The 72,089-nt window shown below is 33.5% G+C and overlaps 3 protein-coding genes and 1 long non-coding RNA gene across 7 annotated transcripts in view; all 4 read right to left on the bottom strand.

Moving 5' to 3' along the window:
* LOC145050410 (uncharacterized) overlaps positions 1 to 5,222 on the bottom strand; it is a 13,016-nt gene extending 7,794 nt beyond the window's left edge. The window contains exon 1 of the mRNA XM_078998666.1: positions 4,972 to 5,222. Coding sequence (XP_078854792.1) covers positions 4,972 to 5,222 — 251 coding nt within the window. The remainder of the gene's footprint in view (positions 1 to 4,971) is intronic.
* A 6,962-nt stretch (positions 5,223 to 12,184) lies between these two features.
* On the bottom strand, positions 12,185 to 12,682 carry LOC145051587 (uncharacterized). The gene is made up of 3 exons (XR_013683716.1): positions 12,654 to 12,682; positions 12,449 to 12,561; positions 12,185 to 12,307 (listed from the first exon to the last, which is right to left on the bottom strand). It is a non-coding gene; the product is annotated as an uncharacterized LOC145051587 (long non-coding RNA).
* Positions 12,683 to 36,571: 23,889 nt separating this feature from the next.
* On the bottom strand, positions 36,572 to 39,835 carry LOC145054109 (upstream activation factor subunit UAF30-like). Its single transcript, XM_079002243.1, has 6 exons — positions 39,368 to 39,835; positions 38,646 to 38,742; positions 38,387 to 38,561; positions 38,209 to 38,268; positions 37,948 to 38,117; positions 36,572 to 36,864 (listed from the first exon to the last, which is right to left on the bottom strand). The coding sequence occupies exons 1-6, from the start codon at positions 39,685 to 39,687 to the stop codon at positions 36,739 to 36,741; spliced, it is 948 nt and encodes a 315-aa protein (XP_078858369.1). The 5' UTR covers positions 39,688 to 39,835; the 3' UTR covers positions 36,572 to 36,738.
* A 5,625-nt stretch (positions 39,836 to 45,460) lies between these two features.
* Positions 45,461 to 52,639, bottom strand: OTP51 (endonuclease). Of its 4 annotated transcripts, none has more exons than XM_079002241.1 (4): positions 51,899 to 52,639; positions 49,784 to 51,711; positions 49,631 to 49,704; positions 45,461 to 45,603 (listed from the first exon to the last, which is right to left on the bottom strand). In XM_079002241.1, exons 1-2 carry the CDS (start codon positions 52,622 to 52,624, stop codon positions 49,882 to 49,884), a joined length of 2,556 nt encoding a protein of 851 aa, XP_078858367.1. In that variant the 5' UTR covers positions 52,625 to 52,639; the 3' UTR covers positions 45,461 to 45,603; positions 49,631 to 49,704; positions 49,784 to 49,881. The 4 variants fall into 4 exon arrangements, with proteins under 4 accessions (XP_078858367.1, XP_078858366.1, XP_078858368.1 ...); XM_079002240.1 differs by lacking the exon at positions 45,461 to 45,603 and adding an exon at positions 48,545 to 49,023; XM_079002242.1 differs by lacking the exon at positions 45,461 to 45,603 and adding an exon at positions 49,069 to 49,221.
* Positions 52,640 to 72,089: the final 19,450 nt, after the last annotated feature.

Genomic DNA, 72,089 nt, shown 5'->3' with positions numbered 1-72,089 from the left:
AATTTCCGAAGTTTATTAATTAATTTGTATTTATTTTTAATCTTTAAATCCGGCATTATCCGAAGGGGAGTCAGCGGTCCGATCCGAAGTACGCCCCGCGTACACCGAGGATGTCGACACTCGCAGCAAGTGGCTTCGGATGACGAACGCAGTGACGATTTCGGACCTGTACGCCATACGCCCCGCGTACGTGCGAGGCTCAGCCTCTATAAAAGGCTTGCGAGGGCAGCCGAGAGTTTTGTTCATTTTCTCTCTTCTCTCTCCCGTTTTGCATCGATTTGCGTGCCAGAAATACCCCAAAGCCCCGGTATCATTCTCGAGCCCCGAGGCAAGTCCCGAGATCCCGAAGATCCTGAGAAGTGCGGTTCCCGAGTCGAAGCTCTGCCCGCGAGAAGTTCGATTTTTGTGAAGATCTTCCAGATCTGCTGAGGATTACTACTTCTGCAAGTCGTAGTGTTGTCCGATCGTCTTCTAATCAAGTGAGTGTATACTACCTTTCATAAACACGATAATAATACAAGTATGGTTCGATTGTATTAAGTATATTGTTGTTTATATGTGTGAGTGTGTAGTTACTTTCTTCTAACGCATGATTATGAAGTATTTTATACGAAATACGTGTTATGTGTAGAATTTGTTGTTATGTGTGTGAATGTATGTTCACCCTCTTCCATCTCATAGATCTGAATTGCTTTCTATGAAATACGTGTTACGTGGGTATGCCTCATCTGTTATGTGTAATATATATTGAATGAAAATGATATACAGGTTTCAAACTATGTATGAAAGTATATATTTTATCTACTAATATGTTGGGTAGAACATGGGTAGATAGTTGGTGTGTAATAAACAGATGAGAGGCCTCGATGTTGTTGTTGTTGTTGATCTACTTATTCAGCGGAGTATGGATAACGACCACGGACTCTTTCTAGACAGTCCAGTGGAACGCTAGCAGGTTCATAACCTATAGGTGTTGTGAACGATGTGTCCACCGGTGTACTCTATCCCCCTCATGGTTGCCTTTAGGATATCTATTGTTAAGGAAGCCCCTTAGCAGTGATGTCCATCCCGATGAAAATCCTAGATTAGGTCCCTTGAGATAGATGTTATTTTAGGGACGTAAAGTGAGGATAACGGGAATGGGTAATCGGGATAGTGATTGGTTGGTGAAATTAAATATAATTTATTTATTGTGGCTTGAAAACCCTATATGCTCACCAGGCTCCCAAGCCTGACCCACTCAGTTTTATTTGTATTACAGGTAGTGGCGCGAGAGCATAAGATGGTTGAATCATCAAGTTGTTTTGTTTACAAGTCTGTATATGTATATATTTGTTGAATGACTTGTAATGTTATCGTTTATGCTTTATGGTCTGTATCGGAACATGACATCCCGAGTTTTGATTATATAATGAAAAGGCATCTCTTGATGAAATGCTTTGATAAATATTATTTTATCATGTTTTGTTTTGGGAACAAATTCCGCAACACTTTTAAATCAAAAGGATTTACTCGGAAATTATTTTAAAAAGCATAAATGAAATCGGTCTTTTCTGGCCGAGATTTTGGGGATGTCACATGCGGTTTCCTTATGATCAGAGAGACGTTCAAAGGATACATGGGACCTTCGGATTTGGATTTGATCAAGTAAATGCTTCTATCGCTTGTCATTACATAGCAGAATTCACTATCAAATTCAACCTGATGGCCTGCCTTACATAGTTGGCCAACACTGATGAGATTGTGTTTAAGACCTTCCACATAAGCGACCTTTTGGATAGAGAAATTTCTAATAGTAAGAACACCATAACCTCGAATTATTCCATTCACGTTGTTTCCGAATGTGACTTTTCCACCATTGCAAATTGGCTTGAAATCCCGAAGGTACTCCAACCTTCTGGTCATGTGCAAGGAGCAGGCATTGTCGATTAACCATTCTTCTTCTTGTTCCTCCTTGCACATAGCATGAGAATTACACGGTTAGTTTGGGCATCCGAACGAGTTTGGAGCCTAGGACAACGGATGATTTTCTAGTTGATGCATGAGTCGAGGTTGCAGGAATAGGTTTCGTGTCAACTTTTATGCCAAGTCCTGGGTATTTGTGAATTATTGGAGTGTTGTGAGATTTAGAAAAGTTATGAGGTTTTTGAAAAGAGCGAGATTTGACATGAGATGACCCTTTTTGATAACTACATTAATATGCATAAATTTTATCATTTACCCTGACACTTTGCTTGGCCAGCAGTCCGGGTGAAGATAGCCCTGTCAAGAATACCCGTTACCCAAATTACCTGCCCGATTTTTTCGGGTAACGGGTAAATCGGGTATCGGGTTAATTTTTTCGGGTAAGTGGGTAACCCGAATTTTTTTCGGGTCGGGTAAAGGGTAAGTTGTTTGGGTTCTGGTATACCCGATTACCCGAAATATATATAAGAAATAATGTCCCTTTATGAGTTTATCTAACCCTCCCAATTCCCAAATCCCAATTTCCCTCGTTCAGGCTCGTTCTACTTTCCCCACGTCAAAATACCCTCGTACCTCATCCGCTCTTCGTTGGTATTCGTCACCAATGGATGACTATATTGAAGTAGAAGATGAGACGATTGAAGTTGACAACCCAACCAATGATCAAGTTCCATAAGAAAAATAGAAAAAAATAAAGAATTCAACCCAAGATCGAAAGTTTGGAAAGAATACATGATATCTCAAATATTATTGAGTAAAAAATCTCAATGTTCAAAGTTTAGCATGTCATACTTATTTCATTACATTTATTTTTAGGTACCATTAAAAAATTAAAAAAAAAAATAAAATCGGGTAATACCCGAATTACCCTTACCCGAATTACCCATACCCGAATTACCCGAATTTAATTTGGGTAGGGTAACGGGTAAATTTTTTTATATGAAAACACGAATTACCCGACCCGAATTACCCGAAACCCAAAAATTTTACCCGATCAACACCCCTAGGTGAAGAAGTAGGCTTGTGACCAGTCCGAGAGAAGTGAGATCTGACTGTGGTGCTATTGGGATTTGAAAAGGTACGTTTTACAGAAGTGGGAGCACATGTAGATCTCTTGGAAAGTGATTTCTTAAAACTTTGATGTGATTTTAAAAGTGTTGGAGTTGGTAAAATCCCCTTCCATTTTAGGTCATCTGAGGAATAGATTTGAAACCCATTGCTTCGAAAACACTTTACTTTGTTTTGGGTTGTGTCATATGTTTTTGAAATCGTTTTAGAAACTGTACATTCTCATTTGTTTGTTTTCTTGACTGAAGAATTTTTTGAAAAGTAATTTGAGAAAACAAGCTTTTTTGGACTCTTAGATTTTGGAATTTTGACTTGTTTTTTATTTTTAAAAAAGATTTCCCGGTTTTTGCCACGGGATCGAATTTCCTCTTTGAAAGCCTTTTTAGCCACGGTTTTTGGAGAACCACAGTCATTGACGTCCAGCTGCGGTTTCCTAGAAACCTTTGATAATTTTTGAAAACGAGGACTTGATTCATCCGAGCTAGAGGATTCAGTGTTTTGAGAGCATTGACCTACTTCAAAGTTTTCTATGGGTATTTCATGATGAATTGGATGAATAGTCATAGTGCTCTTGACAATGGTCTGCGGTAAGGAAGATTAGACTACCACAGAGTAAGTCTACGTTGAGACTTTTGTGAGACACTTGATGATAGGCAGATGGACAGACTGTTGTTCATGACTGTAGTGAGAGATACCGCGATCTAAGGGCAAAGCTGGAAAATCCATTGAGACCTCGGGTCCTTCCACAACAATTTACTCATCAACAACTGATGAAGTCTGAGAATTGGGATAGATTGTTCCATAGATAGGAGTTTGATCACTTGAGTGACCCGAAAATTCAGGCACAATTTCCTCAATGACACAATTGTTACTCAGATCATGAAGTCTACCGAAGTGATCTTTGATATCTTTGGGAAACGTTTTGTTATTGACTAGGAAGTGGAATTCTCGGTCAGGAGGGACATAGGGACGGTCCTTGTTAAATCGGGGTGATGAGTCCTTTGCGGTAGAGTACCCATTTGACCGACCCCAATTGTATGTGTTGTTTACGGTTCCATTATTTTCAAGGTTTTCAATAGCTTCACTTTCATTCAAGAGTTTTTATATTAAAAGATTTAAACGTACAATTTCAGTCTGAGCTAAATCTCTTTGGTTCAAAGCTATTTCTAACTGTGTTTCACTCAATATTCTTGCATCTTTCTCTAACACTGAGTCCTTTTCTAACATAGCTACTTTGAGTCTTTTGTTATCCAGTCGTCCTCTTATGTGAAACATCTCTTGGGACGCTATGTTCTTCTCATATGGAGCTTTGTTATAGTCTGTAAGGACAGCAACACACGTGTCATTAAGATTGTCTATGAAGGGTTGACAGTCATGCATGCTATAATTTAGAGTTTGAATCATCATCTTTACCTGTTCGACGATGCTTAGAGTCCCATCCTTTCCCATGTAGCAGTAGTTCTTTTCCAGCTTTGTACTTCCATCCTCGTCCGCAGTTGCCAGCATGCAAATCTTGCCTTTTCCCTTAACGTTGTTGATGACTTCATCCTTATCTCCGGATGACCAAACTTGATGGTCCCTTTTTACATGGGCTACATATGCCCTTGCTTTTTTTCCTTTTCATCCAATTCTTGAGCCATTCTAAGATAGAATGCTCTATCTTTCACCACATTTGCTTTGCAGTCTTTGGCAAAATGGTTCTCCTTGTTGCATTTGTGACAGATTACAATATCACTTTTATCTTCTGAAGAGGTACCAGAGTCAGTTGAATTGATGGGCTTTGGTGCCTCTTTGGGTTGAGTGGTCTGAGGTTGTGGTGGTGGGTGAGTGTTTTTGGAGAAACACGAATGATTGTTTTGAGGATTGATGTTGCGGTTGAAGGGGGGTTTGTTGAACTGCTGATTTTTTCGAAAATAAGAGGGTGTTAGTCGGTTGAACTGTTGGCTAAAAAGAGCAATTGCATTCTGTAATTCTTCTTCATCATCATAGTCTGAGTCAGCTCTGTATGACTGCGAAGGATTATCATACGAGGGAAAGCAAGATTGAGTATGTGGTGCTTGTGCTATGAAAGCAAGTGGTCCTCTGAAGTCAACACAATCCTTAAGTACGATAGATTCTTGTGCTTGCAATTCACCATAGAGCTTGTAAAGAGATAAAGAATGGATCTTTCTCTCTCCTTGGACTATCATTTTAGCAGTCGTCCAGTGTCTTCCCAAACCATTAAGAAATTGAAGGTTTGTATCATGGTTGCTTCCAACCGTGCCAACATTAGATAACTTAGTGACAATCAGATTGAACCATTTGAAGGAGTCTTCCAAACTTTCATCAGCATGAGCTTTAAAATTGTTGAACTCATTGACTGCGGTTGTGAGCCTCTTATCTTAAGCTTGTTCTGTACCCTCATATAAGTTCTTGAGAACATCCCAGATCTCTTCTACTGATTTGCAGTTTATGATAATGTTGAAGTTTTCGGGAGCTACTCCACATGAAATCTCATAAAAGCAATAACGTCATTTTCCATTTTCTCGAGATCATATTTGGTGGGACGACTCAGGGCTGGTTGACCTCCTCCTAGTCTGGTTGTGGCGCCATCGGTTTGAACAGGTGTAAGAACAGGGACATGTGGCCCTTCTTCTACAGATCTCCACACATCTCTACCAAGTCTCATTAAGTATCTCTCCATCCTCCGAGACCAATGATGATATTCGTTTGCCACCAATATTATAGCTCTACTGGTGGCAATGAACCGAAGTTCTCTCCTAAACTAAGATTTATCCTCAACAAATTTCAAAGCTTAAGAAAAAACTTGAAGACAGTCAGGTTCCATCTTTCCTTGTTCTTAACTTTGAAATTTTAAGTAAAGGAACCTAAACTTTCCAGGATCCTAAATCAATCACTGATTTATGAACGTTCATCTTTTAAATTGACATCTATAAAGAAGTTTTGAAGATTACAATTTAATCATCAAACTTCTGAAGAAACTTTCAAACTACTTAAAAAGTTAGTTCTTATCAAACCATTTTGTTTTAAAAATTGTCCACTGTTTTTAGGGTCCTAACTATGCAAAGATCTTAGTATTATATTATGCAGGAAACGAAGAAAGACAAAAGAAAGATTAGCCATTATATTCAAAATAAAAGGCTTACAGCCTTACATTAGTCGAATGATTACATCAAAAAACTACCCTAGTCACCTAAAAAAAGGCCTAGACCTTATCCTGGTCATCATCGACTTTCTTCTCCCCTCCCTCAGTAAGCTGCAGTACAGGATCCTAGATAGGGGGAGCAGGCTTTCCAGTCATCTTGTCCAGTGCCTCGAGCCAACCGTCCACGTCCCAGGCACCAACATTTTTAAGATCCTCTATAAGATGGATATTGGCCTCCCAACAGCCACCACATCGCCGACCTTCATGTCAGAGATCACCTCATCCTTCTCGTGTATGTGCTCCTCCTCTCTCTCGTCCTTCTCCTTGCTGAGTAGCTCCACCCTCCTCAGAAGATCCTCGTTGGTCGCCGTCCACATCTTTTCCTGACCCTGGAGGGCTTGTTCAGCCCTCTCTGCCCGAATTCTTAGGTCAGCGGAAACAAGATCAGAGACATATGATAGAGATGTAGTGAATCAGCAAAAAAACAAAATGAAAAATGAAGCAAGAGTAAAATCAAGACTTATAGCTTGGGAGAAAGAGACCAACTGTTCAGAGTAAAACTTGAGAAACACACTTGAACAAACGTTAGAACAAGTTTATATTGCGGAATTTAAAGTTTAACTCAAAGGATCATAAAGCTCAAAAATAATAAAAGTTAAAGTTAGATAGTTAGATGATTAGATGCGGAAATATAAGGAAATATAAATGACAACAAGTATTATATCAAGTATACACTTAAGTTGACTCTTAACAAGGAATGCAATCAGACCAGGTTAGTAAGTGAGATCAAACTTAGTGATTAAGTCATGATTGACTTGCTCCGTAGGAGAGATTTAGATCTATTATATTTTAGATCACATTTAGCAGAGTTTTAAGAGTAAGAAGTAGATGAGAGAGTAAGTTATGAATTTCAAGAGATATGAGATTGAAGATGCGTAGATGTATATTCATTTAGAAAGAGAGATCTCCTTTTTATAGAGTCTCAAAGATTACAAAGGTCCTATCTGTTTAAAGTTGCCATGCAAGGCACATTGGATAAAAGAGAATACAATAAGAAAAACAGATAAAAGACTAAGACTAAGTGCTGATGACGATGACTGAGGTTGCGGTACTTGACTGTGGATGAGAGAGTGGTTGCTGATAAGGGAGAGGTTGAGGTTTGAATTAAGTTTAAGAAGGTCACTTATATGTTTCAACACCAACTTCTGGAGAGCTTCCTCAGCTCCAAGACTCTCTAAAGATAAACTTGTGGATTCAACAATTGTCCTTTTCCGGAATCCCCGAGTCATCACTGTCAAATCCATGGTTGATCTTTTAGGAGGAAGAGAAGACGAACTCTTCTTCTTTACCACCAGCTGATCTTCTGACTTGGTCGTATCAAGATCAGTAAGAGTGAATCGGGCACTGGAGCGAGTGACTTTGGATCCTTTATATCACAAAAGACTATTAATGATCTTTATCACAAAAAAATAACTAAGGGTCCTTACATGTCGACATGAGGTCAGTGGCGGAAGAGCTCTCCCGCAAGGAACTTTGATTGAATCGGAAGGATCTCCCGACTTCATACAAGGCCAAGAACTTCTCAATCTTCTCTTCAGAATCCTCAGCTATGGGAACAAGTTCCTCGAGTTTGAAGGCTGCAAAGAAATAAACAAAATAATAATAAGATTTCGGGATCACAAGGAAAAGCATTGAAATCCTACCATTCTTAACCCATTATGTGGGTAAGAGATCCCCATTGGTAACAGAGTCACGTTTCACAAAGAGGTATCTCCCTTTCCAAACTCCATTGTTGTGCTTGGTTTTCAAGACTAGAGGGGATCTAAGAGTTTTGACCTTGAGGAGGAAACAAGAATTACCAAAGGTTGTGAGGTCATACATTCAATACAGTTCAGAAAGGCTTATTTTGAGGCCTTTTGCATGGTTTGCATGGTCGATCCAATATAGGATCCTCCAGACAATTGGCATGGCCTGGATATACGAAATCCTAGTCATCCTAAAGAACTCGGAGATGATCCCAGGGAAAGGATATCCCAAGCCCAAGGAAAAGGGTACTCAGGAAAGCACACCCAAGGGGGAGACATAAAATCAGGCTGAATGAGAGGATTGAAGGGCCTAAATACAGCTTTGGGAGGAAAGGCTCCACTAATTCTTAGATACTCAATGTCATCATCGCCAAATGAACATGACTCCTCATAAGAGAGGATCCATTGGTCGGTAAAATCGTCATCAGGAAGGGCCAAAATGCTTTTACGAGAGACAACCATTTTTCGACCCATGGTAGAAAGAATAAAAGCCTGGAAGAAAAAGAATTGCCTTCTAATCGCAACATAGCACGAGAAAAGCAAAGAAGAACGGATAGAAGATTATGAAAATGATCACTCGTATTTATACTAGACCAATGAATATGATTTTACTAGTAACGGCTAGTAAACTATCCGTCGCATTTCAAATTACCTAGCTGCTAAGGGTTAAACTAAAAATTACTATTCTCTCTCCTTTTATCTATTTACTTTAAGTTATTCCTTTAATATTTATGAAACTAACTCCTACATTTTCAGGAATAACTTGGGGGCAATTGTTAGGGCCAGGATCCTTACAATTTTCAGGATCCTCAAATATCCAGGATCCTCGGCTACCTCAGGATCTCGGCTAATTACCGTTATTATTTTTATTAATATTTATAACATTCATATTTTTGCTATAACTAACATGTATGCAGAAGTAGTTAAGGGAAGACCAATTTTCAACAAAGAATCATCTCAACTATGCAAAAGACCCAGAATACTTGGCCATAACGTTCGTGAAGCTAGTCATAGAGGATCCCAGGAATATTGGACATCTTGTTAGCTAGCTTAGACTATAAATTGAAACTTGTATTCTGCAGACAACACACGGTTCTAGAACCTAAGCTTACACTGCGAAATTGCTTACTTATTTTTACTAAGAACTCCTTGTAATCACCATTTTATATCAATAAAATCATCAAGGCAGGTGATCAATATCACATCGCGAGGTTTTGTGTCGGAGATCCTAGCAATGATCAAGGGCTTTTTGTAACATCCCAATTTTCAGGTATGAATTTCAAGAACTTTTATACATCATTTAAGACCTACTTGACGAGTTGGAGGCCCCAACTCGTCGCGTAGAAACTAATCAGGCTGCGTGGTTTATGGAACCTACTCGATGAGTTGGAGGACCCCAACTCGACGAGTTGAGGTTGTGCATGAAACCCCTAATTTTTAGGGTTTTCACTCTATTTAAAGGAACTTAAGTCCCCTCACCGGCCTCCTTTATCACTTTACAGTCCATAGAAACCCTAGTTCGAGCCCTATACCTTCTTGAGTGTGTGTGAGAGCCTTGGAGAGTGATTTTGGTGTGGTTGTGAAGGAACTTAGGTCTTGAAGAGGTTGGAGAAAAGGGAGAAGCAGTAGATCCGACATCTACTATGTGTTAGCAACCATTTGGAGGTAAAAAGTATTTACCTTGGTTTTCCATTTCATAGATTTCCTCTTATGAGAGTATATGGTTATTTTTGTTGCTAAATGGAGTCATTCTCGGGTTTGAGCTTGTCATGAGGACATGGTCTCAGATCTGAACTCCTCTAGGACCCATGGACATAAAGTTGTCGACTTTATCTAGTATTGACCCTTCTTCATGCCCTAAACCTCTTCCTAAGCTTAGTTTTGGTAGTTTTAGCCTCTTGAGGCCTTACATGCATGTAAATTTGGCAACTTTACATGATAACTATACCCTAGGGGGCTAGATCTACAGTTTGGAGCCTTGGGTTCGCTTAAAAGTGTCTGGATGAGAAAAGGGCTGAAGGAACTCCACGAGCGGCTTAGCCAACTCGAAGAGTTAGATAAGGGTTTTCGTACTTTCTAGATTCTGAGTGAATTCAGCGAGTTGGTGAGATAACTCGACGAGTTGGTTAAGGTTTTCCCGATCTTCTGGACACAACATGGACTCGACGATTTGTTTGGAAACTCAACGAGTTGATTCGAGTTTTCACAATTTCTGAGTTCTGAAGGAACTCGACGAGTCAGTAAGCTGGACTCGACGAGTTGGGTCAACATTGAATATTGACCTTGACCCTGACCGTTGACTTTTACTTTGACCAAGGTTGACCAAGTTTTACTTTTAAAGGTATTTTGGTAATTTGGTATTTTATGGAATTATTCATATGGTGGTTATAGGCGGTTGAGTTCGGAGCTGTGATTGGGAGTTGGATATTGTCACTACAACACTGCTTGTGAGGTGAGTTTTCTTCACTATACACAAGGGTCTAAGGCACTAAGGTCGGCCTTTTGGATTGTTATCCGGCTTTATTATTAGTGAGACCTATTAGATAGGTATCCTAGTAGATAGGATGTTTTTATGTGGTTATGATTGGTTAGATCGGTATCCTGGTAGATAGGATGTTGCTATGCTTAGTGATCTGTAGATCGGTTTGACTGTCTGTAGACAGTTATGTGATTATCTGATATATGTGCACATGATTAATTGATGGTTGAGGCTTTTCTGCTTTGTGAGAGAGCCAACATACCGGGGCATTCCAACCCGATGGTTGTGTGCCGAGAGTATTCCATCCCGATGATGATTGGACTCATAGTATGTGGGCATTCCAACCCGATGGTTGTGGGCCGAGGGTATACCATCCCGAGGATGATTGGACCCATAGTATGATGGCATTCCAACCCGATGGTTGAGGGCTTGGGGCATTCCAACCCGATGGTTGATTGGGCCTATAGTATGATGTTATTATATGTGTGTTATCTATTATGCGGGTATTTTGGGGGAACTCACTAAGCTTCGGGCTTACAGTTTTGGATTTAGTTTCAGGTACTTCAGATGATCGCGCGAAGGCAAAGGCTTAATCGTGCACCTCCTCACAATTCATGATTTTTATTTCTGGGATACTCTGATATGAAACTATTTTGAAAACATTTTGTAATAAGTAATGGTTTTTCGATGCTTGAAAAAGTTTTAAATTTTTATGAATTTTATGGAGGTTACAAGGTGGTATCATATCCTTGGTTTGAGCGAATCGGATGAACACTCGTGTGAATCCATTGTCAAACTAAGAAAAAGATTTTAAAAATGATTTTCAAATATTGGTATTCAAAATACTAAAGGAGGATGCAGAGTGTACGATCAACCAGAGCTAGTAAGTAGACCCCAAAATTCTATGCGGTTATTTGATACTGTGATATGTTAGACCAACATGCTAGTGATAGGCTAGGGATCTTCAGGAATTGCATGATAGAACTGCCTGATTATATGATGCCTGAGAGCCTAGGGTTTTCTTTATATGAAATTGACATCATTAATGTGGTTGCTTAGTGTATGCATCATAGTTGTACATAATTAAGATCTTAAATCCTGAGAATGTTTGGTTTGGACTTATTTCCTATTCTCGTTTGATGAAGGGCTTAGGGTAGGATCAAATATTCAAATGTCTATACACTACTAGAAAAACAGCCTTTTACGACGCTCATTGCGCGTCATAAAAGGCTTAGACGACGCGCAAATGCGCGTCAAGGAAGGCCCTGTCATAAAGAGAGACGACGTGCATTTACAACGCGCGTTTACAACACGCAATGCGTATCAAGGAAGGCCCTATCATAAAGGAAGACGACACGCATTCGCGTGTCGTAACCTTACGACGCGTGTGTTAATGACAAGCAATGCGTATCAAGAAAGGTCATGTCATAAATGAAGATGACACACATTTTTGCGTATCATAATATTAAATGTTTTAAATAAATATTATTTATAGATTTACTAATTTTCAAATTAAATAATACATTAAAAATCTCATACTACAAAATAAAATACCATAAATAACAAAGATAATTCATTTCACTAATATGTCAAATACAAATAATTATTCCAAAAGTGAGTAAATGTTATAAAAAAATGAACTCATTTATATACAATTGCATTATAGGATTTATGTAAGAATATAAAAAACATAGAATAAAGAGATAAATACAGTTAAAGAATGAACAGCAGGTCCACTGAGAAGATGTTGTGCATGTCTCATAACAACTGCCAAAGCTACTGGTGATGGTAAGCCACGAGCATTAGAAGGCAATTTTGTTGCACTACTATCTGATGGGTGATGCCCTGTAAAATATCAAATAAATCATGCAAATAATTAACAAGGGATATTTATCATCAAGAAATATTTTTATCAATACTAAAAAAAATAGAAATACAAGAGGTGTATCACATAATGAAACAAAAAAATGAAAGAACAAGTGTCACCTGCATATTTGGTTGTGATACACCAATGGGGGTTTGACTTTGACCCCCTACCCCAATGGAATTCAATGTTGGCTATTTACTAGTGGTCCCACCAGTATTTTCCAATTTGTGACCTGAAATAGATCAAAAATATAATTAAAAAAACAAGTAACAACAAAAATATAAGAAAACATTGGAAAGGATTTTGGTATTTAGTCTTACAGACCTTGACCATTCTGGTATAAACTTGAAAACTTTGTTAATGAATGATCTACAGAAAAAAAAAATAGATTTTTTTTAATGGTAATACTAAATTTACAAACAATAGTAAATTAGAAAAAATAACCAATAAGTTTTAGTAGTTTAAACCAACTTAATGTCAAGTATAGATTAAGGCTATAACCTAACTACAGTTAAAAGCATGAGGTATAAAGTGGAAACAAGGAAGTGGGAATACAATACGATAAGCACATACTCATAAAAGCAACTACGAACTTTGTCACATCCATGATGAATTGATATAAGTAGGAAAAAAAAGCATCAACAAACTGAATCAAGCAACTGAGGGCATACATGTCTTTTTAGAGATGAATGTGGTTAGATTAAATGAAAGAAGCAAATACAAACCAGACAAGAACATACACTTATGGTATAAAATATCAATGTTATTTGGTATAAGAACAAAAACATTCATCTCATTTGCATTATTTAACAAATCATTGTGTCGTGTCACTCTCTCCTCATGTTACATACACCTATTTTTTATGTCGTCAATGACCATGACCTTGTCAACTGCCATATCATACTCATCTATTTAATTTTTACCCATTCCACTTTCATCAGGTATTAAGTATTAAGTATTAACCAACAAACACCTACCTTTAGTTTTTCTTTCTTCTAGCAACGCATCACAGACCAATCCAAATTCCAAAGTTAAAAAGCTTAAAGGTCCTTGTAAACCAGAATCTATTAATCAAGATTTTCATACACCGTTGTTTCAAGAGGAAAACTGCAGGTAATCAATGTCCTACTTTTTCTGTTGATGCTATACTACCATTATCTCTAATATAATCAAATTAAATGATTGGTAAGTATTTTGAGTTACTTACCTTACCTCTTCATCATCATCAAGACAAAGACATGCAATGACATGTAGACTACTGATCCACCTTTAAACAATGCTTCAGGTACCTATCATCCAGAAAAACAACAAAACAGACAAAAATTTACACCAATCCCATCACAAACAAAACTAGCTGCTATTATCACAAATAACAAATATAATATCCTCCAGACAGTATTAAAATGTAGCAGCATCAAAACATATTATAAGATGTAAAAGTTAATAATACGAAGAAGTAAGAAGTAGACACCCACTCAGATAAACAAGGTCAACTCAGGCCTACTGTAGACATTCTCCCCTTCATCCTCTAAAACAAGATAAGCCGCGACAAGTGCATCCAGAGCCCCAATATACAACGAATTGTAAATCTTCCAATACACCTCCCTCACCTTCCTGGCCAGATGAAACAGCCCCTGCAAACAGTAATAATACGTCTCCTTGTTTTTCATCATCCATGAGATCCTTTCCTGTAGCAACGAGGTTGATTTTGCCAATTTTATTGGCCTATGCATCACATCAGAACATCAAAAAAACAAATCCATATCAACATGTTGCAACATAGTAATAGTAGGGAATGCAAAAGAACAAACATGATATATATATATATATATATATATATATATATATATATATATATATACCATCCCCAAAGGGTACAGTACTATTTACTTCCAGAGAGTGATTTTGCACTATTATGATAAAACATCTCCTCGCATTGATTTCTGAAATAAAGAGAGAATATTACCTGTAAAGTAATGTTCCAAATGGACTTGTAAAGTTCAATTATCAAACCTGTCATTTTTATACCAAGATTAAATTCAAAACCAAATTTTAGCTTGACTATCCATCATTATACCGTAACTGAGAACTGGGGACAAAAATAGCCTCAGGGGTATTTTGGGAAAGTTCCATTTTAATTAAGTTTTTGTATGAAAATATGATTGCAGTTCGTGAATTACCATAATAACACCTCCATTGTTGGCGTAATTCAGGAAAAAGCCTACAGGAGCATTTTAGGAAAAATGCTTTTATTATTTTTGTTTCACGGTTTTAGACTATGAGTCAAACTCTTTTTCTTTTAGTATAAATATGCTACGTTATAGGTATTTACAAAGAAGTTTTTCAGCAATAAAAGTCTAAATGGGTCCCTCAAGCTCACAAGGTCATCAATTTCTTTAAATACACCAGCAATATTCCCAAACCCCGACTTTATTTAACAAATCTCTTAGGTTCCAATATAGAAGGCATGAAACCATTAAGCAATATTAAAAGTTTAAACAACCATCTTGGTCTTAAATTCCCTGTTTCCTATTCAACAACTCTCTTAGGTTCTAATATAGCATTATAATAATACATTGTCTGATTAAAAATTACAGTCCTGCATTTCCCTATCTTAGTCCCTAAATTTCTTAATAAAACAAGCATCCCCAAAAAAAATTAATAGCAATCTCCTCCTACAACTATAACCATAAAAAAAGGATTCTCCATAATCGAACCAAAATTTCCTACAAATCTTTTAAATCCACCAAATCAGATCTTCCTATCTTTTATTATTAAAATATCAAAATCCAGAAAAAAAAACGATAAATTAGTAACCAACACAAATTATCCAACCTAGCATTAGATCGATGATTCGTGGTTTTACTTTTACTATGATGCAACTCTCATTACCTGGGGATGTAGGTGCATACCAAAACACTGAAAATTCATCATGTGATAATATTTATATATGTTTTAAACTACACTACAGAGAATACCGTTTTTCAGGATTTAGACAAAATATATTTCAAACAAGAAGCATCAACTTTGGCGTTATTGCTAGCATTTGAAACACCAAAAATTGAGAAATTGAGCATGGCATGGATTGAAGACTACTACTCTAGAGAATATAGATTAGAGATTCAAATGCAGCCACCTTAGGTACTAGTTGCTTCTTTTAAATCATATTCTCCTAAAACCTAACCTCATTCACTCACTATTTCATATTTGTAATACCATGTATATTTTTTAATAATTTGTTGAAGACACTTAGGAGATTGCTATCAGTTAACAAGGTGGGACACCAACTTTACCAATATCATAGGAAGAGGAACTATTACTGTAACTCCATAATCAACAAAAGGGTTGTTTGGGGATCAAAAGATTTCACAATTCTAACCTGCATTTTAAAAAAATAAAAAAGAGTTAAATTAAAGGCACAAGAAAAAAAATAGGTAAACTCAAGTGAATAAGGGTCTCGCTGAGAACAGTTGCCTTCTGTGTCCCTGAGAACATGTACAAGAACAAAACTTCATAGTATTAAACGAAACTGCCAATAAAAAATATATATTATGTTAATAAAGCAAGTAAATTACCTAAGTGCCCTTGCTATCTTTTTCTGTTCTTCAAGAGGATCAACACTTGAAGCTTAACCAAATTAATTTCTAGGTGGCAAGTTTAGAAAGTTTGGTCATATAAGCGGTGTCAACTTCCCCTGCTTCAAGGGCACTAATTGCAATCGAAATGACATTAAATACACCAGCAATATTCCCAAACCTCAGCAAATAACAAGAAAAACAAGTTCAAATAGTCTTTCTGTTTTCTGATTACGTGTGTAATTTATGTTACAGTGAGTGATACACGATGCTTGCTGTGAAATTACAGTTGCCTTTACCAATCAACCTCTTCTTCGTTTAAGGAACTGGTGAGTTTTTGCCAATCAACCACCACAATGATGCTGAAAACCCTAATCGGAGAAAATTGTTTCAAAATAGTAAAACCTTCAGAATTGTTGATTTGAGGTCAATGAGATTTAATTACCTGTTTGAAACTTGGGATAAGGATATCGGAGATGCCTTTTGGGTTGGAGCGCAAAGCTTGAAGAGACATCAATAGATTCAGATTTGACGTATATACCATACCAACATATTAGAACAGTGGATAGAGAGGGAAGCAGTGGATTGGCATTTGTCAAACAACGATTCAAAAGGAAGTATGGATTTCTTTGATGTATACGGCGTTGTTCCGGGATATATTGATAGGTGAAGGGGATACGAGAGAGTTAAGTGGAGGTGTACACGAGGTTGCCAGACCATAGGCTGTCGGACGTGAGGTTGCCAGAAAGGCCAAGCGAAGCGAGGTGATATCATCGATTATTGCAGAGGCTAGAGAGAATCGAGAGAATTTGAGAAGCATCATAAGTCGTAACAACGATAGGTACATTCTTCATGTTTCTTCTCTTTTCGTCTCTGTCTCAAGGGACTAGGGCTTGAAATGTATTGATCTTCAGAGTGACACTAGAGCAGAGATCTGATGAGACGATTAACAAGTAAGGTCAAGAGTAGTGGAGAAGCAGATAGGAGAGGATGGAGAGGGGAGAATCGATTGTGAAGATTAAAAATAGAAATAAGAGTTATACGTGTAGCAAGGAAGTCACAACCCCTAGGGCTTTGTCAGGAGTCGGTTCCACGTTATTATATGGAATATCTGATATCTTCGTGGTATATTTTAAGTATGGAGGTTACGAGACGATTTGAGGCCAGATCCAGGTCGGGATCAGGAGGTGGCAGCCAGTATAGGCCAACGTTGACAGAGGATCGTGTTAGGGAGATCATCTGAGAGGAGGTGATTGAGATAGTCTAGGGTCAGATTCTGGAGATGTTTAGGTCTATCAAGACCACAATGATGGAGTACTTTGATGACAGATACGCAGCCATTGCTGAGACAGCTGCGGTTGCAGTGTCCGTAGCCGTGGCGGTTGTAGGTGCGGGGGTAGGTCAGGCCTTTTAGTACTCGGACTACGATAACATGAGGCCCTCGTCCTTCAATGGGGTTCAGTACCCGATCATAGTCATGAGATGGCTATCGGACGTGGAGGGATGCTTTTTCACATGCTCATATCCTACTAACCAGAGGGTCAGGTGTGCTCTAAACCTGTTGAGGTCCGGAGCAAAGGACTGGTGGAGATTTATGACAGTTTCGTTTTCTAATGAGCAGAGAGTTGCAGTTACTTGGGATTAGTTCAGGGAGACGTTTTGCGCTTGCCACATTCCACGGGTTGAGTGAGAGCGGCTGGCACAAGAGGTTTGGGAGATGAGATAGGGTACGGAGTCGGTGACGGAGATCACCCGCATGTTCACTGAGAGGGTGATGTTTTGCTTGGAGTTTGAATCCGAGCAGGCTCAGATGACTCGTTCTCTGAGCATGATCAAGATTGAAATCAAACAGTTCGTTGCTACTCATCGTTGTGATACTTTACTGGAGTTACAGGAGGCCGCTAGGCGGCGTGAGCTTGAGATTGAGTTGCAGTTGAGAGAACAAAGTCAGGACCCGACGCAATCACAACCTGCGTCAAAATGATTTAGAGCCGCTGACTCTATGAAAGGGATCCAGAAGGGTCGTACTTGTGGGAAGTGCGGCAAGGTGCATGATGGGGTTTTTCTTCTTCAGGGTGCCACAAGTGTGGCAAGCAGGGCCACATTGCTAGGGATTGTAGGCAGCAGACTCCAGCTTCTGGGGTCAAACTTTGTTACCAATGTGAGCAGGAGGGCCATATGAAGGCGCAATGTCCCTTACTAGCTGCCAGACCGGCGCAGGCTGCAACGCCGGCTACACTGACGATTACTGATAAGGGTCAGGGTAGAGAAGAGCCCCCGAAGGCTCAAGGACATGCTTTCCAGCTTATGGCTGAGGAGGCCAGGACAACACCGAATGTGGTGGTAGGTATGTTTCTATCCTTTATCTTATTAATTATTTTTGTTTTATGCTTATGTGTTTGTACCTATGTTAGGTACGTACTTAGTGAACTCCTTACATGCGTTGGTATTATTTGACTACGGGGCGAGTCGGTCACTTATCTATCAATCGTTCATAGGGAGTTCGGTTTGCTTGTAGGAGAGCTAGTGTCCGTTGCGAGTCACTATCACTAACGAATACGATATTTCTGCTTCTTCAGTCTATCAGGGTTGCGTTCTGGAGATCTTCGAGTTATCCTTCCCGATAGACTTGATTCTGATTCCCATGGGGGATGTATGTGTGATTGTGGGTATGGACTGGCTGAGTCGTTTCGGTGCCATGATGGACTACGAGGGTCAGCGGGTGGTAGTTCAAACCCCAAGTGGGGGAGAACTGGTTATCTACGGCGAGGGCAGCAGATTGGGTTTAGGGTTTTGCTTAGCTGCCAGGGCTCGACAGTATATTCATCACGGGTGTGCGAGTTATTTGGCGTATGTGGTGGATACGTGGGTTAGGGATCAAGTTTCAATTTCGGATGTTCCGGTTGTTAGTGAGTTCGTTGATGTGTTTCCGAAGGAGTTACACGGAGTGCCTCCGGAGAGGCAGGTCGTGTTCAGGATCGACCCAGTGCCAGGTACGGCCCTATCTCCAAGGCGTCGTACCGATTGGCACCAAGTGAGATGCAAGAGCTGTCATCTCAGACGTAGGAACTGTTGGGCAAGCAGTTCATCCGTTTGATCAGTTCCCCGTGCAGAGCGCCGATTCTCTTCGTCGGGAAGAAGGATGGTTCACACCGGATGTGCATTGATTACCAGGAGTTGAATAAGTTAACGGTGAAGAACCGTTATCCACTCTCGAGGGTATATGATTTTTTCGATCAGTTGCAAGGAGTATTTTTTGTTCTCCGAGATAGACCTGAGGTTTGGATACCACCAGGTCAAGTATAGGGAAGAGGACATGGAGAAGACCGCATTCCATGCTTGTTATGGACATTACAAGTTCGTGATGATGCCGTTTGGGCTCACCAACACATCGGCAATATTTATGGACCTGATGAATCAGTTACGCCGACCGATGCTCGATCGCTCAGTCATCGTGCTCATAGATGATATCTTGGTGTATTCCAAGACAAAAGAACAACATGAGGAGCATCATCGCGAGCTTTTTGGAGTTTGAGGCAAGAAAGGATTTATGCCAAGTTCTTGAAGTATGAGTTTTGGTTACAAGAGGTTCGGTTCCTTTGAAATCTCGTTAACCAAGAGGGGATTTTGGTCGATCTGGCCAAGATCGAGGCAGTTATGCGATGGGAGGTTTCGAAGTCTCCCTCGGATATCAGGAGCTTTTTAGGATTGGCAGGGTACTACCGGAGATTCATACAGGATTTCTCCAAGATTACAGTACCCCTCACTCGTCTGACGAGGAAGAGGGTGGGTTTTCGGTGGGGCCCTGAGCATCAAACTGCATTCGAGACTCTGAGACAGCAACTCTGCGAGGCGCCCATTTTGACACTCCCTGAGGAAGTTGAGGATTTTGTGGTGTTCTGTGATGTATCTATCACCGGATTAGGAGTAGTCCTCATGCAGAGGGGATGGGTGATAACCTATGCTTCGCGGCAGCTAAATCCGCATGAGTCAATATATCCCACACATGATCTAGAGTTGGGAGTGGTGGTGTTCGCTCTCAAGATCTGGAGATGTTACGTCTACGGGGTCTGCTATACCATATACACGGATCACAAGAGTTTGATACACATTTTAGATCATCCGAACTTGAACATGAGGCAGTGTAGGTGGCTGGACGTAGTCAAGGATTATGACTATGAAATCCTCTACCATCCGGGTAAAGCGAATGTTGTGGTAGACACCCTGAGCCGCAAGTCAGTTGGATCTTTTGTTCCAGCTACATATATGAGGATATATGTGGATTCTCCACTCATGAGCTTGATTAGGGAAGCTCAGGTTGAGGATGTCTGGCAGGAGAACTGGAAGCTTGAGAGGATCAGGAGCGAGATCACCCGATTTGTGTAGGATAGTCGATGATTGTTGACCCATTGTGCTCGAGTTTGGGTTCCGATGTCTGGTGGGGTCAGACAGATTTTACTGGAGGAGGCTCATAAGTCTCGCTTCTCTATTCACCCAGGGGACACCAAAATGTACCGAGATCTGAGTTTGAGTTAATGGTGGTCGTGCATGAAGACGGAGATCGCTTGGTTTGTCGAGACGTGCTTTATCTGCAGGATGGCAAGGCCGAGCACCAGAGGCCGCATGGCAAGCTACATCCTCTGGAGATTCCCATGTGTAAATGGGAGTAGATCACAATGGACTTTATCACCAATTTGTCGAGGACGACAAAGGGATATGATGCTATATAGGTCGTCGTGGATCGATTGACCAAGAGGGCCCATTTCCTGGGCATTCGAGAGAGTTCATCGGTTGAGAAGTTGGCCGAAGTATATATCCGCTAGATCGTTGCTCGCCATGGGGTGCCGGTCTCTATTGTCTCAAACTGGGATGTTCGATTCACCTCTCGTTTCTGCAAGTAGTTCCATGAGGAACTGGGCACGCGGCTGCATTTTAGTACAACTTATCATCCGCAGACAGACGGTCACAGTGAGCGGACCATACAAACCCTCAAGGATATGTTGCGGGCTTGCGTTATTGACTTCGGTGGGAGCTAAGACTCCTACCTACCCCTTGTAGAGTTCTCCTATAACAACAAATTTCACTCCATCATTAGTGCTCCACCTTATAAGCTGTTGTATGGGCGGAGGTGTCGTACCCCAGTCTGTTGGGGCGAGGTTGGAGACAGGGTGATGGGTCAGACCGAGGTGGTTCTACAGACTACCGAGATAATTCAATAGATCAGGAAGCGGTTGCGGACTGCTCAGAGTCGGCAGAAGAGTTACGCCGACCGGCGCTAATCTGAGTTGGAGTTTCAGGTTGGTGACATGGTACTACTAAAGGTCTCACCCTAGAAAGGTGTGATTCGCTTCAGGAAGAGGTGGAAGTTGGGTCCCCGCTACATTGGACCCTTTTGGATCATTTTCAGGGTTGGCAAGGTGGCGTATAGATTGGATCTCCTGGAGGAGCTCAGTCATATTCACAACATTTTTCATGTCTCGCAATTGCGAAAGTGCATATTAGATAAGGACACAGTGGTGTCATTAGATGATATTCGGGTCGATGAGCGCCTGAATTACATGGAGAGGCCAGCGGTCGTTCTGGAGATAAAAGTGAAGGTTCTACGTAACAAGGAGGTACCTTTGGTAAAGGTATAATGGGAGCATCGAAGGGGATCCGAGTGGACTTGGGAGCCAGAGACCGAGATGCGAGAGCATTATCTGGGGTTGTTCACCACAGCAGGCTTCGAGGATGAAGCCTAGTTCAAGTGGGGGAGAGTTGTCAAATGCCAATTTTTAGGTATGAATTTCAAGAATTTTTATACACCATTTAAGACCTACTCGACGAGTTGGAGGCCCCAACTCGTCATGTAGAAACTGATCAGGCTGCATGGTTTATGGAACCTACTCAACGAGCTGGAGGACCCCAACTCGATGAGTTGAGGCTGTGCATGAAAACCCTAATTTTTAGGGTTTTAACCCTATTTAAAGGACCTTAAATTCCCTTACCGGCCTCCCTTATCACTTTAAAATCCATAGAAACCCTAGTTCGAGCCTTATACCTTCTTGAGTGTGTGTCAAAGCCTTGGAGAGTGATTTCGGTGTGGTTGTGAAGGAACTTGGATCTTGAAGAGGTTGGAGCAAAGGGAAAAGCAGTAGATCTAACATCTACTCTGTGTTAGCAACCATTTAGAAATAAACAGTATTTACCTTGGCTTTCCATTTCTTACATCTCCTCTTATGAGAGTATATGGTCATTTTTGTTGCAAAATGGAATCATTCTCGGGTTGGATCTTGTTATGAGGACATGGTCTCATATCTGAATTCCTCTAGGCCCCATGGACATAAAGTTGTTGACTTTATCTAGTCTTAGCCCTTCTCCATGACCTAAACCTCTTCCTAAGCTTAGTTTTGGGTGTTTTAGCCTCTTGAGGCCTTGCATGCACGTAAACTTGGCAACTATACATGTTAACTACACCCTAGGGGGCTAGATCTGTAGTTTGGAGCCTTGGGTTCGCTTAAAAGTATTTGAATGAGAAAAGGGTTGAAGGAACTCGGCGAGTTGCTTAGCCAACTCGACGAGTTGGATAAGGGTTTTCCCACTTTCTGGATTCTGAGTGAACTCTGAGAGTTGGTGAGATAACTCGATGAGTTGGTTAAGATTTTTCTGATCTTCTGGACACAACATGGATTTGACGAGTTGTTTGGCAACTCGACAAGTTGACTCGAGTTTTCATGGTTTCTGAGTTCTGAAGGAACTCGACGAGTTGGGTCAATATGGACTGTTGACCTTGATCATTGACTTTGAATTTGACCAAGGATGACCAAGTTTTACTTCTAGGGGTATTTTGGTAATTTGGGTTTTTGATGGAATTAGTCATATGGTGGTTACAGGCGGTTGAGTTCGGAGCTGTGATTGGGAGTTGGATATTGTCACTACAACACTGCTTGTGAGGTGATTTTTCTTCACTATACTCAAGGGTCTAAGGCACCAAGGCCGGCCCTTTGGATTGTTATCTTGCTTTATTAGTAGTGAGATCTGTTAGATCGGTATCCTGATAGATAGGATGTTTCTATGTGGTTATGATTGGTTAGATCGGTATCCTGGTAGATTGGATGTTGCTATGCTTTGTGATCTTTAGATCAGTTTGACTGCCTGTAGAATGTTATGTGATTATCTGATATATGTGCATATGATTGATTGATGGTTGAGGCTTTTCTGCTTTGTACGAGAGCCAACAGACCGGGGCATTCCAACCCGATGGTGGTGGGCCGAGGGTATTCCATCCTGAAGATGATTGGACTCATAGTGTGTGGGCATTCCAACCCGATGGTTGTGGGCCGAGGGTATACCATCCCGAGGATGATTGGACCCATAGTATGTTGGCATTCCAACTCGATGGTTGAGGGCAGGGCGCATTCCAACCCGATGGTTGATTGGGCCCATAGTATGCTGTTATTATATGTGTGTTATTTGTTGTGCGGGTATTTTGGGGGAACTCGCAAAGCTTCGGGCTTACAATTTTGAATTCTGTTTCAGGTACTTCAGATGATCGCAGGAAGGTGAAGGCTTGATCGTGCACCTCCTCACGTTTCATGATTTTGATTTCTGGGATACTTTGATATGAAACTATTTTAAAAACATTTTGTAATAAGTAATGGTTTTTGGATGCTTGAAAAAGTTTTAAATTTTTATGAATTTTATGGATGTTACACTTTCCTTGTAAACCGTTGGGTCACTTTCCTTTATCATTTGTAGTTACATAATCTATACATCACAACCTCTCATTCAATTTCGTTGATTAACACTTACGTAACTTTTGACCAAAACACTTAATAAGATCACAAATCTCGGTGGGATTCTTATCGGTTAAAAACACTCCACTTAAGGAATTAGGAAGTCTCGTTTCCCAAGGAGTCATGCCTTAATGAAGTAATGGAGAAGTTGGTAATCGTTGATTCCATACTTTGCATAATGGGCATAAAGTTTTTTGAACCTTTCTCAGTATGCATGAAAGGCTTTTCTCTTGTGTTGCTTGATCCCAATAATCTCTCTTCTTAGGTTTGAGGCTTTCATTTATGGGGAATATTTGTCTAAGAAAAGGCATGAAAGGTCTACCCAAGTGTTGACCATCCCAGGTGGAAGATCATAAAACCAGTCTTTAGCTCTGTCTTGCATTGCAAAGGAGAATGCCCTAAGCTTGATTTGATCCCCCGTCACATTGTGTGGTTTCATGCTAACACACACAACATGAAATTTAGTGAGGAATTTGTAGGGATCTTCATTTTCAAGGCCTCTAAAGGTTGGGAGTAAGTGGATGAGCCCAAATTTTAGTTGAAGGTTTGTGGCTACTGGATAGATGATGTAAAGAGGTTGTTGAGTGACCTATTGCCTTGCCTATTGGCGAAGGGTTTGCTCACCTGGGTTTGGTGGAGGAAATTGTTGTTGTTACCTTCCTAGTTTTCCATGGTAGAAGTAAGAGTTGAGGTTTCTGTGAGTGTAGAGTCTGGGATGTTGTGAGTTGGTGGGGAGGGTTGAGTGGTGTTTCTGGATGAAGTTGATTGAGACGAGAGTTAGGGAGTTTCTATTTCGGTTTTAAATACACTTGAGAGGGGTACGTCCTCCCAAATGTTAATGAGCGGAGGGGTGGATGGCGAGAAAGTCCTGAAAACATGATGCTTCTTGCAAAGCTTTACTTGCTTTCGTAACCTCTTTGCAATCTTTTATATCTTTGTGTCAATCGGTAGTGATATACCTATACGAAAAGATCTAGGCATAAACAATTAGTAACACCATGTCCCCGACACATACACCAATTTGTTAGGAGTGTCAAAATCAACAAATAATAGGGGTACAAAATGACTCCAAATACACTGTTATATTGCACTAAAAGGTAACACAAGGCAAGCACGGTCAATTCATAGAGAAATGAGACAAATACTTATACTTGTTTGGATAAGGAACAAAGTAGTCATAAAGAAAAGGGGGCTTGAATGCAATGATTTGAAAAAATGATTAAAGAAACAAATAAATAACTAATTAACTAAAGTGAATTTATATTTTATATATAATCCAACCTTATGCTTGACAACTTAGCAATGTGATTCAAAGATCATATGGTCTTCGCTTAATTCTACCTAAGTTGGTACTTGAAAGTGTTAACAAGCTCTAACACTTCCCATTCACCAAGTTGTTAAATTCAAAAAAAAAAGCTCTTTGAAAGTAACCCAACCTTCTAATTTATGTCTAAACAAGCTCGTAGATAGAAATCAAAAGGTTGCATTAATTTTGATGTGAATGTTCCCAACAACACTCAATACTCCTCACAAGCTCGGGAATGTAAGAGTGTATGAATAAGATTTACACTAAATTCATTCAATAGAAATCATTTTAGTGATTTTTACTTGGTCAAATTCACAAAACAATTACAAATTTTGCAATTTAGATAACCTGAATGATCTAACCCTAATTCAAATGACCAATAATAACTAAAATTAGAATCAAACATTCGATTGAAGCGAAATCAAATTCATTAGACAAAAATTTAAAGCAAACATCAAGTCTTATGATTGAATCACAACCAAGAAGTCAAAACATAAAGTCGGAGAAACTAGAGTTCTACCCACACATAGCTACAACAAAATCCCAAATCTAGAAAATGAAATTAAAATGCTTACAAAGATGAAATCTAATGTTCACAAGTGTTAATGAAACTCAAACTGCTCCAGAAAATAGCATCCTCTACTCCAGAACTCGATAGATAAAATAATGAAGTCAGTGGCCTAATTTTATGAAAGATGAGAAAATGACACTAAACCTATGTCCATGTTTCCACGACCCGTTGAAATTTATACTGCAGAAAACACCACTCATGGAGACTCACAAAGTAGGATGCTCAAATTAGTTGAGGCTTTAAAGTACATTGTTGATATGGATCCAAATCCCCATTCGTGGAAACTCATGTTTTAATTTTCACAGCCGTGGAAGTCTCTGTATGGGTACATTCTTCAATTTTTCTACGATTTCTTCCTCCCTGATCTGAAAGTCGTGAAATCTTTTCTGCATCTTCTAGTCACCTCCCTTTGCGAGATCCCACCTCTAAAAGTCACCGAAATATAATAGAATTGTACGAGTGAAATTATATCATGAATTGTCCTGAAAAACATATAAAATGCATGAGTTTAAGTCTAAATGCAATGCAATGATATTGAATAAAAGTGCAAAATAAGAGCATAAAATGCACACACACACACACAGATATATATATATATATATATATATATATATATATATATATATATATATATATATATATATATATATATATATATCATGAGGTCCAATAGAGAAACATTATTAACAAGGAATCAAGAAACCAATCGTGAGCATCGAAATTTAAAGCGATCAATGCCCAAGGGAATGTATGTGCACTTGTACATTGGACGCACATACACCGGATTATACCATATAACCCACCTCTTTACTAAAAAAATCCACCTCTTTTTTCGTTTAAATTTTTTTAAGCCACGTTTTTTATCGGAAAAAAATGAATATACCGTTGTTCATAATTTTTCATCATCTTTCCATAGAGATCCGTATTGATATATAAAAAACATTTTTTTTCGAAAAAAAACTCACTTTATTTTGTTGTGTTTTCAGTATTTAAATTTATTTTTATCCAAAAAAACTAATTATACTAAAAATTTTAATTTTTTTGTCCTCTATTAATTAACATCAACATCGATTAAAAAAACAAAAAACATCGATCGGTTCAGATTCACAATATCGATCGGTTTAGATTCACAATGTGAATTCGAATTGTAAATATTTCAATTTTAACATATATAATGTGAATCTGACTTACTATTATTCATATTGTGAATTTGTTGTGAATCTGGTTATGAGCAGATTCACAATATAAAAACTAAATTTCGTTTTTTATACATAAATATAAATCTATGTTTAAAGAGTACCAAAAAAAAGTAAGTTTTATTATAATCTGGTCAATTGTAAAAATCTACAAACCTTCATTTTGTCGTTGATCGTTTTAAATTCCGACGTTTTATATTGATTCATTAGTTGTTTGATTAATAATTGTTCTCTATTTGAACTTTCACTCTCTCTCTCTCTCTGTGTGTGTGTGTGTGTGTGTGTGTATATATATATATATATATATATATATATATATATATATATATATATATATATGGCTAGGTTATTTAGTTTCTTACATTTATGTGTGTTAGAATGCACCAATAGAAATTAGTAAATTAAATAATTATTTAATTAAATAAATATAGATATCGAATGATTTCCATAATTATATGTATATTAAATAATATCCATAATTATAATTCTTTTGATGGAAACTAATTAAATCCGTCATTAATGTCAATAATAACAGTTTTTCAGAAAGAATTTCGCATCTAGGTTTTTATATATGAATCTTTATTTTGTTTCAGGACTCACTCACTTAAAATACAATAAAGTTGCATGGAATATAAAGAACAAGAGTGTATTCTACTATAATACACTCTCATTCTGCTGGAATACACTCTCATTCTTCTAGATATTAATTTATTTTGAAAGAATATTTTTGTTGACATTAATTACGAATTTAATTCGTTTCCATAAAAATGAGTTATAAGTATGGATAACATTTAATATACATATAATTAATACTAAATTTATATTGGTGCATTCTAGCCCACAATAGATGTAAGAAACATTTGAACATATATATATATATATATATATATATATATATATATATATATATATATATATATATATATATATATATACGGTGAGGTTCAATAGAGAACCATAATTAACCAAGGAACCAATCTTTTTTTTAACTTTTAAAACTTATTTTTTATCAAAAAAAAAAACTAAAAATACAGAAATTCATAATTTTTTATCCTTTTTCCAATAATATAAAATTCGAATTTTTTTTACGTCAAATTCACAATGTGAATCTTCGAAAATTCACAACGTGAATCCGAAAAATATTTTTCACATTCACAATGTTAATATATGAATCTAGATATTTTTAGATTTTTTTTCGATAAAGAATAAGCTCTAGAAATTGAAAAAAAGATTTTGGTTCCTTAAAGTTCCATAATTATAGTTCTCTATTGAACTTTTTCATATATATATATATATATATATATATATATATATATATATATATATATATATATATATATATATATATATATATATATATATATATATATATATATATATATAATCAAAGTCAATGTTAAGTTTAACTACAAAAGTATTCCATAGAATTGAAAAAAAAAATTATAAATTATATGAAGGATATTTATCAAGCATTTAATATAATTAAATTATAAATTTGGTAATTTACAAAAACACTTTTGAAAAAGATTAACATTAGAGATGGTTTTGAGAAAAGATTTTTATTAAATAAAGGTGAGTATAAAGTTATTTTTAGAAAATATAAAAAAAAAAAACTTTAAAATTTGCATTCACTGAAGATAAATTTTATGAGTCGTATTAAAAAGATTATTTATTTCAATTTATACCATCATATTCACCTATTGTACTCTATTAAAACTTTTTAAAGAAAGAACATATGGGAGGATAATGAGGGGGTATAATTGGCAATAAAAAGAAGAGATTCTCATGCCCGACAAAAAACGATGGATACGAGAAGCTCAAATCGAATCTAAAATGCGAACCCATTAAAATCATTTTCGTCAACAGATACTTTTGTAACGGAATCTAACGGCTGTCACTTAATAGTTTTTTAAAATTAAGACATCGTACCTTTTTTCTTTTTCTTTATCGTCATTTAGGCGATAAAAAGGCATCGTGTTTTCGGGGTTATTATTATTATTATTTTTCCATAAAATCATTTTAAAGGTTTTTTGGAAAACAAAAAAACCCTAAAAATCATAAAAATGCATAAAAAAAATACCTAGAGATCATAAAACTTTTTTTTTGACATTTTTTATTAAAAAATCACAGGTTTTTAAAGAAAATCGGTGAAAAAAAATGAAAATTTTTTTTTATAAAAAAAATTAATTTTTTATTTGTTTTTTCAGCGAATTTTTATAAAAAGCTGCGATTTTTTATAAAAAAAAAATTCAAAAAAAAAGTTTTGTTATCTCTATGTATTTTTTTATGCATTTTTATGATTTATAGGGTTTTTTTGTTTTCCAAATAACCTTTCCTTATATATATATATATATATATATATATATATATATATATATATATATATATATATATATATATCCCTATTCTAATAAAAGAATAAGTTTATTCTCATTTTGACATATGTCATCCTATTAGGTCCCCTAATTAATATCATGCCACTTGTCAACTTATTTATTCTCCACTAGTTTATAACCCGTGGGAACCACGGTTATACAATTAATTAAACTTTTAAAATAAAAACTAAAAATTATTAATCAATTAATTTAAATAAATTATTAATTAAGAGATTTTTTAGTTATATAAATTTTAACTATTGATTTAAATAAATGTGTGAAATTATATCATTTTATAATTTGTATTAAGTTTATTTTAATTTTTATTCTAATGTTATTAATTTAATGTAATTTAAGTGGAAAATTTAAAATTTAAAATTTAAAATTTAAAATGAAAAATCAATAGATTACAAATGGCATGCATTAATTAGAAGATATCTCTATACTAATAAAAGAGTAGTTCTTTTGCCATGTGTCATCATATTAGACCTCTTAATTAATGTGTTGCCACTTGTCAATCTATTAGTTCTCTATTTTAAATTTATTAGACATCATCATTAATGTGATGCTATTTGTCAATGTATTTATTCTCTATTTTAAATTTTAAATTTAAATTTTATATTATTGTTTTCATTAATTAACAAATAAAAAATGTCTAATATATATTAAAAATTAATTTTACATATTTATTTGAATTGACGATTATAATTTCATATAACTAATAAAAACATCTTTTAATTAATAATTTATTTAAAATAATTGATTAATAATTTGAAGTTTTTACTATAAAAGTTTAATTAATTTTATAACCATGGTTCCCACGGGTTATAAACTAGTAATATAATATGGTGACACATGGTAAAAGGAGAATAAAATATGCATTAATTCGGGTGCTTAATAAGATGACACATGTCAAAAGGAGAATAAAACTATTCTTTTATTAGATAGGAAGATTTCAAATTTCAAAATTTAAAATTTTCATTCTAATTACATTAAGTTAATAACATTAGAATAAACATTAAAACAACATTAATACAAATTTAAAGGTCACATATTTATTTAAATCAACATTTATAATTTTATATAACTAAAAAAATTTCTTAATTAACAATTTAATTAAAATAATTGATTAATAATTTTGATTTTTTTTACTATGAAAATTTAATTAGTTTTAAAACCGTGGTTCCCACGAGTTATAAACTAATATATATATATATATATATATATATATATATATATATATATATATATATATATATATTGTAAAAATTTTGAAATCACCAAACTAGTACGGCTTGGAAATTGGAAAATTTGGCAAGAGTGATGTGGAATTGTGGATTGTGGCATAGGGTTTTTAACTTTTGTTTTTGGGGGCAATGTGCGAGGGTAAGTTGGTCATTTTGTCCTACGAGACTTTCGTTAGATAAGTAAGGGGTCGTTTGATTTGCACTTACCTAGTCTGGTCAGAGCTGACTGCTGACCCGGTCAGTAGTCAGACTGTTTGATGGGCCTCCATTGTGGCTGACTCGGTAAGTAATCAATGACCAAGGAGCTGACTCGGTCCAAAAAAAAAAGAGGCTGACCAGATTTTTCTTCTCCTACGCCCTAACACAAATCGCCGCTATTCTTCCTTTTCCTTCAACATTCAGCGCAACGCAGCAACAGCTCCATCGATTCAACCCAACGCAGCAACAACTCCATCGACGATTCCCTTCGGCTTCCGGTGAACCTCCTGCGCCGACGATCGACTGCAGGTACGCAGCAACAGCTCCATCGTGCTTTTTTTTTTTTCTGAAATCACAAAGCCCCTTCAATGTTTGCTGACAAATCGACGATTACCTCCAGCTTCCGGCGAACCTCCTGTCCGGCGAAGTAACAGCTCCGGCGAAGTAACAGCCCCGGTGAGGAGATCGACTGTAGGTACGCTAGTTCGTGCCTTTTTTTTTTCTGAAATCACAAAAGTTGCTGTCAAATTGATGATTTTATTCTGAATTTAGTGTTTGAAATTACTTCTTTCATTATTTTTGGATTCAATTAGAACAAAGGGTTGGCATAGGTGTATGTGTATTACCAATGTTTGCTGTCAAATTAGTGTTTGCTGTCAAATTAGTGTTTGCTGTCAAATTGTTTATGAAATCTGATTTTATCTATATGAAATCTGATTTTATCAAATTAGTGTTTGCTGTCAAATTAGTGTTTGCTGTCAAATTGTATTACCAATGTTTGCTGTCAAATTAGTGTTTGCTGTCAAATTGCTTGTGTATGAAATTTGTATGAACTAATGTGTGAAATCACAGCCCCTTATATAGTTGTTAAATCGAATGAATTGTTTACTGTGTGTGTATATGATATGTTTATGTGCATATGTGTGTAAGATCAAAATGCTCAAGAGAATGATTAGAATTTGTTACATAGGTGTATGTGTATTACCAAACTGATATATGAGATATTGTCTTCAAGTTATGTACTGTGTATATGATATCTCCCAAGTATTGTCTTCAAGTTGTATTAACTTTAGGTTAAACAAAAAAAATATATATTTTATCTTATTGACATCAAGCAAATAGTGTTTGTCAATGTATTTATTCTCTATTTTAAATTTTAAATTTAAATTTTATATTATTGTTTTCATTAATTAACAAATAAAAAATGTCTAATATATATTAAAAATTAATTTTACATATTTATTTGAATTGACGATTATAATTTCATATAACTAATAAAAACATCTTTTAATTAATAATTTATTTAAAATAATTGATTAATAATTTGAAGTTTTTACTATAAAAGTTTAATTAATTTTATAACCATGGTTCCCACGGGTTATAAACTAGTAATATAATATGGTGACACATGGTAAAAGGAGAATAAAATATGCATTAATTCGGGTGCTTAATAAGATGACACATGTCAAAAGGAGAATAAAACTATTCTTTTATTAGATAGGAAGATTTCAAATTTCAAAATTTAAAATTTTCATTCTAATTACATTAAGTTAATAACATTAGAATAAACATTAAAATAACATTAATACAAATTTAAAGGTCACATATTTATTTAAATCAACATTTATAATTTTATATAACTAAAAAAATTTCTTAATTAACAATTTAATTAAAATAATTGATTAATAATTTTGATTTTTTTTACTATGAAAATTTAATTAGTTTTAAAACCGTGGTTCCCACGAGTTATAAACTAATATATATATATATATATATATATATATATATATATATATATATATATATATATATATATATATATATATATATATATTGTAAAAATTTTGAAATCACCAAACTAGTACGGCTTGGAAATTGGAAAATTTGGCAAGAGTGATGTGGAATTGTGGATTGTGGCATAGGGTTTTTAACTTTTGTTTTTGGGGGCAATGTGCGAGGGTAAGTTGGTCATTTTGTCCTACGAGACTTTCGTTAGATAAGTAAGTGCGTTTCCAAGAGACAAAATTCATAAACACAAGATAAAGATGTAAAAATGACATGTAAATCAAGTAATAGAAGTTGTACTTTTTATGGGAAGGCGTTACCAAAAGATTCTTGTGACGTATAAAATGGAAAGGAATGGGGCCAAGGTTCATAGTTGGGAGAATCAATAGGGCACGTGTCATGTCGAGAAACAGTGATTCCCACTACCCCATCAAGCACTCCCTACAGCTTGCTGTACTCAATTCATTCAACCAACATTTGACTTTTGACACCCTAAATTTTATATACAAAATCTAACTCATTCAAACAACGTAAAATTATGTAACTTTTAATTTCATCCGTAGCCGTGTCAATGGGTGTAGCAATTTGGATGATGGTCAACACCCTTCAAATTTTTAGGGCCTTGTTTTTTATATATACATTTTTATATTAGTTAGCTTTTAACCACTAAATTTTAGTTATAAAGCTTCGAATCTAAAAAATAATACACATCGTGAGTTGATGAATAAATATAGAGATTTTTAAGCTTGAAAAAACATTTATTTGAGAAGGAAATCATTCCACATTGTTGCTCAAATAAAAAAAGGACGAAAAGTCTGTATAAATAAAAAAAAAAAATAAGAATCAAATACAATCCATTTAAATAAAACGAGTTAATTAATTAATTGACATGCTTTTAAAACAAATATTTTTTCTTTGTTTTTAACGAAGCCATAAAAAAACAAATTAGTTCAAATTTTATTATTAGTGAGCCTTTATTAGTTCCAATTATATTATTAGTGAGCTAAGTCTTGAGTCTAGTTTTAGTTTGTTTAGACTTGTTTTGTAAAATGAGCTGATATTAAGCCGAATTTGAGCATGGTGGATTATTCACAATCCGAGCACGAATTTTATTTATAAGGCTTGAATAAAGCTGAGCTCAAGTTTTTATAATTTTAAACGAGTCAATCTTGAGCTTGATTATCGTCAAATCTCTTTTTTTTAATCTAGGGCCTGGAATCGATTTAAATCAGCCTTGATTTCACCGATATTACATACAAGACGTGAATTCTCAGAACTTTTTAGTATATATTTAATATTGTTGGACTAGAGCCATTTATTGGTTTTTTAAAAGCGACTAGTTCTGTATATTAATTGCGAGTGATTGAAAGTCGATGCCAACAAACTTCATTGAATCAAAATTTAAAAAGGGCCATTTTAAATAATATTTGACACCATTAACCATCCGATTTGCCAAAAATAATATCATGTCTCATTGTATAAAAGAGAAACAACAACACGAGAAGTTAATATATATTTTGATTTTATTATATTACAAGATAATATGATAAAACATTTATATATTTATTTTATTCTTTTGAAGAAAAGACAAAACTATCCTTATCAATCTACTCTTGTAGCATGTGGATGGATTGGATGATGTGGTGTTGTCATGTGTGACCTCCTCACCAGGGTATCTTTTGTCCCATTCCCATATTCCCTTTCTTTCTCATGGGAATCTTCTTTAACATTATTTCTTACATATCTTGTAAAAAATTAAAATTTCTAACAAATTGGTAAAAACAAAAATAAAAATTACAACAATTTGTTAATTTCAATCTGTTCCTTGTGGTCTCGACCCTTGATCATAGACACATAGCATTAGGTGTTATTATTGGAATATAAGTTAGATGCATTACAAAGAATCACGTGTTTTTTTTTTGTTAAAAATACATATAAAAACACTACACATGAAAAGACAAAATACAATAATACATTGTAAGAGGAATTTGAGTACATGGGACCATAAATACTTGGAATTATTGAAAAATTCCCATGCGAGAGAATAAAACCTTTTTCCATGAAAATGAATACGTATACATACATTGAATCATACCAATACCATATATGTGTGTTAATATTGATTTGATATTTCTATTAGCTTTGGTGTTAAAAAGAACTTATGATTTATCATCATGTTTGAAAGAAAAAGTACTAAAGACACTTGTACTTAAGATTTGAATTTAGTAGATGATCCAAATAGATATCCACAAATAGTTTATAAAAGTCATATTCAAATAAATTCATCGGTTGATAATGTGTTATTGTTTTCTTTTTCAACGTCTTTATTAAGTGGGTAGCACAATGCATGGTGTACTTTGAGTCCAATGAATTCCACTCACTCACTTGCTTTGATTTATCTTTTAGCAACCTTCTATTTTCGTAGATTAGTTACAGTAATAGTAGCACCCTTATAAAATATCTAACACTATATAAAACTCATTTGAGATATAAATTATGTACTATATGTCCTATTTTTAAAAAAAGAATCGATGTCTTCTTTGTTTGGATAGGATAAGAAAAAGAATTACTATGGGATCCACTCATGATCTCACTATCTTGTTGGATTGAACGGTTGGAAATAAACAATCCAACGAATTATGTTGTCTATATTTATAAAATAGTCTTTGAAGTGAATCAAATCAATAAACAAAATCCATATGATATAAAACTTTATATCAAAAGTATAGTACTCTATTTTAAAACGAACAAAACCATTATACAAGTCATATTAGTCAAACAAATATTCGTCTCTTATCCGTTCAATACACTCTAACAGCTTTCACTGATTATTATTATTATTATTATTATTATTATTATTATTATTATTATTATTATTATTATTTCTTTAGACAAAATTACATAAAGTCACAAATATTCATTTATCAGGCGCACTTGAAAACACTGAACTGAAGTGATGGTGTATTGGTGTTGGTGTTTTGTGATGTGACACTGAAGAAAACAATTTTTGGTTTTCCTAACATTTGTCATGGATTTGGAAAATTAGGTAAGTTATTAGAGATGCTTCTTGACGATTTAGTAGACGGATTGCCATCTTCTAATATGTAAACCGGTTTCGATTTAGACACAACCGCTTTGTTTATCATCATATTGAGTTTCCCCAACAATTACGCATTTACCCAACGAAGTTTCAAGAATCTTTGTTCATTATCCTGAAAATCATTAATTTTTTTTTCAAGTAACGGGGTGTGTGTTGTTCATTATCTTGGTTGTGTTGTTCATTATATAAATTAAGGATAAAAAAATCATTTTATATGGGTTAGGGACCAACCATGTAAACAACTGAAACCAAAGGGACCATCTTCATCAATAAAAAAAAAGGTTAGGGCTGAATTTGTGGTTTTTTCTATAAAACACAAGGACCATTTATGTAATTTAGTTGATTAACAAAGAAGCAAAAAAAATTAGGTAGAAACAAGTGGAACTGTACAAGAAAGATAGATTCTCGAAAGTGTCGGCCGGAGGAATCGGTTCGCCACATACGATTACGATTTACGAACGGTGTGGCTTCGGTTGTAACTGGTGGGTCCCACCCTAAAGATTCCCCTTTCCAAACAAAAGCCACCCGTCCATTTCCCAACTTTTATATCCCCTACAACACGCACTGTCCCCTAAAAACTCATTCCCAATCATCAACCGTCCTTTTTACCCATATTACCCTTACTCACCCAACATATTTACCACAAAAAGGGTATTTCTGTAATTTGCACTCCGATCATGACCAAAGCTTAAAAGATGATTACGTACATAGCTTTACACTTGTTGGTACCAACAAAGATATTGGATTAAAAAAACAAACAAATTGTAAAAAATAAGTACATGATAAAAAAGAAAGATAATATCCAGAAACAGAAAGAAAATTATTGTGCAACAGGAAAAATGATTGAAGCATGGATTCTTCTTTTTACATGCTTACACAAATCATGAAGGACAGCCAGCAAAAGGGTAACTTTTTTTTTCTCAAGATCATGCATGTAGTAGTGACTTGTACGTCATGCATTAGACGTTGTACCTGGTCAAGATTTGACCATTCTTGAACTAGAAGTAGGGATTCCAAGAAAAAAAGGTTGCCAAAAGAGGAACAACTCAAGAAAAGCAGAAGACTGCTTTCGGTTCTTTAAACCACTAGGCGCAAGTGTGTGTTTGTTGGTGTATGAGAGAGATTTATGAATGATGTTAAACAAAATGTGGGTTAACATTCTATGATACATCAAAACATATATATATACACATGATTTTTGTGAACAAAAATAGTACAAAATCTTAACAAGAAGAAAGAAAGCATCCATCCTGTTGATTTGAGGTGGCTATTGGCTAAGGCTTATTTTTGTTGTTTGATGAAATGAGGTGACAGAAGCTTTGTGACTGTGAAGCCAATGAAGGTGTCGAGTTTAAATAGTTCCTTTAACTTGTCATCACATAAAATCCTTCGTTTGTCGGATGGATCCTGTGGAAATAGCAATGTACTTTCATTTATTTGTTTATTATAAAGTTATTAACATCCAACTTTATTTTCTTCTTATTAGCTATTACAATTTACAACCTTCTACTTTTGGACTTTTTCTTATTAAGACATTGTACTTTAAAAATATAACTAATTATAGCAATGTGCATTCAATTTTTTTTTCTAGGGTTTAGGTTGAAAATATTCACCATGTACTCATCTAGATTTAGTTACTAAACTTTTTTTTGGACACGCATATGATCATTTTAACTTTCAAACTTGTACTCCTTACCCCTCTTTGGCCAATTTTGCTTTACAAATTTGCCCAAGTTTTAATTTTTGCTACAAATTTGGTCTCAACTTTTTCTTTGGGGGTAAATTTGTATAACTTCTTTACAACATTTCTACAAAAAAAAAAAAAAAATGGCAACTTTGTAGAATTTTTTTTACAAATACATGTAAAAACATTTCTTGACATTTTTTTTTAAAACTTGTTACAACTACATCTTCGTAAACATTTTTACAACTTCGAAAGATTTTTGTAAAAAATTTGTAAATAGTTTTTACAAATTTTGTAAAAGGAAGTTAGAAAAAATAATTCTACGTGGTTGGAAAAAAAATTGAAAACAACCTTTGTTTTTACAAATATTTTACATCTTTTTTTTACGGCATTGTAAAAAGCTCACAAAAAAGCGTAAAAATTTGTAAAAACGAAGTTGTAAAAAAAGTTCTTGTTACAAAAAAAATTGGCTAAAGAGAGGTAACTCGTGAAACATGTGATGAAGATAAATTTTGAAAGCTAAATGATCATGGTTAAAAGTTGTAAGGCAAATTTCAACCTAAAACCTTTTTCTTATTAGGATATTATACTTTGAAAAATCTATTCAATTATAATATCAGTGATAATTGCTTTTGTAGTTGGATGACATTGCTATAATGGATAGATTTTTCAACGTACAATTTTGTAATACAAAGAAAAGAAAGTAAAATGCTAGAATAAACAAATCAATGGAAGTACATTGCTATTTCTTGCATTTTACCCTTTCAAATAAACTCAGATAAAAAGAGTAAGTACTAAATTCACACCTGAAGATCATTCCTTTTGATATATTCCCAAATTCTCTTCACAACTTCAGAACGAGATAGTTCAATTTCACCTGTACCAAAGAATTGCACCAGTGCTTCTGACATTGGAAGTGGAATAACAAATCCAGAACTCTTTGTTTTTTGCTTCTTTTCCTTTTGCTCTGCTTCATCTAAAAAAGAACAAATATAAAAAAGTTAGTATTTTATCTATAAAAATAACCAGCTACAAGTATACAACATCTGTTAATCTGTTATTAATACCTTCTTTCACTCGTTTATTTTGTTTCTTCTTCGCTAAAGGCTTGACTGAAACTGGAGTTTCTGAATAAAAACATGTAACTAATTATCTGACAAAGTAGTATAAATCACATGACTTGATTCATCTTTATCTTTATATAATATAAACATAGGATAATAGTTAATACTTAATAGTTGATACCCTGTTCTTCTTCTATTGGCCATATATGTTTGCTAAGTGCTTTATTCATTTTAAACATATCAATGGATTTCACACGGAATAATTCGTGTAGCATTTCATCACATAAGATTTTTCGTTTGTTTGCTGGATTCTGTAAATCTTTCTCTTTAATGTAAGCCCATATCTTCTTCACAACCTGAAGCATCAAACAAAGAGAACCTCAGTTAAAATTGTTGATTTTACAGAAAAACTTGAAAGCATAATGTGAGTGATGATATACCTCAGTTCTAGCCATTTCCGACTCTCCAGTAAACTTTTGAAGTTGAGGAGAAAGTGCACATGGTTTGCTAAAACCGCCTCCCTTTTTCTTGTGCTTACTTGATAAGACAATTAAAGTAGATTATGATTTATTAAAAAGAAAGATGTGGAGATTAATCAATCAAGCTACTCTGAATAGAAAACAGTTGATCAAGATTGCACAAAAGGTAAGTAGTATGATAGCCTTTGATTAACAAGATATATCCTAATATGCTCAAATGACCTTTTTCCATGATTTGTTGATCCATATTATCTTTGGTGAAAGTCTGCCTATCATTAAGACTTAAGAGAGTTCATTTATGAATTATCTTGGAGACTTGGACAATTCCTTTTTGGTAATCTCTAACACTATTTCAAGATAATCGAATCACATTCATGCTTTCAAGAACAAGATTCAAAGCTAGTTGCTTCACTGGTTTCTCTTTGTTTGACAACTATAACTTCATCAGAACACCATCTTTCCCTCTTAATGAGAAAAATTCAAAACAACATTTACAATTAAACCTAGACACGAACCAGCATTCGACAAACAAGACCAATTATATGTTACTCACAAAAGCTTGGGAATATTGATCAACAATTTCACATTTTATATCAGGGAAACTAATCAGGTTCAATTTCAAATGAAATAAATGCAGCTACACCAACCCTATAAATTAAACAATAACACATAAAGACGCTTACCTGTCTATCTTCGTCGATTCGGCATCACTTTCTTCCTCTTGTTGGTCATCATCTCCTTCCTTGGAGGCACTTCCACCATTAACGCTCTCTTCCACCTTCGCATTCCCCGATTCCTCAGCGTCTGCCTCCGCGTTATCATTCGTATAGTGAGACTCAAGATACAAATCAATTTGTTGTCTAATGTAGGGTTTTCTGTCGGATAAATCAATACCCAAATCTTGTTCCATTTTGCGGCGGACGGTGGCGGGAGTGGCGGTATCGAGGTCGGATGTTCGTAGAACATGGTGCAAACGTTCCAGGAGTTCGGAATCCGTCAACATATTGGATTGGATTGGTTTGGAAAATGGAAATGGAACAGTGGGTGTTTGATTTTGGGCAAGGGTTTGGCATGCAGACGAAGCAAGGGATGATTAGAACGAGGGGTCTGAATGAAACTAGGTTAAGTGGGGATATTCTCTAACCCTGCAACTCTGCACACATTCAAGAAACCTTTATTGGTAACCAACAAAAATGCAATTTTTTTTCTTTCTTTTTGGATCATCTCGTGTTTTGATTTTTGTTTATGTTTTTGGATAATGTTGTGTTTTAAAATTTTGTATTTTATTTGCATCGTGTGTTTATAAGAACTATGTCTTATCCTGTTGCATATGCAACATATAAAAGTAATACATTACGAAAACTCATATAATATAACAAATAGATAAGATGGTGATAGTCTGATAGATGTATAAGGGCGAGAGAAAAAAGTACCCCACATGCATATGGTCTAACTCATATTTAGCAGAATTTTTGAACTTAGTGCTTCTAAATACAAGATCAAATCTCTATGAATAAATATATTTTTTTATCATTTTGTTTACATAGTACATGACTTGTAATGTGTTATACAAGTAATACAACAAGAGTTATCTAGGATGAGGTCCGTAGGCAATTGCTACAATTATGGATAGAAGCGTCACACATGTCCAAAGATTGTTGGTTGAAGAAAAAGTTTGTTGAAAGCTACAGGATAACTTCCAAAACAAGAGATGGAGGATGAATGGCATTTTGACGCACTCTATGTCATAAGAAAACAAGGTACCATTCATGGAAATGATGGGAAGTGTATTGATAATGAGAATGGCCAGATATTGATTTGAAATGCATGAGTGACGATCAGAAGAAACTACGAGGCTAAGGAGTAGAAAAGGGCTAAGGAAGTTGTGTGATACTTACAGCCAACAAAACATTATTGTCGATCGTTTAGATTGAAAACACAATGACCATGTATGCATCTTCATGGTGTTCCTTGGAGGATAAAGTATTTAGTAGACTCGAACAACATAAAAGAAATTCTGCAACAAAAGATAGGGAGAAAATTGCACGTATTTGATCGAGTGTTGATGCACCTGAAGATCCAAATGACACTAATGCTGGTGAGCAAGTAGTTACTCAATCAAGCAAAGTGGGTGAAACTATCAAGCAAAGTAGGTGAAACTGAATCACTTCCTCCATAACATAGGTAAACGGAAATAATCTTGAATCCAGATTCTAAGTATGCTAATGTAATCATATCATAATAGTGTAAAAGAGACGAAGATGTGTGAAGAAGCACCACAAAACTCAATTTGGAATAAAGTGATGAAAGAAAAGGTTACAACATTTGAGCATAGTCATACGTGGGAACCGGCAAAACCAAGATATATCAAACCCATTTATTGTTAATGATTCATACAAAATAAAGTGTCGTCCGGATGCATTAATCGAGAGACACAAGGATTGCCTAATGCTCGAGGGCTCTCACAATGATATATATTATACTATGATGAAATGTCTAGTCCAATATCATAGTTCATTATTGTATGGGTCGTGCTAGCCCTTGCGGAAAGTGAAGACTAGAAATTGTGGCAGAGGGATATGAAAACGCTTTTTTGAATGGAGAGTTGGATCGAGGGTCTACATAATTAAATCAACCAAAAGGTTTATGAGGATGTAGTTAGTCCTATTTATGTGAGCAATCTGAGAAAATATTTTTAATGGATTAAAGTAGACACCAAGATTTCGGTATGGTAAGATTGTTAAATTTCTTACTTGAAGCAGTGATTCAATGACGCAAAGTAACTCAAGTTTTTTCATCAAATAAAGAGAAAGAAAATTGGCAATTGTGTTGGTCTATATGGATGACTTGATCATTATTAGGGATGACATAATAGAAATTCATGAAATAAGAGAAAATATACCAACGTCGAAAAATATACTTTAGGAATTTGGCATATTGTAGTGCAATCCAGTCTCAACATTGATCGATCCAAATGTCAGGATCTATGCACACAAAGGTGAAGAGTTGGATGATAGAACGATGGAGCCAAATGACAGGATATGTGCACACGAATACTAGTTACGGGTCTAGGTTGGGTCGTGTAAGAAAAAAAAAAGATTTAAAGTTCCTACAATTGTACCTAAATGAGGTCTTATATCTTGATATATTTTCACAAATGTATCATTACTAAAACTTGAGTAAATTACATGAATGGTCTCTGTGAATTTGGGTAATTTGCATGATTGGTCTCTAACATTTTTTAACTTGGACGATTCCTATGGTTTGCTTTTGTTACGTCGTTGGTCCCTAACATATATAAAATGACTAGTTTACCCTTACATTTTATTTTTAAGATTTTTGAAAATCTTTATCATTCATTTATATTTTTATTATTATACAATTACTAAGGACGTACAACCATCCAATGCACATGTATAACCATATTACCGCACCACCTGGTCCCTTATGTATTTTCCAACCAAATAGCCTCCTCACCTCATTTGGTTTCTCTAGTGAGCTCAAAGAGTAGTTGAATGGGCCTACCCTCACCATTCACCAATTACGGATTACACCACCTCTTCAATCCATAAATTTATTTCTCCTTCACCTTTCTAATTTTACTAGTGCAAAGAATAGTTCTTATCTACGACACTTCTCGGAATGCCACACCCATAATACCCTCACCTTCTTAGTAAGAGAGGGAGAGAGAGAGAGAGAGAGAGAGAGAGAGAAAGAGAGAGACATATGGAAGCTATGGTTGTCTTCCATTCTTAAGAGCTTCACCAACTCTTTGAAAAACCTATTATAGGTCTAGATAGATTCATCAAGCTCGCCGGAATCCATGTGGTTAGAAGCTTAAGAACTCAATCATTGATCGAAGTCGAGTGAGATGTTTCTTGTGGTTGGCCTTCTTCGTATATCTATCACTTCCCCTGGCTCTCATCCTTTATTTTACAATAATTCATTTATATATGGTTGTCTTCCACTCTTAAGAGATTCACCGGCTCTTTGAAACACCTATTATAGGTCTAGATAGATTCATCAAGCTCTCTGGAATCTGTGTGGACGGAAGCTTAAGAACTCGACCATTGATCGGAGTTGAGTTATGAGATGTTTCTTTTGGTTGTCCTTCTTCTTAGATATATCACTTCCTCTGGCTCTTATCATTTCTTTTATAGTAATTCATTTGATTATGGACGTACTTAAGCCGATAATGGACTTTCAGGCAGCTGAGTGAGGGGTGAGAGATGAGTAAGGGTTGGCGTTTTGGGGAAGTAGAACTTGGATAGAATTGTCGATTTGCTTCTCATATGGGGTTTCAAATATCATCTTCTTCATTGATCTTCTTCTCATATGGAATGCCTGGGTTGTTTTCAACTGAACTGAATCTCTTACAAGAGATGAAGATGATAGTTGTAATAATGGAGGTTTCCAACAAGACCTGCAACTAAAAACCAAGTTTCTGATTGAACTTTCATCTTTCCCCTTTTTCCTTTCCTCTCGATTTTTCAATCTCACACATTTTTTCCTCTTCTTCCGAATCTAGATCAACTATCCTCCCAAGTTGAGATCGACGATGCCTCATTCTTCTCTCACTGGAAACCTAATAACTGTTTTGCCTACCGTTCCGATGAATAGAAAACCCAACACTGTTCTTGACCTTACGTTCTCAAACCCCATCCCAGATCTCAAAAGAAATTCTGACGATATAAAGCCCAACACAATTTTGCAGTCAATCAGTTTGTCTCATCTTTATATTCTTTGATTACAATCAACATTCAAGCTTAATTTTACTTGTTTGATTTGTAGTCAATCAGTTTGCTCCCAAATTGAGATCGATGATGCATTCTATCTTCATTGTTCTTGTTTTTCTTTTATGAACATAAGGTAAAATAATGTTTGATTGTGGGATTGTTCTTGATAATCAACAAGGAAATAGCAAGGTTACATAAGGATGTGTGGTTGTTACGGAGGTGGTGGTTGTTGTCGGAGATAGCGGTGGTTACCGGTTTTAGGTGGGGTTTGTGTAGAATAGTGCGTCCCATTAAATAAATATAAAAAGAAATAAATAAATAAATACATCAATAATAAAACTAATTAAAAAGGGAAATATCTAATAAAGTCATAATATTTTTTGTCAGTTTACGGTTTAATCCCAAATTAAATTTTGTTTACAAAGAAAAGACAGATTATCGGCTAAAACTTCGGAATAACCCTTCGTGGCCGGTTTCACTGATTTAGCCACTATCTCGTTTTTTTCGTTAATTGATCCAAATTTTGGGGCTTTTTCATTATTTTTTTTCTAATAACCAAAATATTGAGACTTTTCTGAAGATTACCTTTAAACTAATGTATATTATGATGGGTATTATGCAAAACATATAAAATCATATGTGTGCATGCAACCCCAATACTAGATCTATGTTTTCTCAAATTGAACATACAACTTTGAACAACAAAATAGAAACCCTAGAACACTAGCATATAATCAAAATATACAAATAGGATTGGAGAAACATACATTTAAGATTGTTATTATAAACAATCTTGAATCCTTACTTGAAAACCTTTGGTAGCAAGTGTCACAAGTGTCGTGCCTCTAATGGTTCACACTCAAACCCTAGCAACCAAGGGACTTAAGAAGAAAGAGGAGAATAGAAGCAAAAAATTGGAATTTCCTCTAAGGAATAAGGCATGGACGAAATTAAACCCGAAGAGGGGTTTATATAGGTGTTAGGAAGATATTGGATAAAGCATGTATCTTCAAGATAACATTAATCTCTTAACTTCCTCTGTAAGGCATCCACGGCACCCTTAGAGCCCAAGGAAACCCTAGAAACATTCTATATTTCGTTCCCCCTCTTTATAGGAGGTTCTAGAATTCCTCAATGCTCAACTATTGAACATTGTCACATTTAGTCCTCCTATTTTTAATTAATTCAATTAATCCCAAAATTAATCCAATTAATTTTTGGTTAATTATTAATTAGATAATATTATTTCCAATTAATATATTATTCTCATAATATATTAACAAATTATTTATTTTGATTTCTAATTAATTTTATTAACCATATAATAAATTAATAAATCATTATCTCTCTCTCTCTCTCTCTAAAAGTTATCATATTCAATTGCTAGGTTTGAGGGCAACCCAAAAGGACTACGCTACCACCAATTCAAGTTTATACCAGTTATAGTTATGGGCTTAGACACCTAATCCAACATATTATATGATCTAAGTTAATATGTACCATTCCCCATCTTCTTTATTGCGCTCTTTCTAGGCTCATTGTGTGTTTTCTCGTCATCGTCTAACCCAACAACAAAAAGCTCACTCATAAGCATCGTTAACTCCATCGATTTTCCAAAACCATCTGCTCACAACTCTAAGATCATCTTTTAATCTCCAAATAAGGAAAGGAGAAATGTTATTTTTTACCCATGTTGATTTTTTAAGCACGATGGTTCATTCTTCATGGTTTTCTAGCCCTTTTGTAGGAAAACGAGGGTCAAGTAAGACTTGAGCCAGGGTATCAGTCGTTAAACCTTGTGGGATTCATCTTTTGTTTTTAACAACAGTATGGCCAACACCATTAGTGTATGGGTTGGAATCATTGTTCGATTCATGGGTAGCTAATAGGAACATCCGAGTGTTGGAACCATGGTTCGAGTCATGGTTAGGTTATAGGAACATCCACATGATCAGCAAAGATTTTCTCCTTTCTTCAATTGGAGATTGTGTAGTGACCCAAAAATCAAGGGTAAAAATTTCATTTTTAATATAGCTAAAACATTGATACCATTTATTTAAAACATTTCAAATCATCATTAAGTAAAACATTTATCAAAGTCCATCCCAAAATCATTCATGACGGAAATCGTAGGTGTGTGCACTGTGATCAGTTCGAGCCCTTCCTTTCCAAAACGATGATACCTGAAACAATAAAGAAAACCTGTAAGCACGAAGCTTAGTGAGTTTCCCAAAGCATACCATACACACAATCCACATAACATATATCCTGTTAGCTATAAAAGCTACATGTACCACATAAGCCATGCATACATAAAACCTAAGAAAGCCATGGGCTACCCCACATGGACTTACATCCAATGTCATGGGCTACCCCACATAGTCTTTACCTAGGACTGCCATGGGCTACCCCACATGGTCTTTACCTAAGACTGCCATGGGCTACCCCACATGGTCTTTACCTAGGACTGCCATAGGTTACCCCACATGGTCTTACATCCAATGCCACAAGCTCCCCCCGGGGTCTTCCATGCAAGTATCACAAAGACAACTAGCATAACACATATCATATAAGCACTAGCATACCACTTAGCATAAAGCTAACTACCATACCACATATCTCTACTACAACTAGTATACCACATAACATAAAATGGGCCGGCCTTGGTGCCTTAGACCCATTGGTATGGTGAGAAGACTCACCTCGCACTGCAGAAGCTTCCCGCATGAATTCTTTAGTTGTTGCCCTGCCAGCTTCCCGAGCTGTCACTACCAATCAATATGCCCACTTAGAAATTGGGTCCCATACCATAATCCTTAATCCATCCATGGGGTAAAATGACCCTTTTACCCCTGGCCCAATATGATCCCAAAACTAAGGCCCAAACCCAAAACAAAAGTCCAACATTATAATGTCCATAAAACCATCAATAGCCTAATTTTCCAAATTAGGCTCGCACCATTCTAATGGACCTTATACTTTTTATCCAAAAGTAATTTCAAAGAAGACAGATAAATCTTCATATTACCCTCCTAAAAATGAAAAAATTAACGGTTATAAAAATAGACAAACAAAAAGTAAAAATTAGTTTTTTGTAAGTGAAGTTAATATCGATAACCTCATTAAACTTTTGAAGCAACTCTTGTGTGTTTTTTTCCAGAAGTTTCTTTGTGTCACAATCAAATAACGTAAGTGACACCACGTCGGTAAAGTCTTGTACTATAATGGTGATTTTGAAACTATAACCATTGATATAAACAAATTCAATAATATAAAATTAGAAATTTTTTATCGAAGATTATAATAATATGTATAAAAGATTTATTGAAAACCTTGGAACAACAGATACATCTTTGTTCATGCAAGTTGAAGTGTAATAATAAAAAACTTCTTTATCCTGTTTTTGATTCGTGCCACTAGCTTTGTCATCATGCATTAAATCGACTTTTATGGTTTTTCCTTGACAAACATAGGTCAACACATTAAAAAATCGATATAAAGGGTATAATTTTGTTTCTGTAACTAAATGAATGAAATTAATATGTTTAAAGTAGATTGATTAATTTTTTTCATGACCTCTCAACAAGAACACAATAATAACAAATAATAAGAACATAGTAAATGCAAGAAATTGAAGAAGAATAAGGAGAATAGAGTAAAGTAAGAGCTTGGAAAAAAGAATTGGTGAAGAAGATTGCTCAAGAAGAACACAGTAAATCATATGACTCAATCCAAAATCATAAGAATAACAACTTCAGTGTAATCGTATATATATATATATATATATATATATATATATATATATATATATATATATATATATATATATATATGGTGTTTTTTAATAAGTAAATCATTATCTTCTAAAATTTTTGGGATCCTAAGATATCATCTTGGAGATTTTCGGCTATTCATCTGGACAAAAAAAAAAGATATCAACTATATTAATTCAAAACTTCAAATTAATTGACTTTCTTATTTAATTAGTTTTAAAATTCAAACAATTATCTCAAATTGATTCATTTTATGTGAGATATACTGAGAGATAAATTATGAATAATATTGACTTTAATTTTGACTCGTAAATAATTTGTTTATTTAGTGGGATTACATTAGATTTTATAGGTTAATAACTTAATTATTAATATGCTTGTTTAATGAGTTTTAAAAATAATAATAATAATAAAAAATAAAATGTAAACATGTTTGAATTTGGAAATCAAAAACTAAAAATAAGGGAGTTAAATTAGGAACAATATTAATTAGAGAAACTGATATCATGTATATAAATAGAACGATATGTTTCAATTGATAAAATAATTATTGGATTTAAAGATTCTATAAATATTATAGATTTTATAATTAAATGTAATTGTATTTGAATTTTATTTGTAGACGATGATGTCAACAATTTGATCTAAGGGTGGAAAACTTAGGATTAAAACACAATCAAGGGCTCTGATTGCTTCATTGGTGAATTAAAAGTTCTCTTTTAATAATAATAATAATAATAATAATAATAATATATATATATATATATATATATATATATATATATATATATATATATATATATATATAATATCAGGATGATAATAACTCAATCCCTGTCCCGAACCCGATAACGACCTGTTGCCCGACCCGAAATGATCGGGTTTCGGGTTTCCCCGTCGGGTTCGGGCTTTTTTGTCATCCCTATTTGAGAACCATGTTTTATTTCTTATCTTCTCACATTTCTTGTCTATTTGCTTCCTCATGTTATTTTTTGACCATAGTTTTGTTGTTTTTATGGCAGTCATGCTCCTTTTCTTTTGTCTAGCTTTGTTGAAGGTTAGATTTTTGCTCGGATTTTTGTTAGTTTTTTTACCACCATTTTGTTGTTTTTGTTGTTTTTATTATTCACTAAGCTTGCAAAGCTAAACTATTACTCATTGTGCCTTTCAAAGATCAAATAGAGCCTATAAGAGTAGAGTTGGTAAAGGTAAAGAGGTAGCCCGGAGATAAAAGAAATGTTAGGTGTTGGTAATGCCCAACTAGGATATTTGCATAGTTTTGGGTATACGATCATTTTGGTAACTACTTGTATTCTAGCATGTTAATATAAATGTACACCTACTTGTTTTGTGGGTTGAAAAATTAATCTTGTTGGTTGTATTTTGTATTAATTTGCCGGGTGTTACATAGTTCTCTATGACTAATCTTAGAGGTCTTAATTTCTTCCTTGGTATCACTTTTACCCGTGATCAACATGGTATATTCTTAAGTCAATATAAGTATGACTCTAAGATCCTTGAGAGGTTTAATATGCTCAACTGCAAACTTGATCATACCCTAGTTGACATGTTGGCCAAGATTATTGTGATGCCTCCAGCACACCGCTCATGGACCTAATTCTCTATCGGAGTCTAATCGGTGGTGCACCGATGCACTCTAGGAGACCCAAACATCAATACTTGGTTTAGCAAATCTATCTTTATGTGAATGATCTTCATGAGCCACACCTCACGATTCTAAAACGGAGCTTCAAAATCTTCTTTCATGAGCTTCATCACCAGCCCAACACATATTATGACAATGGTAGTGAGGTCTACATGTCTTCCAACCTGGTTGAAAGATTTTAATCAAACATACTGAGATCAACATTGACTTTGTTTGGGACAAAATTACGATTGGTCAAATTCGAGTGTTGCATGTGACATCTTTGTCTCAATATGCCAACGTATTTACCAAATGACTTTCATCCTCTCTCTTTCAAGACTTTTGTTCCGATTTAAATGTTTGGAATCATCGTCTCAATCAAACTGCAAGGGTGTTTGTGTAGTTAAAATGACACGCTACTATTAAATTTTTGTAAAGGAACTAAGTAAGATATAACTTTCTGTCATGTGAGAAAGATATAACCTTATTCATTTGATTTATATTTGGAAGTTAAACATTGTAATATTCAAGAGTCAAAAGTAGATAATTAGAAAATATTTTTTAAACTATATATAATAATAAATAATCTTTATCACAACCTGAAGCAACAAATAAAGCAGAACCTCAATTACAACTCGGTGCCAGTTATTCCTAACAAGTAATGGGCTTTAAGCATGATAAATAGTGAAAGAAAATTCCAATTGTAATGATTAAATATGCACAAAACAATCCTCATATAAGTGAGGTCACATAAATTTAGGATGTTAGTGAAGTGTTAAAAGATATACATACCCTCAACTAAATCCAATAAAAAAGCATGTGCCTTGACTCAAATGTGCAGCATTAGCACCACTACCACTTTCAACCTGCATCAAAATAATGACATACAATAAAGTTCAAAACTTTAAGTAAAAGAATGAAATAATTTCATGCATAAAAACATACCTTAGTGTCAAGAAACTTCATTGAGTATACTTGCCTTTTCATGAAGCTATTCTCGCCTCTTTTTAAGCCACACAATGTTAGTTTACATTTTACAAATCCTACAAGATGTCATCTTCACTATAATCAGAATCACTTCTATCAAACTCAACATTTTGGGCTTCTTCCTTTAGATCTGATGCTATGTTCCCTGGTTTTAAAACATCTTTCAAATCCCTAACAATATATGGATCCACCAATTTCCAAAACCATTCTGAATTGCTTCCAAGTAAACCTATCCAAAACACTCTCCCCTTGCGTTTGACCTTACAAGTCAAAGACTTTTTCTGTAAGGTTTTAACAATTCGGTCAACTCCATCTTCACTTCCTTTGACCTTTAATAAAATATCTCCAGATGATGTCTTGTAACCCCCATACATGTACCAATATGCAAGAACCCGAGGTGATAACCACCTATGGATTAATTTAGGAATTGCAGGTTGCCCCTGTGGCCAAAACTGGTCTGCATAAAACCCAAAATAAGAGTGGGGTATAGTGGTAAATTGTTCATTAGATGAATCCAACCACTCATGGTACTCATAGGAAATATGTCTCTTTAACACCTTATGTACACCAGAGTCCTCATTGAACTTGAAAACAAGTGTATGATTCTTTCCTTTTTCATCTGATTCAATCTGTACACCACCCAATAGTAATCCCACCAAAGCTTCTCGTTGTTCTTTACTAAGCTTCAAGATTACAGGGTTCTTAACAGCTTCTTCATTCGAACTCAAAACATGTTCAAGATTCTCAATCAAATCGGGTTCAATGTGAAACTTTTTCTCCTTCATTAAAGTATAAATCTTTTCTGCTTTTGCATACTCTTTACCATCTAAATACCCTCTTAAAATGGTGTTGCAAGATTCAGTGTCAACACCCACAGCCTCATGACTTTGCATTTCGCGTAGTGTCTTTTCTGCTTTTTGTAAATTCATAGAATCTACAAGTGATTTGAGATATATATTGTAAAGGGTACGATTAGGAGGACATTTCTCAAGGGACTGAAGGAAAGTATACTCCAACCTATCGTGCATGCGTAATGTTAAATACATGTTCATTAAATCAAGAAACGGGGGCATTAATGTCTTTTTACCACTTTCGATGAATTCTTTCATGACAGATTCTGCAAGCTCATGAGAGTTTGATTTACACAAAATTTCTATGATTTTATGAAATCCTGCAATGCTGGCTGAACCTAATTGTTCTTGCATGCCTCTAAATACCTCGAATGATTTCATATGTTCTCCAATTCTTGAATAGACTTCCATTTTATACACAAAAGCTTGAGAGGGAATTGTGGGAGTGATATTAAGAAGCTTTTCCCATGTCTTTTCGGCTTCATTTATATCCCCTTCTTTTGAACAAGCTCTCAAAATAGAGATAAGCACTTCTTTGGTCTCATCAAATCCAGATAACTCCATCTCGGCTCTTAGTGATGTGATTCTTTCTTTATCTATCTTATCTTGATGGCTATGAAGCCAAATAAGCCCACTGTAGATATCTTTATGAATCTTGAATCCAGATGTTACCATTTGATGAAATATGAATTCTGCTTGATGAAGATAGTGTTTTGAAGAGTCCTCAGGCTGAGTTAGAAGTGCTTTGAAAAGAGAATTGTGCAGGCTGAGGCGGGGACTATAACCTCCTAATTGAATCATTCGATTGTAGATTGCAAATGCTTCATCTAAACAACCACGATTTGATGAACTAAGGTAGGAGATTATGAGAATATGGAAGGTGTATTCTGTAGGGATTAGTCCGTGATTGATTATATCATCGAATATCTCTCTACATTTCAAGTATTTTCGCTCCTTGCCCATGTAATCTGCTAGCTTCGTAGCAAGAGAGAAATCAAAACGAAACCAGTGCTGTTGCATCATCCATTTGTAGACCTAAAATGATCCAACAAAATGGCGTCACACATAAAGCAAAATAGTTCAATAACTGGAAGTTAATTATCTATAAGAGCGAGTAGAAAACAAGCACAAAATCTTGCACAATCAAGAACTATACCTGCAGTGTAAATAAAGGAAAACGTGAACTGAAAACTGAAAAGAACAAAAAAAGATGAACTCTTACCCTAAACCCAGTCTCATTTTCACGAATCCGCATACAATGGACAGCTACATAAGTCATATCTTCTTGATTAACCCACTTCCGCTGAGCATTCAGTATTCTAATAAGCGTAGCAGGCTTATGCGCGGGGAGCTCCTTACACAACCACGCCAACTTAGACCTCCTCCACTGTTCAGGCAGCTCATCCAACTCTTTCACATCAAGAGACGGAGATAAATGTTTATTCTTGGAATCAACATTCGACACGAAAGAGGCATCGAAGTTAAAAACTTCGTTATCTTTATCAAAATCCAAGTTTTCGTCTTCGCCCGCCAATTGCTCGACGAAATTACTGACAGATGACTGTTCCGCGGAACGAGTACAAAATAGTGAAATTCGAGGTGGGTTTACAACATGGGGTTTAAAGAGGGGGAAAGTGCGTTGGATGAGGAGATAACGGCGGTGGTGGTGAGGGAGGGAGGTAGAGAGAGAGCGGAGAAGGGATAAGGCTGTGCGCATGGGTGTCGTGTAGCTTTTACCAGGGGAGGGAATAGAAGAGAGAGGAAAGATGAACGGTGATAGCTCCCGACTGGTGGTGCTCAGTTGCATCTCCTTGGGTCTTTGTGCTGGGAATTCTTGGCGGGTGTGAAGAAGATAAACGGTGGGGATATGGTCATGAAGGCTCGAGCTTCGAATTAGTTTATCAAGGACTGACCCAAGCCCGACCAGATGTTTAGACGACGAGTTCATATCAGTGGTTTTGAAAGGAATTATGAGTCATGATTAATGAAATTATCAGAACCCATAGTCTTCAATTAGCTGTAACAAATTGGGTTAAAGAATAGGGTTTTTGTCATACAGGGGTTTGGAAGTAAATTATTAATATAATTATATTTAATTTATTTACAAGTCATTTTACTATCATATTTATATTAAAAAATTAAATTATTAATATAATTATATTTAATTTATTAACTTAAATATAATATTAAATTATATTTTTTGAATTATCACATAGTTAACTCCCAAATACGTTGCCATTAAATTGCCACAAAATGTAAGAAAGTACATTGTCATAGTCATTAAAACAACCGCAGTTCATTAGACTATTAGACTATACGGAGCGGACAACGCCATTAGTCATTTTTCTCATGTGGAATGCAAAAAACGCCTTCAACACCGCCTACATATTGCGTTTTTGGGCGTTATGGCAAGAGGCGTTACCATGGTAATAGAAGAAAATGAGCTTTTTTGAGTTGTTTTTGATTGGAAGGTCATATTTTTTACCGTTTGCAAACGGTAACAATTTAAAAAAAAATTATTATTATTATAAATACACAAAAAATTATCTTCGTTTACCTTCATATTTTCAACAAACTCTTTCAAAAATCCTCATTTATTTCAATATCAAAAATTTCATTTTACCTTAATACTCTAAATAATTAAAAAATGGAACTTTTGATCCGTTTCATCCATACAATCATGATATCGACGAGTATGATATGTTCGTGGTTATGATGTATCAATATGTTACTGATATGATACCACCAGAGCCAACTCCACTACTGACCAGACGTACAACGTTAAACAGAGATCGTGAAGAAAGACATAGACGTCTACTACACGATTATTTTGCGGATAACTATGTCTACCAACCAAACGATTTTAAAATAATATTTTGTTTGTGGAAAAATGTGTTTAAACGGATAGTCAATGCAATCGAAAGCAGGTACCGTAATTACAGTTGTTTCAAAATTTTAATATATGTTATTTAGATTATTAAATAACTGTTTTAAAATTTTATTATATGTTCTTTAGATTGTTAAATAATTGTTTTAAAATTTTATTATATGTTTAGTATGAATATTTCCAATTGAGGTATGATGCGAGAGGTAAACGAGGTTTTACAAGGTTGTAAATATGTGTTGCTGCAATCAAGCTTATGGCTTTGGGGGAATCGTTTGATTCTATTGATGACTATACGAGAATGTCAAAGCGAACTGCACGAGAAAATTTGTATAGATTGGTAAGAGGTGTTATCGAAACCTTCAGTGACAAATACTTGTACAGACCTTCATTGAATGACATGCAACAACTATGTGTTGCGCATGAAGAACGACATGGTTTTCCAGGAATGCTTGGAAGCATTGACTGCACAAAGTGGATATGGAGAAATTGTCCTATGGCGTGGAAAGGTCAATACACAAGTGGTCATCTTGGATCGTCTTAGTCAGTATTACAGGTTGTTGCGTCACAAGACTTATGGATTTGGCATGCTTTTTTCAGAGTTGCGGGTTCGAACAACGACGTAAACATTCTTGATCGGTCACTAATATTTCAGGACCTTTTGACAGGAAAGGCACCAGATGCTCCTTTCACAGTAAATGACCATGAGTATAAGTTCGGGTATTACCTCACGAATGGAATATACCCACCATATTCCACGTTTGTGAAGGTGTTTCGACACCCGATAAAACCAAGCGATAAATTTTTCAAGAGAAGACAAGAAGGGTCACGTAAGGACGTGGAACATGCTTTCGGAGTTCTAAAAGCAAAATGGCACATAGTTGAACGTGCGACACGAGCATATGAGTTGGACAGTCTACGAGATATTATGTATGCATGTATCATTATACATATCATGGTGATTGAAGAAATGACAAAACATTGTAGAGTATTCGTCTACGGAGCATGGACACATTCAATTTCAACCATGGACAGCAAAATACTTACATTGAGTCGTTGATATTCAAGACCAGCGAAAACACAAACAACTTCGAGAGGACTTGGCATATCATATCTATGATGACACTTAAGTTGAGTAATTTAGATCGAAAATGTAATTTGTTTCGTCTTTTTTTTTTCGATTTTAGGTTTTTAAATGTGTTTTTATCCTTAGTTGTAATTTTTTATGTTGTTTTGAATTTACGATTTAAATTTTTATTTTTACTTTTTAAATATTACTTTTAATTTATTATTTAATTTATATTATAATTATAAATATTATGACAATAAATAAAATAAAGAAATTTGAAATATAGAAACTAAAAACATCAAAAATAAATAAAAAAAAAATAAAATAGAAAATAAGAGGTGTTATTACATGTTATTTGATGTTGCCTATTTTCACCTTTGGTGTTATAACACCCATCTATGACTATGATGATGATGTGGCGACTTTTGGGTGTGGTAACATATAATAACTAGGCGAATACCCGTGTGTTGCGCAGAATACAACAATATATTTGAAATCTTTACAAATATATGTTTTTTACATATATCACTGACGTTTTTGTTAACTCATATATAATAAATCTTATAATAAGTTGGTATAAACATTGTTTGTTTTAAATTATATGATAATGTACATGTTTTTTAAAATTCTATAATCTCAACTGTCTTGATGGCCTCTACCCACGGGTTACTGATGAATAAAATTAAAAATAATATATGGTTTAATGTTATTTATACTTATTGTTATTATTAATTAATTTAAAAAAAATTATTTGCTTAAGATTTTAATTTCTATCATTATATTATTTAAGACATCAAACATTTTTCTTTTGTTTATAAAGATAACAATATAATATTTGTTTATAATGTTACTTTTAATTATTGTAGTTGTAAGTTATTTTAAATAACATGTTTAGAAACTCTTAATTATTTTAATTTGGTTTCAAAAATTTGACTTTTATTAAATTTATTTGATAAATATTGCTAATTTCTTTGATTGTAATCATTTAAAACAACAAACATTATTTTTTGTTTTTAAAGATAACATTATGATTTTTTATATAATATTACTTTTAACTATTCTTATTGTAAGTTATATTTAAGCTACTTATGTGAAAATTCTTAAGGATTATAAAAAATAGTTTCATGGTTTTTTGTTGATTTAGGATTACAATTTAGGTTTAATACTATAATGTTTAACTTTTAACTATTTATAGAATAGTCTCTCGATTTTTTTAAGTTTAACTAAAATTTTGGTTTAAGTTAATCATTTAACATTATGTGACAACCGTCAATTTTCAGTCAAGTCAAAGTCAACAAGTCAAACCGATCAACTCAATTTGCCATGAGTACTAGAGTTTACGTTAAGTAATTTCTAAACAACTCTCTATTCTAATGAGAGATCATAAATCGAAAAGTGCGTACATCTAGATCTCCTTAACCTAAAACGGTGGTACGTGGAGAGCCAAACCGATAAAACAATGTTACATACTCATCGGGAGTATGCAAGATCCTTAAACAAGGCTTAATGGGGTTTACGGACCTTGCAGTGCGAAGCCGGACACTCAAAAAGGTCACCAATGAGACCTCTCTCAATCATGTTCACTCCATCTCTTCTTATCAGAAATCTCTCCCAAATCTCTCTAAGTATGTGAAATCTCTCCCAAATATCTCTTTATATGTGAAATCTCTCCAAGAATGTCAAATCTCTCCCAAATCTCTCTAAGTATGTGAAATCTCTCCCAAATATCTCTTTGTATGTGAAATCTCTCCAAGAATGTCAAATCTCTCCCAAATCTCTCTAAGTATGTGAAATCTCTCCCAAATATCTCTCTGTATGTGAAATTTCTCCAAGAATGTCAAATCTCTCCCAAATCTCTCTGAGTATGTGGAATCTCTCTCAAATCTCTCTCGAAATCTCTCCTAACTTTCTATAATCACTCGGGGCATCCCGACCCTCGAATTCGGCGAAAACAGCCCAAAAACGGAAGTCTAAGCGAAAAACGGACTTAAGGAACCGAAACCCCTCTTAGGAACCGAAACCCCTCTTAGGAACCGAACCCTCCTGATGAAGAAGGCTGCTGAACCGAACCGAAGGTACTGTTCACTAACCGAACCGAAGGTACTGTTCACTACAGTTCATTCGCTTCGAACCCTCGCTTCTGACCTTCGGACCGAGCCATCGCCCTCGTTCCTTCTTCTGGCTCAGCCTCTCGCTTCCGAATCAGCACCAGCCTGACCGAACCTCGGCCTAGGACCGAGAGGCCTCGCTGGGAAGCCTTTCTCTCCCGGTTTTCGATTAAATTCGCGTTTAAGGCCCGTTTTTAATTATTTTAATGCGGGGTTTTCACCCAAAATCATATTTTAACATAATAAACCCTAAATATTCACAATTTAATCATATTTTCATAAAAATCTTTATTTAAATAATAAAAGCAAGTGGGTAAAGTACAAAGAGGTGGAGTGTTGACTTTGCTTTACTTTATGACACAAACAACCACTCCCACACCCACTCTATGACCAGCCACACCTCCCCACCTTACCTAGGTCACATCAATGTCCTTTCCACTCAATCATCACCCCTTCCCACGTTTTTGAGAGCTGGATATTCACCCTCTCTCCTCATTTCTCTCATTTCCTCTCTTTTCACCAAAAAGAGCAAACTCTTTTCTCTCTCATTTTCCCTCTCTAGAACTCGAGATTTGAGGGCTGATCTTTGGATTTTCCTCCACATTTGGTAAGAATAATCCATTCTCTTTATGATTATCTCAATTATTTCCACTCGAATCATGGATATCTTACACAAACTCTCTCATAATTGTGTTAGATCTTCGAATCTTCAAGTGATTCTTCAAGTGTTCTTGGGTTGAACACTTCTCTTCTTCAACACTTACCTACTGAAATCACTTAAGGTGAGTTCATACCCCTACATTTTCATGTTTTCTCAAGTTTTTAGGGGGGGAATACAAGTTAAAACACTAAGAACATAACTACACTTTTCTAACAGCCTTCATCAGAAAAGTTCAACTCCATTCACGGACTGTTTTGGACATCTTAAACATTTTTGTTTTCAAAACTGTTTTAGTTGCATGTAGTTCCACTTCTTAGCTTTAAAATGACTACTTGCACATCTCCATACGATTTTTCTACAATTTATGGTGATTTTTACAAAACTGCCTATCATTTCAAACATCATCCGGACCAGTCTGAGATTATGGACTTTTTCACACAAGTAAGAGGTCATTAAAAATTATAATAAAAATTATGAACAAACTAGACTCATTTTCCAAACTCTCAGAAGTTGCAGAACTTGATTTGGACATTTTATGATTTTTCTACAAATTTACCAATAACAGTTACAGAAAATGTTATTAACAGAAAAACACTATAAATTTCATTTCACCTTGTAACATGTTGAGCAAGGTATACATCATTATGTGATTATGTGTTGTTGCAATATATGACAATTTTGTATTCTTATATAGACATACATCATAAAACAAATGGATTTACACCTCCACAAGTATGGTAAATATATAAATGATATTACAAGGCTATATCCATTAAAATATAAACATTGGTAAATTATGACAAGTAAGGCTTATGCTCACTACCCACACAAATAATTGATAAACTATAATAGATATAGTTTAGGGTTATTTATATAACAAACACATTATTAAAGGTTTTACACATACAAAAGAGTTATTACCACTATGGATAATTATGATAAACTATAATAAGTATAGTTAAGCCATTATACCCCCACAAATGAACACGCTAGTTATAATCGGTATAGTTATGGTAAATATATATTACAAACAAAGTGATAAACTATAATAGGTATAGTTTATGTTTCATCTACCCTATGAACTTAATTACAAGAAAGGAATTCACCATCACCACCACTTTTGATAAGCTATAATGTGCATAGTTCATGTTCGCTAATCACTATTACTATCCGATGAACTATGATATGTATAGGTTATATTCACCATCACCACCACTTTTGATAAGCTATAATATGCATAGTTCATGTTCACTAATCACTATTACTATCCGATGAACTATGATATGTATAGGTTATATTCACCATCACCACCACTTTTGATAAGCTATAATATGCATAGTTCATGTTCACTAATCACTATTACTATCCGATGAACTATGATATGTATAGGTTATATTCACCATCACCACCACTTTTGATAAGCTATAATATGCATAGTTCATGTTCACTAATCACTATTACTATTCGATGAACTATGATATGTATAGGTTATATTCACCATCACCACCACTTTTGATAAGCTATAATATGCATAGTTCATGTTCACTAATCACTATTACTATCCGATAAACTATGATATGTATAGGTTATATTCACCATCACCACCACTTTTGATAAGCTATAATATGCATAGTTCATGTTCACTAATCACTATTACTATCCGATGAACTATGATATGTATAGGTTATATTCACCATCACCACCACTTTTGATAAGCTATAATATGCATAGTTCATGTTCACTAATCACTATTACTATTCGATGAACTATGATATGTATAGGTTATATTCACCATCACCACCACTTTTGGTAAACTATAGTATGCATAGTTTATGTTCACAGTCACTATTACTATTTCACGCACTACACTAGGGTTTGGTTCCGGTTTTTGGATTTAAGTCCACATTAAATTTTCACATTGTTAGACTTCAACTATAATCGTTGAGCGTATATGCTTGAGTCATACAAGAATTTAGTCTGGATTGGCTTAGAATTGGTGGTGCCCGCCTTATCTCCTGTTCCTCGTTGGGTTGTGGACCTAGGGCAGACCCATTATATTCAATGTTTTATCTAACCTAAATCTTATATAACTTATATACGTTGGACGATTATAGGGGAAATCTACGGGTCAATCTAGGGTTCATCAACACATCATATAGGAATATTCTGTTTACACTTAACCAAGAAAATATTGGATTTTCTGGAAATCAAACTCTATCGATTTTACAAGGAAAACGGTTTCTACTTCAAACAAAACTCTTATGAACTCACCAACTTAATTGTTGACACTCTTTCAAACTACTTGTATTCTCAGGAAATCAGTGAAACAGGAAAACTTCAGCGCTTTGAGGATGGGACGTTAAACCGTCAACAATTTATTTTTGTCATCATAATGTAATTGATTTTGAAACATGTAAACATATACTTTGGTGTAACTTTTTCAATTATATTTATGATGGTTGTATTTACTTTGAGCACTATTATACACGTTGTTGTGATACTGTACATGAAGTCCTCCACCCCTGGACGTTTCCGCCATCCTTGGTTTGGGGGTGTGACACATTATATTGAATTTAATAATTTAACTATTTTGCATAAAATCATAAATTATACAAAAATTGTGACTTTAAAATGAGAGTTGCTCACATACAACAAAATATCTAAACTAATAAGTTAACTATAATATTTTAAAAAGTTAAAGTCATAATTTTATAAATAGAAGTAAAATATAATGTTTTAATATTGTAGTTTAGTTAATTTATAATTATAAGTTAGTTTTTGTATTAATTTAACATTATTAACCAATCTACAATAATTATTAGAAAGAAATTGAAAATTCATGGAGGTTTCAAATGCATGTGGTGCAAGTAAATTTGTCTCATTTATAAATATACCAGGCGAATGCCCGCGCGTTGCGCAGAAACACCTATATAGTTGAAGTTTTACAAATATATGATTTTTTAAATATAACAATAACGTTGTTGTTGAATTTGATATAATAATTTGTATATACTAAATTGATATAATATATTGTTTATTTTGAATTATATGATAATATATACATTTATTATAACTTCATAATCTCAATCGTTTGAATGACTTCTACCCGCGAGTTACACATGAATAAAATTAAATATAATATATGATTTGATGTTATTTATAGTTGTTTTTATTGTTAATTAATTTTTTTAAATTTATTTTCTTAATGTTTTAATTTCTATCATTATAATTATTTAAAACATCAAACACTGTTTTTTATTTTAAAGCTAACAATATAATCATGTATATAGAGTTGTTTTTAACTATTGTTATTGTAAGTTATTTTAAGCTACTTATTTGGAAACTTTTAACGATTATAAAAATATATTTAAGAAATATTTTAGTTAAATTGAGATTATAATTTAGTTTTTGCTTTTATCACTACAATTTATCACTTTTAATTATTTACAAAATATTCTTTAGTTTTTTTAAATGAAACTGAAATTTATATTTGAGTTAATATTGTAATGCGCAGAAACACCTATATAGTTGAAGTCTTTACAAATATATATTTTTTAAAATATAACACTAACGTTGTTGTTAAATTTGATATAATAATTCGTATATTAATTTGATATAATATATTGATTATTTTGAATTATATGATAATATATAAATCTATTATAATGTCATAATCCCAATCGTTTGAATGACTTCTACTCGCGAGTTACACATTAATAAAATTAAATATTATATATGGTTTAATATTATTTATAGTTGTTATTTTTAACTAATTTTTTAAAATTTATTTGTTTAGTGTTTTAATTTCTATCATTATAATTATTTAAAACATCAAACATTATTTTTTGATTTTAAAGGTAATAATATAATCATTTATATAGAGTTATTTTTAACTATTGTTATTATAAGTTATTTTAAGCTACTTATTTGAAATTTTTTTACGATTATATAAATATATTTAGGAAACATTTTAGTTAAACTGATATTACAATTTAGTTTTTGCACTTATCACTATAATTTATCACTTTTAACTATTTACAAAATATTATTTGGTTTTTTTAGTGGAACTGAAATTTATATTTAAGTTGACACTGTAATGTTATATTTAAATTAAAAATTTAAGTATTTTGTTCAAACTGTTCAAAAATTGTGGAATTAAACTGATAATGGTTTACATGAAACAACATTTTAAATCTAATAAATCAAGTATAATATGTTAAAATTTAAAGACATAACTTTATAAATAGAACTAAATATATTATTTTAAAATTGAAATTTAGTCTATTTATGATTACACTTTAGGTTTGATATTTATTTAACCTTATTAACCAACTTACAATCATTATTAGAAAGACACTACAATTTATCACTTTTAACTATTTATAAAATTAATCTTTGAGTTGTTTAAGTTAAATAAAATTTGTATTTAAGTTGAGCCTATAATGTTATATTTTAATTAATAATTTAAGTATTTTATACAAATTGTTCAAAAATTATACCTTTAAAATGATAATGGTTTACATCCAACAATATATTAAAACTAATAAATTAAGTATAATATGTTAAAAGTTAAAAAACATAATTTTATAAGTATAATTAAATATATTATTTTAATATTGAAATTTAGTTTATATGTGAATACACTTTAGATTTGATATTTATTTAACCTAATTACCAAATTATAATTATTATTATAAAGAAATTGAAAAGTCATGGGAGTTTCAAATGAATGTGGTGAAAGGAAAAAAAGAATGGGGGTTTCAAATGCATGAGATTCAAGAAAAAATGTTAGCTTTATAAGTATGTATGATATAGATATATAGATATAGACTAGATGAATATCCGCACGTTGCACATAATAAAATTATATAGCTAACCTTTTACTAATCATGTAATTGAAAATATTTATGTCATTTCTATTAACTAAAAAATAATTATTATTATATTTAGACATTTGGTTAATGTAACATTATAATTAATTTGAACAATAGATAATATAACACTTACTAAAATTGAATCATTTAATTGTATCAACTCAAGTTTTCTGTGTGTATAAAATTAGTTATAATTCTCATCTATTTTAATTAACTAGTGTTATTGTAACACCCTGATCCTCAGGTATTAATAATGATATTTTGGTTTGGATTTTAAGAGCCTACTCGACGAGTTGGCCTCCCTACTCGTTGAGTAGTAGCGGGTTTGTCCGCGAAGTTTAATGACCTACTCGCCGAGTTCATTATGGGACTCGACGAGTAGATGCTGGCAGATGAAACCCTAGATATCAGGGCCTTGCACCCTATTTAAAGGGTCATTAGCCTCCCCTAGCCTCCACTTTACAGCTCCTTACCTCCCAAAAACCCTGATTCGAGTGTGAGTGTGTTTCTTGGTGATTTTAAGCTTGAATGAGGGATTTGGTGAAGGAAACACTTGAGGAAACAAGCTAGAGGAAGCAAAGGACTCGTGGGGATTCAAGATCTACTTCTGTGGAGCATTCCCTAAAGGTATTAAGCTATTCCTTGGCTCATTTCCACCCAAAACCCTCTTGTGCATGGATTCTAAGAAAGGGCTTTTGTGTTTAAGTCAAGATCTGAAGTTGTAACTTCATATATGGACTCCTTTTGGCCTTTAGATGCATAAAGTTATCATTTGAGCCTAGCATGTGCCTCCCCTTAAGTGTATGAGTCCATTCTAAGTTTAGATTGCTATTTGAGAGCTTAAAAGCCTTGCATGCACGTAAAGTTTGCAACTTTACGTGAGAAGCATACCTTAGAAGCCTGGATCTGTAATTTGGAAGCTTTGCATGGCTCAAATGAGTCTGTATGGTCTCAGATCTGTAGGGACTCGGCGAGTCATATGAAGAGAGACATGGACTCGACGAGTTGGATGAACAACTCGGCGAGCCCGATGAATTCTGCCATAAACTCGACGAGTTGGATGAACAACTTGGCGAGTCGGATAAAGATTGTCGTAGACTCGATGAGTTGAAGGAACAACTCGACGAGTCGATTGAGATTTTTCCCCCATCTGTGGAACGTCCGTGGGCGTGTCGAGTTGCAAGCGGTGAAACTTGACATGTAGCCCTAGATTACCAATCGAACCTCGTGAACTAGACGAGTCACCTAGGTGACTCGACGTGTTGACTATTTTCCCCGAAACTCGGCGAGTCGCTAGTTGCACTCGGCGTGTTAGGGTCAACATGGACTGTTGACTTGATCTTAACTAAAGTGAACCAGGGCGGACTTTGAGGATAATGATTGGTTATTATATGTCACTTTTTAGGCAGTTGAGTGGAGCAGCTCGTGGGGTATATTTGGTCGCAAAGTGTCAATTCAGCATTCGTGACAGGTGAGTTTTCTCACCATACCTATGGGTCTAAGGCACCAAGGCCGGCCCATTATGTGAATATGATATATGTGCTAGACATTCTGTGTTTTGTTATGTGATTGCATGTTTTGTATGAAGACCCTGGGGGAAGCCCGTGCCATTGGATGTAAGACCATGTGGGGTAGCCCATGGCAGTCCTAGGTGAATACCATGTGGGGTAGCCCATGGCATTGGATGTAAGGCCATGTGGGGGAGCCCATGGCAGTCCTAGGTGAAGACCATGTGGGGTAGCCCATGACATTCTCACAGGTTTCATGTATGCATGGTTCATGCAATATGTGTGTAGCTTTTATAGCTAATAGGATATGTGATATGTGGATTGTGTGTGTGGTATGCTCTAGGAAACTCACTAAGCATTTCGCTTACAGGTTGTTGATTGTTTCAGGTACTTCAGAGCCTAAGGGCAAAGGCAAGTCGTGATGACGCAGCGTACACTCTACCTCTCTTTTTGTGTGTTTGGGACTCTCTGATGTTTTCAAAAAGTACAACGAAATTGTAATAATTGTGAATTGGAAAACAAATGGTTTGGAAATCTACGGATTATGGGATTTGTTTGTTTAATTAAAAATGAAAATTTTCTTGGTAAAATTGGGTTGTTTCAGTTATGAGTAAGTGGAAAATAAAAAACATTGAACATTAATAATCATAACTTAAAAAACTCTTGAGTGTAGTGGAAAATAAAAAAGCATGAAATTACATTAAATTTAGAATCAAAATTACATTTAAAATACAAAACTCTTGATTTGTAATAGGAGTGTCAAACATTTGAGTTTTATGTAATAATATAGTATAAATATTGGCAATTATATGTTATAATAACAGTATTATTGGAATACATCATTAAAATAATGATTTTTACACTAAGTTGTAACTAATTTTATAATTATTTTAAGTATACGATAAGATAGATATAATAAGTTGTGTTTGAATTGAATTAAATAAAGTTTTTAATTTAATAATAATTATATGTAATTTTAAATGATTTTGAAATAATTTATTTAAGTATTTTTATTTCATTTATTATTATTATTATTATTATTATTATTATTATTATTTCAAATCACAATCATTTTTTAATATAATATAATCTATTTTGTAGTTTTACTTTATTTCAAACTATTATTATTTTTACTTAATTAAAAACTATTTGTTTGAAAATTTTTCTTTATTATATTTAAAAAAGTTATCGTTCTTCAATACTTTTACTTTTATCATTAAAAATATAAAATATTTGAAAGGAATCAAGGGTCCAAGTAAAATAGTGATTTGAAACTCAAAGTTATAACAATTGTTAAGTATTAAGACTAATCTTAAAAAAACATATTAAGAGTGGGTTAGGGAGTGGGGAATGTTACATTTGAAGTATATTTTTATCCAATATATTTTCTTATAAAAGTATTAAAATTTTCTTTATTTTTACTTTAACTTTACAGTGAAGAACAAATAGGAAAAAATTGACTAATTTAATAAGATATAATAAAGTACTTATTTTTATTACTATAAAAATATTTTTAAAAATGGATACATACATATAAATTTTGCAAGAACATAATGAATGTATTTTTATAACACGAATAATCTTTGGTTTTCAACAATAAAGTCATATCATATTTAAAAACATTTGTTCTAATTCGTCATTATCACCAACAGTTTGGAATAATAATTGTAAACTCTTTTTAACAAAATCAGTTATCAAAAGTTACATCAATGTTATTTACAACAAAATAAAACGATAGAAACTAACATAGGATATAACTAATAGCATAAAATACATGTTGAATAATGTTCTCTTTGATAGAAAAATGGATTGTCTTAACATAAAAGAGAAAGACGGCATAAAGATACATACATGTTAAAAAAGTTAATTACTCTAACCGATAAATAGCTTAAAAGTTGATTTACCAAAAGTTCATGAGAAGTAATTATCAGTCTCACTTCATCATCTTGAAAGATCCATAACACATAAAATTAAAAAATTATCTCAAGTATACCTTTACACACATACCCAAATTTGAAGCTTGGTTAATATATAAAACTTTACATATACCAAAATTACATTTACATAGCATTTACACTTCGAAAAGTTGCAATTGCTCTTTTAAATCCATGGAACCACTCGCATAACTCTTCAAACTTTGTCAATGTTCTTATATAGGCTAAATATTTCATTTAACCCGTCAATTAAATAGCATGATTTGAAGAGTTTTGGAAGTTACAAATCATAAATTAAATTATATAAGTGGAATAGTCTTTGGAGTTTTAAATGCATGAGGTTCAAAGAAAAATGTTAGCTTTATAAGATACTAGGCGAATACTCGCGCGTTGCGCTGAATACAACAATATATTTAAATTTTTTACAAATATATGTTTTTTAAATATATCAATGACATTGTTATTAGCTTTTATATAATAAATCTTATAATAAGTTTGTATAAACATTGTTTGTTTTGAATTATATGATAATGTAGATATCTTTTAAAATTGTATAATCCTAAGTGTCTTAATGACGTCTACCTGCAGGTTACATACGAATAAAATTAAATATAATATATGATTTAATGATATTTATAGTTGTTGTTAGGATTAATTAATTTTAAAAAGTTTCTTTGCTTAAGATTTTAATCTCTATCATTGTAATTATTTAAAACATCAGACATTGTTTTTGTTTTTAAATACAGCAATATAATTTTTGTATATAATTTTACTTTCAACTATTGTTGTAGTAAATTATTTAAAATGACGTATTTCGAAACTCTTAATTATTTTAATTTAGTTTCAAAAATTTAATGTTTTTAAAATTTATTTGATGAATATTGCTAGTTTCTATGATTGTAGCTATTTAAAACAAAAAAACATTTTTTTGTTTTAAATAAAATATTACAGTTTTTTTTATATAATATTACTTTTAACTATTTTTATTGTAAGTTATTTTTAAGCTATTTATTAAAAAATTGTTAATGATTACAAAAGATAGTTTCGTGTTTTTTTTGTTCATTTAGGATTACAATTTAGGTTTAACACTATAATTTATAATCTTTAACTATTTATAAAACAATCTCTCGATTTTTTTCAAGTTTAACTGAAATTTTGATTTAAGTTAATTGTTTAATATTATATTGAAATCAATAATTTAACTATATTTCATCAACTCATAAATTATACAAATGTTGTGATTTTAAAATGATAACTGCTCACATACGACAACATATTTAAACTAATAAGTTAATTATAATATGTTAAAAAGTTAAAGTCATAATTTTATAAATGGAAATATAATATGAGATTTTAATATTGTAGTTTAGTCAATCGTTTGAATGACTTATGCACGCGAGTTATAAATGAATAAAATTAAATATAATATATGGTTTAATGTTATTTATAGTTGTTGTTATTGTTAATTAATTTTTTAAATTTATTTGCTTAATGTTTTAATTTCTATCATTATAATTTTTTGAAACATCAAATATTGTTTTTTTATTTATTTTAGAGGTAACAATATATTCATTTATCTAGAGTTATTTTTAACTATTGTTATTGTAAGTTATTTTAAGCTACTTATTTGAAAACTTTTAACAATTATAAAAATATCTTAAAGAAATATTTTAGTTAAATTGAGATTACAATTTAGTTTTTGCATTTATCACTACAATTTATCACTTTAAACTATTTACAAAATATTCTCTGGTTTTTTAAGTGGAACTGAAATTTATATTTAAGTTGATACTGTAATGTTATATTTAAATTAATAATTTACGTATTTTGTCCAAACTGTTCAAAAGTCGTTGCTTTAAACTGATAATGGTTTACATACAACAATATTTTAAATCTAATAAATTAAGTATAATATATTAAAAGTTTAAGACATAACTTTCTAAGTAGAAGTAGAGATGTTATATTAAAATTGAAATTTAGTTTATTTATGATTACACATTAGGTTTGATATTTATTTAACTTTATTAACCAACTTATAATCATTATTAGAAAGACACTACAATTTATCACTTTTAACTATTACAAAATATTTTTTGGGTTGTTTATGTTCAACTAAAATTTATATTTAAGTTGACCATGTAATGTTATATTTAAATTAATAATTTAAGTATTTTATACAAATTGTTCCAAAATTGTATCTTTAACATTATAATGATTTACATCCAATACTATATTAAAACAAATAAATTAAGTATAATATTTTAAAAGTTAAAAAAACATAACTTTATAAGTAGAAGTAAAGATATTATTTTAATATTGAAATTTAGTTTATATATGATTACAATTTATGTTTGATATTTATTTGAAAAAAACATCATAAATGGTCCCTGTGGTTACCTAAAATCTGAAGTTTAGTCCCCGTGCTTTAAAACCTCATAGATGGTCCCTGTGTTTTCAAAACTTTTGATGTGTTGTCCTTTTTGCTAACTTCGTTAGTTTTCTACCGTTAAATGAAGGATATTTCCGTCATTTAACTATCCAAGGACCTTTTATGAGGTTTTCTTTTATTTTATTTTTTTAAAAAGGAAAAAAATAATTAAATTTAATATCCAATGGGTCTCTCTCTCTCTCTCTCTCTCTCTCTCTCTCTCTCTTACAGACACACTCATACCTGCAACAACCTCACCATTTCCTCTTCAATGTCCTTGTTCATCATTAACTCCAAATCAAACACCTCTACCGTCCACTCCTCTTGGTCCACCGACTGCACCCACCGTGGCAAATCCACCACCCCACCGTACCCAATCCCACCATGCTCAACAATCGTCGGACATTTCATAGTCAAAAGCTTCAACCTTATCGTCGGCACCCCCCCTCGTTTACTCAACCTCCTGAGGATTAAACCCCACTGCTGGTGAACACACCTCCGATGAAACATCATTCCCTTCAGCAACCCACTACCCTATTATCTCATCCATGAATCGATCTCAAAGAAACCCAGATTGATGTTGATTTTTCCGACGAATCTGAGTCTCCTATCTTTTTCCCTTCAATCGATTTGCAGTCGTCAACCCTTTCATCTAGGTAAAGCAGAAGTCGTTCTTGCACCCACCAACTTGATCCACATCGGGTATACACCCTTTAATTCCTCCTTCTCAGATCAGCTCATCTGAATTCAGTTTTGTTGACCTTTTTACAGACACACCTAGACCAAGTTTTCTAGTATGTGCAACCAACAATAACCCAATTAGGTTTGCATCTCTGTGTATCTTCTTTCTCCCAACCCCTAAATCTTTTCTTCTTCTTCTCTTTAGGATTTGATTGATTTGATTCCATATCTGGGTATCTATCGGGCGAAAACCACTCCACATCTGGGTATCTATTAGAGCTTCATTTGTTTTTTTGGTTCCAAATCATTTCAGAAACAAAAGCCACACATGAAATCTGGGATTATTTTGGATCTTGTCCCAAAACAGCCCCTCTTGATGTGTGAATTGTTTGATGCAGGTGGGTATTTGGTGTATAAATAAGAACAAAAACAAGAAGAAGGGAGAAAATGGGAAAGGAAGGGTTCAAAACAATGAATAGTTTTGGGTTTTATTTTTCTGGTTTCTTTGTATGTTTGTTTGCAGAAGGGTTGGGATGTATTTAATTCTCTTCCATAAATGATTTCAGATTCAAAAAAGAAAAATTGTTCCAGAAACGATTCTGAATTCACTGGTTTGGGGGTTTGTCAATGTAGGAGAAAGGGTGGGTGGAAGGCTTCCAATGCATTGTAGACGACATATGATTGATCCTTGAGGGTTACTTTATCGATTATCTTGGTAGTGGTGGTGGTATGTTTATATGTGTGTTCTTGATTATTGAAGAACAAACCAATATATGTGTTGGTTGCTTACGCGCGCACGAGAGAGAGAGAGAGAGAGAGAGAGAGAGAGAGAGAGAGCTTTTATATATTTAATTATGTTTAATTTTTTCTTTTTTTTTAAATACGTGAAAACATCATAAATGGTCCCTGAGGTGGTGAAATGATGAAAATACCCTTCAGTTAATGTACAAACTTAACGGAGTTAGCAAAAAGGACCAAACATCAAAAATTTTGAAAATACATGGACCATCTATGAGGTTTTTAAACCACGGGGACTAAACTTCATATTTTGGTAACCATAGGGACCATTTATGATGTTTTTTCTATTTATTTAACATTATTAACCAACTTATAATTATTATTAGAAAAAAAATTGAAAAATCATAGGAGTTTCAAATGAATGTGGTGAAAGGAAAAATGCATGAGAGTTTCAAATGAATGTGGTGAAAGGAAAAATGCTTCCTATATTTAAGTTGATCATTTAATGTTATATTTAAATTAATAATTTAAGTATTTTATACAAATTGTTCCAAAATTGTATCTTTAAAATGATAATGGTTTATATCCAATACTATATTAAAACAAATAAATTAAGTATAATATGTTAAAAGTTAAAAAAAACATAACTTTATAAGTAGAAGTAAAGATATTATTTTAATATTGAAATTTAGTTTATATATGATTACACTTTAGGTTTGATATTTATTTAACATTATTAACCAACTTATAATTATTATTAGAAAGAAATTGAAAAGTCATAGGAGTTTTAAATGAATGTGGTGAAAAGAAAAATGCATGGGAGTTTCAAATGAATGTGGTGAAAGGAAAAATGTTTCCTTTATAATATAACTAGGCGAATGCCCGTGCGTTGCGCAGAAACACCTATATAGTTGATGTCTTTACAAATATATGTTTTTTTTTTAATATAACAATAACGTTGTTATTAAATTTGATACAATAATTTGTATATACTAAATTGATATAATATATTGATTATATTTGAATTATATGATAATATATACATTTATTGTAACTTCATAATCTCAATCGTTTAAATGACTTCTACCCACGAGTTATACATGAATAAAATTAAATATAATATATGATTTGATGTTATTTATAGTTGTTTTTATTGTTAATTAATTTTTTAAAATTTATTTTCTTAATCTTTTAATTTCTATCATTATAATTATTTAAAGCATCAAACATTGTTTTTTATTTTAAAGGCAACAATATAATCATTTATATAGAGTTGTTTTTAACTATTGTTATTGTAAGTTATTTTAAGCTACTTATTTAGAAACTTTTAACGATTATTAAAACATATTTAAGATGTATTTTAGTTAAATTGAGATTATAATTTAGTTTTTGCTTTTATCACTACAATTTATCATTTTTAACTATTTACAAAATATTCTTTAGTTTTTTAAATGGAACTGAAATTTATATTTGAGTTGACATTGTAATGCACAGAAACACCTATATAGTTGAAGTCTTTACAAATTTATATTTTTTAAATATAACACTAAAATTGTTTTTAAATTTGATAAAATAATTTGTATATTAATTTGATATAATATACTGATTATTTTGAATTATATGATAATATATACATCTATTATAACGTCATAATCTCAATCGCTTGAATGACTTCTACTCGCGAGTTACACATCAATAAAATTAAATATTATATATGGTTTAATATTATTTATAGTTGTTGTTATTGTTAACTAATTTTTTAAAATTTATTTGCTTAATGTTTTAATTTTTATCATTATAATTATTTAAAACATCAAACATTATTTTTTGATTTTAAAGGTAATAATATAATCATTTATATAGAGTTATTTTTAACTATTGTTATTATAAGTTATTTTAAGCTACTTATTTGAAAATTTTTAACGATTATAAAAATATATTTAGGAAATATTTTAGTTAAACTGATATTACAATTTAGTTTTTACATTTATCACTATAATTTATCACTTTTAACTATTTATAAAATATTATTTGGTTTTTTTTAGTGGAACTGAAATTTATATTTAAGTTGACATTGTAATGTTATATTTAAATTAACAAATTAAGTATTTTGTCCAAATTGTTCAAAAGTTGTAGCTTTAAACTAATAATGGTTTACATGCAACAACATTTTAAATCTAATAAATTAAGTACAATATGTTAAAATTTAAAGACATAACTTTATAAATAGAAGTAAAGATATTATTTTAAAATTGAAATTTAGTCTATTTATGATTACACTTTAGGTTTGATATTTATTTAACCTTATTAACCAACTTACAATCATTATTAGAAAGACACTATAATTTATCACTTTTAACTATTTAAAAAATAGTTTTTGGGTTGTTTAAGTTAAATAAAATTTATATTTAAGTTAAGCCTATAATGTTATATTTTAATTAATAATTTAAGTATTTTATACAAATTGTTCAAAAATTATACATTTAAAATGATAATGGTTTACATCAAACAATATATTAAAACTAATA

Source organism: Lactuca serriola, chromosome 5 (assembly GCF_051521515.1).
Source record: "Lactuca serriola cultivar US96UC23 chromosome 5, Lser_US96UC23_V15, whole genome shotgun sequence".
In the NCBI taxonomy this organism is placed as follows: Eukaryota; Viridiplantae; Streptophyta; class Magnoliopsida; order Asterales; family Asteraceae; genus Lactuca; species Lactuca serriola.
Note: the sequence above shows the minus strand (reverse complement) of the source record. Positions and strands in the feature narration are given on the sequence as shown.

Coding starts and splice junctions, on each gene's coding strand:
- LOC145054109 (XM_079002243.1), bottom strand. CDS start 39,687: ATGTTGACGGATTCCGAACTCCTGGAACGTTTGCACCATGTTCTACGA. Junction 38,269..38,386: donor GCCAATAGAAGAAGAACAGG/GTATCAACTATT, acceptor GTTTTTATTCAG/AAACTCCAGTTTCAGTCAAG. Junction 36,865..37,947: donor TCAAAAGGAATGATCTTCAG/GTGTGAATTTAG, acceptor CTATTTCCACAG/GATCCATCCGACAAACGAAG.
- OTP51 (XM_079002241.1), bottom strand. CDS start 52,624: ATGAACTCGTCGTCTAAACATCTGGTCGGGCTTGGGTCAGTCCTTGAT. Junction 51,712..51,898: donor AAAATGAGACTGGGTTTAGG/GTAAGAGTTCAT, acceptor GGATCATTTTAG/GTCTACAAATGGATGATGCA.